This window comes from Girardinichthys multiradiatus, chromosome 14 (assembly GCF_021462225.1).
Source record: "Girardinichthys multiradiatus isolate DD_20200921_A chromosome 14, DD_fGirMul_XY1, whole genome shotgun sequence".
Lineage (NCBI taxonomy): Eukaryota > Metazoa > Chordata > Actinopteri > Cyprinodontiformes > Goodeidae > Girardinichthys > Girardinichthys multiradiatus.
This window is the reverse complement of record NC_061807.1, coordinates 32714520-32786608: the sequence shown is the minus strand read 5'-3', so window position 1 is coordinate 32786608 and position 72089 is coordinate 32714520. Positions and strand designations below refer to the sequence as shown.

Here is a 72089-nt window from a genome sequence, read left to right as displayed (position 1 = left end):
CAGACACACGCACATTTGAGGCCTGCTGTAGGTCATTTTGCAGGGCTCTGGCAGTGCTCCTCCTGTTCCTTCTTGAAAAAAGGCGGAGGTAGCGGTCCTGCTGCTGGGTTGTTGCCCTCCTACAGCCTCCTCCATGTATCCTGGTCTACTGGCCTGTCTCCTGTTAGCGCCTCCAGGCTCTGGACACTACGCTGACAGACACAGCAAACCTTCTTGCCACAGCTAGCATTGATTTGCCATCCTGGATGAGCTGCACTACCTGAGCCACTTGTGTGGGTTGTAGAGTCCGTCTCATGCTACCACGAGTGTGAAAGTACCACCAACAATCAAAAATGACCAAAACATCAGCCAGAAAGCATAGGTATTGAGAAGTGGTCTGTGGTCCCCACCTGCAGAACCACTCCTTTATTGAGTGTGTCTTGCTAATCACCAAAGATGTCCCCTTGTTGTCTATTTAATTTGCACAACAGGATGTGAAATTGATTGTCAATCAGTGTTGCTTCCTTAGTGGACAGTTTGATTTCACAGAAGTTTGATTTACTTGGAGTTATATTGTGTTGTTTAAGTGTTCCCTTTATTTTTTTGAGCAGTGTATATATATCAAAAAGGTGTGACCAGATTTGGTTGAAATTTTCAGACAAGGTGCGTATTAGGAGATGATTGCATTTTGATGATGATGTGGGGGCACCAACTGGATCCAGGATTATTTTGAAGAACTCTTTACCTTCGCCACACCATGGAGCAGCTTGGAATTCCCACACGGTTCACCAACCTGTCAGCAGCCGACATACAGTTGCCAGAAGTTATCCACAGTATAGCTCATCAGTATGGAAAAAAGCTGACATGCATCAATGACCCTATTACCTTGGCAGAGGTTTCTGCTCTATGAGTGCTTTTCTAGTTATGTGATGTGTTGCATTCAGTCAACAAAAAACCAAAGTACAAGAGCTAACCTCAAAACACTAGTACATCCTCCTTCTAAAAAAAGAACAGCTACCTTCCTTCTGGCCACCAGAGACACAGCACATAACCTGCTGAAAGCTGTAGAAGGCCTCACCAGCAAGACTGTGAGGAGAACACCATGGTTAATATTTTTAATAATTAATAGATATTTGGCTAGGTGTTGTTGGCTCGCTTTTACCTGAGTTGGAGTGTTGTGTGTTTGTTAGAGCTAGATGTGCAACAACTCAGACTGCAGTTCATTAATGCTTTTTTAAAGAGAATGGTGACATATGGGACATTTGAGATTAGTGCTAAAGAACAGGGCCCGTATTTACAGAGATTCTCAGGGTCCCCTCAGAGAGCTCCTATAGCCTAAAAGGTCTTGCCAAGGAGTCTTAGCTCAAAAGTGATAGGGCTAGCTGCTGAGAGCAACTCTGCGCAAAGAGACGACAGAAATTCCCATCTCAGTGAGGTGTGGTTGACCCCATTGCTAGGTGTGACACTGTCTCCAAAGAGCTGTGATTGGTTTGACAAAAAAATAAAATAAATTTGCTCCTAGTTATCAATGGAGAGAAATTAACCGACCATGAAGAAATGTGTAAGTCAGGATGGTGAAACGTAGCAAATCTAAATCAATTGTCAAACTTTTTGGACCTTATTTACATACTTATCATTATTTTGATTTTCTTATTGTGATGTTTACTTGCCATGCTGGTCTTTTTAATTTTTCATCTAGTTGATATTAGTGTGGACTGTGCTGTCTTGGCCCTGAGTTCTCTAATTTTCACCAGCTAGACAGCAAGATAACGATGCTCCAATAAACAGACTTCTCTTTCTTTTTGCTGATTTATTGAAGAATGGCATCTGACCATTGCCTTCTCTATGACCATCGTAAAACTGAAATATACAAAACATGGCATTAGCTAACTAACATTGCGAATTAGCCGGTTACATGCTTACTGCAAGCTAAAATAAACGTTCTCACAAATAACTTAAATATACAAATTATCACACCACTGTTACACAAACAATGACAGTTACTATGTTTGACATTAACCAATACTTACGGACAAATCTCGTCCAAAACAACAACGTATTAAAGTTGATATCAGCGTTCTTTATCGACACTCTGACATTACGTTCCGCCATCTTGGTTCTGTCTGCAACCTTATTTTCTTTTTCCCAGAATAACCAAAACAATATCATAAACAGCCATCAGAGGAAGTTCTAGGGTGATTTACAAAACCTTATATAGTGCAACTTAGAAAAGGCAGAACAGTGGACAGTCACCTGTCAGCATTTTACTGTGCTTGTTTCTTGTATAAATAGGTTTGATTTGATAAAATGACCAAAACAAAATGGAGAAAAAAAGGTGCAACAAACATAACTGGACAGAAGAGCAGAGCCTACTGGAGGAGAAGAGATGAGTGTTGAAAGGCAAATTTTGTCCCAGGATAATGGTACAAACAAACAGGTATACTTGGGAGCGCATTTCCAAGGAGAAGAATGCATCAATTCCTCTGCTTTCTCGCACCAGTCTGAATGTGAGAAGCGCTGGTACCTGGTGCAATCAAAAGCTAGAGAGGAGATTGCAGCAGACCTCTTCAGAAAGGTGGGAGTGTTGAAGACGACCATAAAGGCTATGGCTACTGACATCATCATGTACAATACGTCACATACCTATTCACCTCATGCTGAATAAGTATGTGTTGTTTACATTGTTGTACTTTATCTTGTCTAGAGTGTGTAATTCAGTATATAAATATTTTTTGACTTTTTTCAATTGTTTCCACTATTGTTTCACTAAAGGTCCTCCTCACCAAAATTAAAAACAAAGTTAAAGACAAAATTGCGAGTGATGTTGTATTATTACTAAATAATAGGAACTGTAAAAAAGCTATCATTGACATTTTTTCTTTTGTTTTTACACATTTAGACATTATTTACACAATAACAGGATTTTTTTTGACAATTGTTTTGACATAAACATTATACAATGATTCAAAATGTATACACTAAAAATACAAATCTTTTGCTAAACATTTTACTAAACACTGGGTAACATTGACAAATTTCAATCACATTGTTAAAATGAATTTAAAAGTATATTTTGCAGACTTTTAAAAGTAGCTACTGCTACATAAAAAAAGTGCAATAACAGCTGGTTAAAGGAAAAGGCAGGTATGTTGGCTGACGATGGACATCTCAGCTTCAGTTGTTAATACAATTATTTACTGACATGTTATAGAAACAGATCAAGTATATGAAGTAACAACAGATGTTTTACTATAAGTTTTAGCCAAGGTGTTTATTGCAGAATAAACCATCACAGCCTGCAGTCTACATGGTAGCATTGTTACCCAGAGCTGTTCCTGTCCTGATTTCATATAAAGCTGCTGCATCTGTTGCTGAAGGACTCCACTTTCCTGTGAATGAAGAGATGGTTTGTTTAAATCTGTATTATTTAGATTGTGTTTTGTCTAACTCTTTCTGTCTAATCTCAGAATTATACTAAAAATTGACCAGAAAAAAACAAATGCACGGAACAAGCCCATGTTTTTGTACAAAGCAGACCATGTCTAACTGTGTCTCAGCTGTGTCTAATCTGCCCATTTCTGCTGATGTCTAGGTGTAGCATGTAGATGTTAACCAAGGTGGATGATGATCAGAACACAATGCTGACATGTAATTACCTGCAGTGTAATAACATGACAAATGTTAAGACTGACAGTCGGAGCTGATTCTACCTGCAGGTTCTGTTCTCACTTCAGCGTAAATAGTACCTTCCTCTGGTTCATGAGGCCTCCCTGTTAAGATCACCAAATAATCAACAAAACAAAATCATTAAGGTTAAAACCAGTTGTTATCTTATGTTGTACATTATTAGTGTTTGAAACTTACTAATTTTCCTAAGGGTTTTTATTTCAATGAGAGAGTATGTGACATCTCCGGATTTATCTGCAACTGAAATATTTCACAATTTTATAACAGTTATTAATCGTCATGTATCAATGAATAACACTGCAGCTGCTTTAAAAGATATACTCCACCATTTTCAACAACTTCAGAGGATTTGACAAAATCATAAAGATGAGTATCACCTAAATGAAAAAAACGATAAAATCCATTTTAAAATAAGGTTATGTTGAACGAAACTAATAAAAAAGAGAGTTAAAGACTGAACCCTGAAGAGGAGAGGTGTATTCATGACTCTCAGCCTGGTTTACTCCATGACTTGTAGTGGGACTCTGACTGGTGTGCTTTAAGACCTTACATCTAAAACAGGACAGACATGCAGAGTTTCATAAAAACTGCCAAAACTTTTTGTTAGGAATAAAAATAAATGAAAATATAAGTAACTGACCTGATGCAGAACAAACCTGTGAAAAAGACATTGGTTATTACTTTAACATAAGCCCCCAAACTCGTTGTTGTTTGTGTTATAACATCACAATACAGAAATATTTCATTGTTTTTAGATGAACGATCAGATCCAGTATGGCCAGGAAAATCTCTGACCTTTGGACCGTCTGTAGCGCCACAACAAGAGCAGGAGAATAATGAGAATGATTCCACTAAGTGGTCCAACACTCAACATCACAGGTAGAGAATCGCTGGCAGGACTGGACACAGTTACTGGGAAACATTCAAGAAGAAAAATGATATTTAAATTTGATCACATCATTCTCTGTTTGCAGACAAATGTGACCCCAAGCTTGAAAGCAGACAGAAATCTACAGCGCATCCACATTAACATCCTAAGAATTTATGCATCTCAAACAACTAAATGGTTTACTGAATAAAAAATCTGAAATTATACTGAATTTATTTTAAATTTGAGAATCATCTGAACTCAAAGATTTCAATTCAGTTAGGATTTTGTTGGACGTGGTTACCACGCAACGGAGGTGCATTATTCTGGAGAAGAAACCACATGTGGGTTTTCATTAATTCTCCTCACTGACAACTCATGAGAAGCTCAAAACAGTAAAGCTTTCTAGGATAGGAAGACCAGCAAGTTTTACTTTACCGATCGAAGGAGTGGATTTAACACATAACCCAAGAAAAACCCCTGGAGGTTTTCCAAGGAAACAAAATCTTCCTCTTTGTTTTTGCTCCAGTCGACTGCTCACGGTCCCTCATATTTTTTTCCCTTTTGCCGAAGGAGGAAGAAAAAGCCGTCTTTGAGTTTGTTATGGACGCATAACAAACCCCCCCCCCCCCATCTCCCTCTGCTCCAGAGAAGACGACACCAAGTAATCCCGTTTTGTTTTTATTTCTATTAGAAATAGCTTGGGCAGGATAGAGTAGGATTTTAGGGCGATTTAGAATCGCCGCTTATAGTCCAATGTGTTCTAAGTTGTGCATGCTATGTCTTATTGAAATTTTGATTGCTGTTGGACTCTGAAAGCCGCTGCGCTTTGAAGCTGTGCGTGTCTCACAAAGCTTTGCTCAGTATCATATTTTCTCTTGTTTTTGCCAAATCTGCTGGTGTGACTTTCATACACACTCAATGTTGTTTCATCTTGTTTAGTTAGTTATTTTACCCCTTTTGTGTAGAACTTTTCATGCTTGATTAGGTGAAGATTATTGAATCAGAATAGCGAGGTGTATCAGGGCTGTTGATTTAATAAATATTCACGTAGATAAAGAGAAAGTGTTTGTGTTTATTTTGAGCAAGAGTGATTTGTCTGTCAAAATAAGGTAAAAGTGAAGCGGTTGATTAAACAGTGACATCTAGTAATAGTTATCAATTATTACTGAGAATTTAATAATTGTAATTATCAAGGGCCTTGAGCCATAATTACAATACCAGAGGACATCTCTGATTTCGATTCGTAAGTAATGATTTTTGGTTAAGAAAATTATTTTTTTCAAATTAGGATTTTAAATTATAACTCTTGATAAATTTGAATTACTCAATAATCATAATTCTTACAATTTAATCAGTGATGTTTTAAAAATGTTAAATGTTACAACAATTTAATGGAAACCAGAAGTTCCAACTACAGTATTACAGTGATATGGTTTATATAAGAATCAAATGTATTTCTTTCAAATAGTTACTGGAAACAACCCTTTTGATAATTGACAACATTTCCTCACTCTGAGTGCCATGGTCTGTTTTTATCTGCTGCTGATCGGGATGCTGAAAAAGAAAAACTACTCAGCTGCTAATGGTCCTCTCTAAATATCACTACAAAAGGGAAGAATCATCAAATTATACCTTGTTCTAATAAAAGACTAGACTAATTTTGACAATTTGTATCAGAGTTAAAATGTTGTTAAAATCTCTCTTCTTACTGATTCTGATGTGATCGCTGTAGTCTGTGTAGTAAACCGGTTCTCCTCTTCCTCCTCTGCACCAGTACTGGCCTTCCTCTGAGACACTGATTTTTCCATTTGAAGGGAAAACAGCTTGTTGTTTGGTCAGAGGTTCAGAGGATTTATCACCTCTGTACCAGAAATATTTCCAATCCGAGGTTGATGATGGTGATGATGATGATGATGAGTTCATTGAACAAGTCAGGGTCACTCTGCCTCCTACTGGTAGCTCTGTGCTGTCAGCTCTCAGTTGGGCATTTGATGTGCCTGCTATTGTTTTAAGAGCACAGATTAGAAAATATTGCCAGTGTTTCCTGTTTATCTCGCAGAAAATCTAAGTACCACTCTCCTGACTTCTGGTGACCTTTAAAATTAAAGCTGCAGTTTTTTTATTTAAAAAAATTTCACCTTTTTTGACATGCTTCTGTTGAACAAATTTACTTGTTAACTATTTGATTATGATGATCATTTAACACCACAAACCTTAATCACATGACAAATAAGTCTTCTTAATTAGTGATAATAATATTCAAGATAGTTTCAGCCAAAGCGTTTGCATTAATAAATAAAATGTTCTGACCATCCATTTCCAAAAAGAGTTCTCTCAGTTGCTTTTCTCAGTCCTAAATTATATTATATGAGATACATTTTCTGTATACTGACATAAAACAAAGATCAAGTTTATTTCATGACCTTCTGCAGTGCATTTAATGCCTATGCACATTCCAGTCTGCTTTACTGTTTAAATTTTGTTATCTTTGCTCGTCCACTAGAGTCCAGTAATGGTGTCTGTGTGCATCACAGATTTGTGCGACAGTGTGGGCTGTCTCCATCTGTAGAGACAATAATAACCAGACACACAGGGTAGCGACATACACACAGCAGATAAATAAAATGAAGGGTCAGATCATAACTGGGTGAAGATCATAACAATGAAACTTGTTAGTGATCAAAGGTACTTTATATAGCAATGAATTTCACCGTTTAAATCCTATAATAATACCCAGAGTTGAAATAGCTCAATTGTATTTGTCAATTTGGTTTTGTGTTGGTCATTGCTATAGAGAAATAAAACACATGTAATGAAATGCAAAGAAACTGTAAGTTACTGAGTCATTATTGGAATATTTTAAACAATATTAAACATTTCACTGCTCATCAAGAGAAATTTAAATGTTGACACTGATTTTCAATGAATAAGCTTATCATAGCTGAAGTTATAGCAGTTACAGCATAATTATTTCATCTTGACAAAAGATGGAAAACAAACTGGCTTGGCCACTTTTGGTGTTGAACAATAATACGGCAGCCTGGTCAGGTTCTAAGTCAGAAAATAATGCTCCAATAGAAGGAACATTTAATTCAACATATCAATAGACAACAAACATGACTGACCTGATACTGACAGTGTGATGCTTTCACTCCACTGTGTTGAAGAATACCAGTCATCTCTGAGTCTACATTGACACATGTAGTCTCCACTGCTGGACTCAGAAACTCTGAAGGTCCAGTCTTTACTGTTTGTCTTGTGTAGAACTGACCCAGATCTCCTCCATTCATACATCCACTTAGTGGTTTCTCCACCCTGGACCTCACATGTCAGCGTGATCGTCTCACCACTGAAGATCTGAGGCCAATTTGGTTGTCGTGTCACAAAAACCTTGTTGGAAACTGTTTCCAACAGATATAAAGAGTCAGGATACAAATATAAACACTGTATATTAAACAAAGCAATCAAACTCACTGGTTATCTGAATAGTGACCCAGTCACTGTAATAGAAGTTTGGGTTTCCTCTTATACCCGCACACTGGTAGAGTCCTCCTTTTGTGATAGCGATATCTTTGTTTTCTTCATTATCTGATCTGACTAAAACATAAGATGGGCCTGAGGTTTGTCTGAACCATCTGTATTTCCATCCAGCAGAGGGTCCCATAGAGCAGCTCAGGGTCACACTGCCTCCTACTGGTATGGTTGTTGAACCTGCTGTGAGTGAGGCTCTGGGTGCATCTAAAGTTATTAAAAACAAATCATTGCAAGGATAATCAAAAACACCAATAACAAGCATTTATGTGGAGTATAATGTTCTGGTAAGTTTAACTAAGTGAGACACTTAGTGGTTCTTTTGCATCAAGACATCATGTGAAATACTTTATTCTTAAAATAAAAAGCTAAATCGTGTTTTTTTCAGTTTGTACTTTTCTTTCTTTTTCTTTTTTGCAACCCAAGATAGTAAAAACAAAAAACCTGGGATATTTTACCACCAAACCTTTTTAGATGAGCAAGAAAAATAAAAAAGAATCTGCTCCAAGTTTGCATTTAAAATACAGGAAACATATGCAGAGGCTTCATAATCAACTTAGTAATGTGAAAAAATCGTTTAGATCTTACCTAAAACAGTGATAAGGACAGAATTACTGCACTTTATGCTATGTGACTCTCTCCTGCGACCACAGCACTGGTATTCACCACTACGACCTGTATATAGATGTTCTAATATGAAGCTTTTATCTAAGCTATATATGACTTGTTGTTGAACATTCCTGATTTGGTATTCCCAGTCATTGTCTTTTCCCTCGTTCATGTCACATCTGAAGGTAACAGATTCTCCAGTATAAAAGGTCGACCAATTGGGGTCAATGTTTAGCATGGGAGCTAGAACACAAGATATTTATCACAGTTTTTAGTATACCAGGAATTTTAATGGATCAGGTTAAATAAATTATGAAAAAATGCAGCAGGTGAGATACAGTAATTTACACAAGATTAATCCTCATAGAATAAATCAGTAAAATAAAGAATAAAAGGGAAGTTACCAGGAGCTTGTCCACAGCAAAGGAGAATTTTCCACACTAAAATGAAAGTGAAAACTTCCAACATTAAACAAGTTAAATTAAAACCAGATGTTTCCCACCCTCACATTCAGCATATACTCTCTATACTGAGAGTTATCTGCTTCATTGAAAATATTTAATATTTTTACAATCAGATCTAAAGTTTCAGATATTCTTTTCAGTCTAATGAACTCAAACTATGTTATTGTTTGTAGCGACTGTTGCGCGATGACTCTATGTTTAACCACAGGAAGTTTGGAAACTTCCTGCACAGTTACAGGAATGTCACAAATACTCTTACAAGAACACTGAAAAAAGTGAAACTTCCCTGTATTTTAGTTGAATTAAAATTTTATATTGTTGCAATGGAAAATATGGATTTCTGGTTTGAAACTGTTAATTTCACTTTACCTAAAATTAAAAATCACTAACTATTGACGAAATTAACTGAAACAATTTCCGTTCAAATAAATATTTACTTTAAGTCAAAGGTGATCGTGTCACGTGACTACATGACGTCACTCACTTACGTGAATACACGACGATCATCTCAGAGGAGAAAATATGATCTTGACAGAGTTGCACAGCATTTTAAGTCCGTGTTGGAGATTTCCTATGCTCTCAACGTAAGGCAGAAGAACAGCCAGACTGAGCAGCAGGAGTGAAACCAGATGCAAACGAGCCGGTATTTTCCGAATATCATTGTATAATTAAGCCTGGACTTGTTTTCACATGGACTGGACTCAGGTTTCGGTTTCTGGTGCATTTTTGATTAAAACGTGTTTGGTCTTCATTTAGTGAAGTGACTCACAGGCAGGGGCAAACTGGCATACGGGGCGGGCCCCAGTGGACCGCTGGCTTAGTGGGACAGTGGTTCACTTCAGCCCGTGAACCGCTCACACTGAGCCTGGTTCTGCTGGGGGTTTCTTCCTGTTAAAAGGGAGTTTTTCCTCTCCACTGTCGCTACAAGCATGCTCAGTATGAGGGATTACTGCAAAGTCAACGCCAGTGACTGTCTACTGTCTCTACATGCTCATCCAGGAGGAGTGAATGCTGCAATTCTCTGACTCGATGCAATCTGCTGGGTTTCCCTAGACAGAAAAACTTTTTATCCAATTTGAATAAATAACTGAATATGACTGTACTGCTCAATGGTTAGGATTAATTGGAATGTATGTACCTGACTTGAAATCTTTGTTTTGACTGAATTGACCTTGTAAAGTGCCTTGAGATGATGCGTAAAAATTGGAGTGATGTGGATAAAATGTTATACCATAAATTGATTCAGTCATAATATTCTAATTGTTTTTAATAGGTTGCTCAGAAGGATGAAGCTGGACTTGCCCTTGCGAAATGTACAATGGCAGTGTTTGTCATCAGATGGCGAAGAGGACACTCTACAGGCGCCATATGACATTGGGATTGTCATTGAAGGTGTGAAAGTCCTTAATGAGTTGCCATCAATCGCACATGCATGTGCTATGGTATTTGGCTTGATCTATACGCTCAACTTGAGCTATCCTGTAGAGCTCAAATACACCTTTGATGCACTGCAAAAACGTCATGGAAATAGAACCAAGGAAAATGACACGTAGAGTCTCAGTATCAAGCTCTAAGCTTTAGATCATTCACAGAGACATTTGGACTCTGCCTTTCGTCTTTTATAGTTTATTTGCATTCACATACACTCTAGTGAAGTGTTAAATAATTTTTGTTAGTTGCATCGAGAAGGAAGAGACCTTTAAAGACAAACTAAGTATCTGTCTTCTTTTTTTTAATTGTTTAAATGGTTCGGTCTGTCGTTCATCTTAGACATGTTTGCACGGTGTTCTAAATGTTATTGTTAAAGCTGTTACATTACCAATCTCAACTTTGTGTGAGTGAGATGTTCAAATTGAGTGTATTTTTGAAGAAATGTAAAAACGAGTTTATTGATGAAGGTTGGGTAGGTATTGGAAGGACAATCACTTCGCCTAATGTTTGGTGTATTTTTATTTTATTTCCATTTTTTTAGCAAGTACTGTGTAAATAACACGGAAGTGCTTTACTTTTTATTGTACTTTTTTTTGTACATGAAAAAGTCTTTGTTCAAAAAACACCATAATATATGAGGAGACATTATCTTTATTTCTAGCATGTTGATATTGAAAATATCTTGGTTTTAAGAAATTCTTTGTTTTTTGTAAAGCGAGAGATTTGTGAATTTGAAGAAATAAAGATTTCTATGCATAAGTAGAATTTGTCTTATTACACTGACTGAAATTTATAGGTTGATAAAACTTTAAAAAATTGCATGTAACAAATTAGAGCGTTTGCATTAACTAAGTCCAAAGAACAAATGTACTAGGAACTCACTCAAACTATCATGTCCTACCGGAGAGAAAAATCGATTTGTTTTTGATAAGAAATTGAGTTGTACTTGAAGCCAGAAATCGGGTTATGCCAAGGTGAAAAATTCAGTTTAACTTAAGTGAAAAAATGAGTTTTACAAAAGTGTTAAAAAAGTTTATAATCTTTGGCAACAATTATATTTTTAGTTTGTTTCAATTTACATTTATGATTCAAGAAAAATAATTTTTTTTTGTCTTACAGTAAATTAAAATGCACATTTTTTATGAAATCAGAATTATGATTTGAGTAAAACTGATCAATTTAGTTGTAACAAATTAGAGTAATTTTTTTAAGTTGGTTCAAAGTAACATTTTTTTCAGTGAAAAAAGGGTTACAAGTGTTTATTGTAAGAGTCAAATAAATAGTTTACAGCATCAAAGAATCTTTTTATGTTTTATTCATTGATTAAAATATTTACCACACTAATATTGGCAATTTGGGATCTAGCACTGTGGAAAGATTTAGTCATATTAGGGGTTGCTGAAAACATTTACACAGCACTGTGTATGTATTTACACAACACTTTATTATACTCTTTGTTGTGAAGAAACAATAGGATAACATTAACAAATAATCAAAAACTTCAAGTAAACATTAAGTTACAACTGCAGGAAAAGCAGCATAACAAAAAATGATTTAGTGTTTTACAAAGACTTGTTTGACCTACATACACCATAAGAAGAACATATGGGTGTGATCATGGAGAAATATCCAATATTCAGTTGTTCTAATTTGAAATGTTTTGCTTCATTTGTACTTTTTGCAAGTCAAAGTGAGACGGTGATCTACTTACACAACAAGATCAGCACACCGAGTGAAGAGTTCCCCATCCTGACATCTACTCCAAACTAGGAGTTATTTTGTTTTGGTCAGCTTTCACGAGGAGAAAACTTACCAATGCAAAGTCCACAGATAAACAGATATGGATGAAACAGGATCTAAGTTTTATTCTAGCATGAGAACATAATGTCTTTTTTTAAACACTTCCACAGATGGCGGGGATGCTTCCTGTCCAGAAATGAGAAGTTCTGGTAAAAAAAAAAGACAGATGTTTTTAGATGTTGTTTCAGACATTTAAAAAACATTTTTGACTTTACCAGCTGTTGAAATTAGAGAAATAATCATTACACACAGCTTATCTCACGGCTACATAATTTATTTGACAAAAAAAAAACATGGCCCGGCCACCCTACGGAGGTAGCGCATGCTGTAGGTCTTGGCTAGAGGGGGCCAGCAGGACCACGTCATCCACAAAAAGAAGAGACGAAATCCACTGGTCCCTAAACCAGACCCCTCCGGCCCTTGGCTGCGTCTAGAAATCCTGTCCATAAAAGTTATGAACAGGACCGGTGACAAAGGGCAGCACTGCCGGAGTCCAACATGCACGGGGAACAGGTCCGACTTAGTGCCGGCAATGCGGACCAAACTCCTGCTCCGCTCGTACAGGGACCGGATGGCCCCTAATAAAGGGCCCCCGATTCCATACTGCTGGAGCACCCCCCACAGGGCATCATGAGGGACACAGTCAAATGCCTTCTCCAGGTCCACAAAACACATGTGAAGCGGTTGGGCAAACTCCCATGAACCCTCGAGTACCCTGTAGAGGGTATAGAGCTGGTCCAGTGTTCCACGGCTGGGACGAAAACCACACTGCTCCTCCTGAAGCCGAGGTACGACTATCGGTCGGACTCTCCTCTCCAATACCCTGGCATAGGCCTTACCAGGGAGGCTGAGGAGTGTGATCCCCCTGTAGTTGGAACACACCCTCCGGTCACCCTTCTTATGAAGGGGGACCACCACCCCAGTCTGCCAGTCCAGAGGCACTGTCCCCAACCGCCACGCAATGTTGAAGAGGCGTGTCAACCATGACAGCCCTACAACATCCAGAGACTTGAGATACTCAGGGCGGATCTCATCCACCCCCGAAGCCTTGCCACCGCAGAGCTTTTTAACCACCTCGGTGACTTCAGCCTGGGTAATGAAAGAGTCCAACCCCGAGTCCCCAGCCTCTGTTTCCACCACGGAATGCGTGATGGCAGGATTGAGGAGATCCTCGAAGTACTCCTTCCACCGCCCGATAATGTCCTCAGTCGAGGTCAGCAGTCCCCCGCCCCCACTATAAACAGTGTTGGCAAAGCACTGCTTCCCCCTCCTGAGGCGCCGGATGGTTTGCCAGAATCGCTTCGAGGCCAACCGGTAGTCCTTCTCCATGGCCTCACCGAACTCCTCCCAGGCCCGAGTTTTTGCATCTGCCACAGCCCGGGCCGCAGCACACTTGGCCTCACGGTACCCGTCAGCCGCCTCTGGAGTCCCACAAGCCAACCACAGCCGATAGGACTCCTTCTTCAGCTTGACAGCATCTCTTACTGCCGGTGTCCACCACCGGGTTCTGGGATTGCCGCCGCGACAGGAACCGCAGACCTTACGGCCGCAGCTACGGGCAGCAGCATCGACAATAGATGCGGAGAACATGGTCCACTCGGACGCTATATCTCCAACATCCCCCGGGATCTGGTCGAAGCTCGCCCGGAGGTGGGAGTTGAATACATCCCTGGCCGAGGGCTCCGCCAGGCGATCCCAGCAGACCCTCACTATGCGCTTGGGCCTGCCAAGTCTGTCTGGCTTTCTCCTCCTCCAGCGGATCCAACTCACCACCAGGTGGTGATCAGTGGACAGCTCAGCCCCTCTCTTCACTCGAGTGTCCAAAACATGCAGCCGAAGGTCTGATGATACGACAACAGAGTCAATCATCGACCTCCTGCCTAGGGTGTCCTGGTGCCAAGTGCACTGATGGACACCCTTATGTTTGAACATGGTGTTCGTTATGGACAATCCGTGACTAGCACAGAAGTCCAGTAACAAAGCACCACTCGGATTCAGATCGGGGAGGCCATTCCTCCCGATCACGCCTCTCCAGGTGTCACTGTCATTCCCCACATGGGCGTTGAAGTCCCCCAGCAGAATAATGGAGTCCCTGGGAGGGGCACTATCCAGCACCCCCGACAGGGACGCCAAGAAGGCCGGGTACTCTGCACTACCACTCGGCCCGTAGGCTGAAATGATAGTCAGAGACATCTCCCCAACCCAAAGGTGCAGGGATACGACCCTCTCATCCACTGGGGTAAACCCCAACACGAGACGGCTGAGCTGGGGGGCAACAAGCAAACCCACACCAGCCCGCCGCCTCTCCCCGTGGGCCACTCCAGAGTAGAAGAGAGTCCAACCCCTCTCAAGGAGATGGGTTCCAGAACCCACGCTGTGCGTGGAGGCGAGCCCGACTATTTCTAGTCGATATCTCTCGACCTCCGGCACAAGCTCAGGCTCCTTCCCCCCCAGCGAGGTGACATTCCACATCCCTAGAGCCAGCCTAAGCATCCGGGGATCGGGCCGCTGAGGTCTCCACCATCGTCCACCACCCAATCCTCTTTGCACCGGTCCCTCACGGTTCCCCCTGCAGGTGGTGGGCCCACTGGCTTGGCCCGGCCGGGTCCCGCGAGGAGCAACCCGGCCACCAGGCGCTCTTTGACTAAAATTTCTAAAATCATCAAAGACAAGATGCAAAGATGATATATATTTTACTCCGCATATGATTTATGATGCGAAAGCTCAAGCTTAACGCAGTTTTATCATTTTATGCTCCCAGCATGACCCCATCCCAGGTGCTTTAGAAAAGTCAGATACCGCCTACATGGCGGTATTCTTATCCAAAGCTGTTCCTGGACAGATTTCAGAATAAACAGCTTCATCTGTTGCTGCAGGGTTCTAGCTTCCTGTGAATGGAGAGGTAACCTTTATGGAGAATTCAATAATAATTTTAGAGGCCTGTTGGTACATCAATTAATTCCCAAATATATGTTCTTATGGTTACGTTTGGTTCAGTACATGCATCATTATTTTAATCCTGTTCAAATGCAGAACATTTATGTGCAAAACTAAAATGTGGAAATTTACATTCCACCATGTAACTTCTTAAATGTCGCCTACGAGGTTTTCTCAATGCCGGGATTCTTCAAAAGTAGTAAGTTGTCTAATGTGGGTGGCTGTATTACTTAACCTAATTATTTAATTGAAACGTTATCAGCAGCTCTCTCTTCACCACAACGGACCGGCACAGTGCCCCCATTAGTGCGGCAGTCGCACCGATCCGTCTGTCGATCTCCCGCTCCATTCTTCCCTCACTCGTGAACAACGTTCCTACAACGTTCCTACCCTCACCTATGGTCATGAACTTTGGGTCATGACCGAAAGAATGAGATCCTGGATACAGGCGGCTGAAATGAGCTTCCTCCGTAGGGTGGCCGGGCACTCCCTTAGAGATAGGGTGAGGAGCTCGGCCATCTGGGAGGGGCTCGGAGTAGAGCCGCTGCTCCTCCACATCGAGAGGAGCCAGTTGAGGTGGCTCAGGCATCTATATCGGATGCCTCCTAGACGCCTTCCTCGGGAGGTGTTCCAGGCACGTCCCACCGGGAGGAGGCCCAGGGGACGGCCCAGGACACGCTGGAGGGACTATGTCTCTCGGCTGGCCTTGGAATGCCTTGGGCTCCTCCTGGAGGAGCTGGAAGAGGTGTCTGGAGAGAGGGACGTCTGGGCGTCTCTGTTGAGTCTGCTGCCCCCACGACCCAGTTCCGGATAAAGTGGAATACGCTTATTTGCATCATACCTAAATTTATGCATATTATTTCTACTATGTAAAAATCTCTTATTTTAGCATCCATTTGTCAGACAAATATATATATTGTTTTGTTTGATTGTAAATAAGCTAAATCACTATATCTGTCATAGAATGGTTTTGGGTCGGACCAGCTTGCAGGGAAATACTCGGGAGTCGTGAGGTAAGGTTTTGTTCCATATTTATTTGGAGGTTAGCAACGCAGGATGCTAAGCCAGGGTTTCAGGAACAGTAAACAAGTTGAACAGAAACGTACAGGAGCTGAACTGGAAACAGACAAGGATACTGGAAACAAAGCAGGAGCATGACAGGCGATAGCAGGTATCTGGCAGAACGAGGCGACGGAGAACAAATGAAACTGGTAAGCTTATATACAGGGAAGGTTAATGGTGAAACAATGGGAATGAGAGGAGTAGTTAATCAGATGAATACTTACAGGTGTGCTGGCCAGGTGAAGGTAAATGAGGTAATGGAGGTTGCTATGGTGACTGGAGCTAGGAAACGCAGAGACAGGAGGGGAAACTAACACTAAACTAAACTAGAGACAACTCTAGGGAAAAGAAACCTAAACATAAGCTAGCATATAAATAGTAATTCTAGGAATAACTAAACAGGGGCATGGGGAAAAGCTAAACTAATGGAAAACAGACCTAAGGAAACCTATATAAATAAAAACCCTTACATAAAACACAAAACTAAATCGGGAAGGAACACTAACTAGACAGAGCAGGGACATGAGGAAAGAGCTAGGCTGGGAAAGAACAACTAATCTTAACGGAAACAAGCAACTGGGTAAATAATAACAAAAGGGCTCTAAAGCCAGGAGGAAAAAACTAACAAAACTAAGCACAATGCAGGAGTAAATAAACCTAAATAAACTGATCAATAAAAAACAAAGCAAAAAAAACCCAAACAAAGTCCAAAGTCCAAAATGGCAGATCCTGAGATCATCTTATGTTTAGAAAGAAATTTATTTTCAATTTAGTAAGGAATACATTTATTATTATTTCTTTTAAAAAATTTATTTATTTATTTATATTTATATATTTATTCACTGTCGATAAAGAAAGCTAACAAATAAGACAATGACAAAGAATATATATATTTTTTTTTATTTTATGTTTTGTTTATTTAACAGTACTGAAAATGTACTCAATCATTAATTCAGACCAAAGTAAGTACCCCAGAAAATATAAACTGGAAGACTTCAATGTCCTATTCCATACACATACATTACACATCATTTTGTATTTTACACACTGTAAACTGTCATCAAATATGTAAAAATGCAAAATAGAAATAATTAAAAAGTAGTTTTATAATGAATTGAATGTTTTAAATAAGCAGTTACAAAATGATTTGTTTTATTCTTACAGCTGATCTCAGCATACATTGGAGAGATGTTCAGATTACAAAGTAAACCTCAAGATGCATTGTTCAACCAATGTTTAATCTTACACAACTGTTGGATTACAGTTTAAATTACCACACTTATTTCAACTGCCAACTGCTAAACCTGACAGGTACAACTACATTTTATCAAAAAGCTCTATGTGGTTTTTTTTTCCTAACAATGACTGATGGCAGAGGACAGTTAAGTGTTGGAGTTGGCTGTACCTGCTACTCCTGATGCCACACTAGCGTAAAACGCGCCACCTTCTGGTTTGTAAGACTTCCCTGTTAAGATTAAAAAAACGTCAACGTTGCAGAAATGGAGACCAAAACCAGGCAGAATTATTTCTTTACGTTCTATGTGATTGTACCTTACTCTCTTTTCCAAAGTTTTTCATTTCAACAATGGAATATGTTAAGTCTTTCTGTTCTTCTTGCATTAAAATATTTTAGTATTTGTTTAAATCTTTATTTAGAATTAAATCTTGTAGCAGCTGTAACTGCTATGAAAGATTTACCTTTTTCAGTTGCATTCGAGAATTTGACTGACTCATAGAGATGAGCGTCACCTAAATAGAAAAAATAGAAATTAATAAAGTACTGTATAGAACACACACACACATATATTTTGTAGGCGTTATTTCCATTTTATTTGTTTATTTTAGTAGGGAAATTGTAATGATTTCCTTACTGCACTCTACTAAAATGAACAGTACAAATGTTAAGATAAGAAAGGATTAAAAATATCCAAATTACTAAGGACAAAAACTGTTTAACCTCTGACCCTGCAGAGGACCACTGTTTTCATGTTTCAGTCTGGTTTAATCCATTATTCATCCTGGAGCTCCAGTCTGACTGCTTCCCTCTGAAACATCATAAACTGTGTCAGTTTTCACAAAACATTTGTTAATGATAGATGTTTCAGGTGATGAAAGAAAGTGTGTTCTATTTACCCCGGGCGGCATGAACCTGTGAAAAACACATTTAATTTTTTGTAATATCACTGCTTAAATCCTCCATCTGCTATAATAGTTTCTGTCATAACATCAGAATGTATTTGTCATTGGTTATTAAAATGAACTGTTTGATCCGCAGGTTTTTTAATCTCGGGTGACGTCAGAGCTGTGACGTCTGTTGAGTTGCACATGTCGAACTCCCCGACCAAAATGGATGACCCCGACATCCCCCCTAGGTTCGAAGGGTGTGATTAATCGCAGTCTTTGAAGCTACCGGGTCCACCCATCAATAGGAGCTGAAACTCAATGATCCATGAAGAAGCAATATTGTCTCTGTATTCCTCTTGGCAGGAAAGAGTTCACAGTTCAGTTCACTTGTCAAAGGCATATGACTGGGCAGGATAAGGTTAGCCTGGGCAGGACTAAACTCTGACTAACTCATACCTGTCTAGGTCAATGAGGAAATACAAAAACAATACATTCACATCATCATCACATTCCTTTGGTCATCAGCTTTGGTAACCCTGCGGCAAAGTGAAACAACAATAAAAAGGAAACAAAAAAATAACAAGATAACCAAATAAAAGGGTCATAGCTCAGTCATCCAATTTCAGTCAGGCACGGGAATCAGCCTGTGTCATTGGCATAGGTAGCGCTATGAACCATGGGAAAATAAATGTGAGGGAGTCAGTCCTGGTTTGTAACCAACTATGCGGTCTGTTATCTTAACAAAAACCAACGTTTAAGATGGGTTTCAGGTATAAACACATTAGCTCTTTCAAATGATGATGGGATTTAATATAACTCCTGTCTCTAAACTTTTTAGATGGGAAAAGAGAGAAAGAAAAAAAAAAAAAACAACTGAATTGCACTACTCAAGCTATAAGCCAGGTGGGTTTGTGGAGGTTGCAAGGTGTCTGCTGTGGTGGACTTTAGGATTTTCTCTACTAAATCCAGCAGAACTCGGCAAGTAGGTATCCATGCCTTGGTGGGACTGTCTACAGATGAACCAAGCTCTCTTAATAAGATTTTGTATGAAACCTCTGGCAACGTGTGTGTCAAGGGTCTGTAGTGCCTGCAGAGTGTTAATGGAAAAATAGCGTGCAAACTTGCAATAAAAACATTGTGTCCTGGAAGGTAGTTATATTTTTAACAGTTCCTGTTGGAGAAAGTTGTTAGTGGTTAGTGCATGTTAGTGTGAGTTTTGAAACATGCACCTATTTAAACTGGTCCTACGCACTGGTCTTTCCTTTCCCGGACATGGAGACAAGCTCTGTTCTTGGGGAGGAGAGTTTGATGTAGAACTTCATCTGGTTCAGCAAAAGAGCATCAGCTGGGATGACGGTGTCATTTGGTGCTGACTTAATGAAGCTGCATGTCACAGTTAGGAGGAGTTTGTTACCTCCTGCTTATTTTGGAGCTGGTTCGACCCAGTTGGTCTGAAGGTGGAACCAAAGTAATGTAACCCCCCCTCGCTGAAGCGGAGGTTGACTGGTTGGCTGGGATGGTTGAAACTGGCAGCAGGTTAAGCATCCTTGGATGTAGACCTGAGTGTCGTGAGACATTGGAGGCCAGTAAGCCATCTGTTGGAAGGTGTGGAGTGTGGCTTTGTAGCTCCTATGGCACCTAAAATGACCCCCCCCCCCCCCCCCCTCCCTGGTCTGGAACAATGCTGAAAGGATGGGAGAGCTGTTTTATGCCAATCTGCACACTGGAGGTGCACACTCTGGCTGTTTTAAGGAGAGGGCGGAGCCCGTCTGTTAAGAGGAGTGTGTGGCTGTGTTGTGCCTCAGTTAAAAGGGGATCTTCTTGGCACAAGCGGTCAAACAGCTCTCTACCAGTTGATAATTTTTCCAGCTAGAATGCTAGAAGCACTTCTGGCATGAACGTGGTTTCCAGGTGTACATCTTCCACCACTTCAGGGTTGTAAGTTTTCACACCTGGGTTCTTTAAAGAGCAAAGAAATTATGCATGACTGTGGGGAGTAGTTTCCTGGGTGGCTGGGTACAGCTGTGTCCCAGAGGTGCCCATGACTGGCTCTGACGAGGGCCTGAGAGGTTCTTTGGGCTCCTCTAAGCTGATAACATGGTTGGTCACAAAGGATGGTTTGCTGCTTGGTCCAAGTGATTTTGGCACCTCCACCTGGACCTAGAGTTGGTCCTGATGGCAGTCAACGAGCGGGGCCAGCCTGTCCAGCAACCAAGAAAAGGCTCTGTGTCTAATGTACACCGGTAGATGGGGTGCACCAAAGTCACGTCTTTGAGTGTGATGTCCAGCCCCACCCAACTAGTGATGCACAATCGGTGTTGGGTGCAGCTGGTGATGCTTACATCACAAGCTTCAACCCTGGTCAAAACATGCTTCAAGAAAAACCCAGCAAAAGCACATAAAGTGGCAATGAATGATCAATAACTTGAATTTAGCTCAAGCTATATCCTTGATCATCGGTGATGGGATTATCTGCCTGTGTTAATAAAACTAATCAAATTAGTTAAATTCTGTGGCAGCAACTGTAATTCTCACTAGTGACCACAAGGTGGCACTAAACGCCTATCTGCAGCGGAGAAAATCCTATTGCAACTGCAATTCACTCAAAGTGTTAGTTACAGCTGTAGTTACACCAACGGACACCAGAGGCAGATAGGATGCCTCCTACTGTGGCAGGAATTTGGTTAATTTGGTTACAAGCTGCTACACCTCTAAGCCAGATGGCATGCTTTGACCGAGCTGGAAATGTAGTTGAATTTCACCATAAAAACGTCCACCTTGAATCCACAAAAGCACCATAGAAAGATTATTATTACTATTAGGAGTATATTATTGCTCCTCTGCAGTAGAGTTGGGACTATATTAGTCAATATACATCCTCTAGCTTCCAAGCACTCCTGTAAAATTTCACCAAATCTCACAACAGAGGTCATAAGCTTCCAGGATATCACAAATGTGTTACTTTGCGCAGTAGTGGTATCTGTCATTTCAAGGCCCGTCTTATGGAATGCCAATTATTGTAAGGATTATCATGATTGATTAATTAATATTTATCCAGAATTATAATAAAAATAAAAATCATAATTCTGGAAAATAATTTCTTAACCAAAAATCATTACTTATAAATAGAAATCAGAGATGTCCTCTAGTGTTGTGATTATGGGCTCAAAGATCTTAATAATTACAATTAGCTATTCCTCATTAATAATTGATAAATTATCAACCAGAACCATAAAATGTCACTGTTTATTCAAGCACTTCACTGAAGGTGGGGGAACTTCGACCTTGTTTTGACAGATAAATCACTCTTGCATGAAATAAACACAAACGCTTCTCTTAATTATATTTATGAAGATTTATTGAAGCCATATAATTCTGATATACCATTATTCTGGTTCAAAAACCTTCACCTAACTAACAAGCGCCGTTCTACACAAAACGGATAGAAATGACTACCTAGCAATAATAATAAAAGAAAAATATATGCGCATTGAGTGTCAATGAAGATCAAACCAGTAGTTTTATGGACAAAATGTGTAATTTGGGTTAAATGGGAAGAAGTCCTCCTGTTGTGTTGATGTCTTGCAGCGATCAGCTGATAAAACGGTGGGGCCACGCCCCTTTAGCCACTATCAGCTGATCGCCCCAAATCTTAACAAAGAGTCATAAACTCTGAGGCGGGAACTCAGAGGATAAACTCCAGTAATAAAACTGGAACAAAGAGTGGTCGGGCGAGTCCCAGACCACAGTTGCTTTGAATTAAAAACTTTTAAAAGTCCAACTTTTAACTCCTGGCTGATTTGGGATCAACCGGACAAAAACATGAACCACGCACCTTGCTGATCCGCCCTGTGCGATTCAGCACACTTGTACAGCAAATCAAAGCAACAAGTTAATACCTGAGATTAACTACTGGTGATCCTACATCACCTTAACTGCCTCATCCTGCCCAGACCTCTAAATGCACCTATTTATTATTTTAAAAAAACGAAATTACTTTGACGTTGATTTCTTCTCTCCACCGGTTGAGGATGGATCAGATCTGAAGAAAAACGAGGGGGTGCGATCATGTGTCCATGATCCATTCAAACGAAAAACGGTAAACTTGTCATTAGTGGAAGAGGGGAAAATATGAAGAACTGTTTAGTCGACTGAATCAACAAGGAGGGAAACCCTTCTCCTTGGAAATAAAACCTCTGTGGGTTTTCACCTGCGTCGGGTGTCGGTGTGGTCTTCGATCGGTATATGAATCTTCTGACCTTCTTGTATCAGACAGATTTCTAGCTTTGAAACTCTTCCAGGAATGGCCTTTTGGAGCAAGAGTTTGCCTGCGAGCTTTTGTCTCTCCAGATATGTGCCGCCGATGTGTTGTCCAATGAGACACGCAGGAAATGGCAACGAAAATGTATTTTCCGTGGGTTTTACAATCCCGGGTGACCACAAAGCTGCGACGTCTGTTGAGCTGCGCATGTCGAACTGCCCGACCAAAATGAATGACTCCGACACTTCTGGTTTGTAAGGCTTCCCTGTTAAGATTAAAACAAGTCAACGTTGCAGAAATGGAGACCAAAACCAGATAGAATTATTTCTTTATGTTCTATATGATTGTACCTTACTCTCTTTTCCAAAGTTTTTCATTTCAACAAGAGAGTATGTAAAGTCCTTCTGTTCCTCTAGCACTAAAATATTAAAGTATTTGTTTAACGTATAACATTTTTCTTTTTCATATAAATTGGATTTAATATGGTCCCTGATGATTCATATTTAAGAATGACCAGTAAAGGTAACAATAGGTGGGAAGCTTTTAAAGAATATATTACAGCAGTGATTCCCAGCCGGGGATACTAGTTCCCTTAGTGGTGTGTAAGCACATTGCAGGGGGTACGTGGAAACGTACCTTTTATCAACCAAAAGAGAAAAAAAAGCACAATAAAAAACTACAGATGGGAAAGACTAAAGCAGGGGTGTCTCTCCGCTACCGAGAGAAATAGAAAGAAAAGTAACATGTTTCCACTCTGCTGATCTATCAAAGTTTATCAAAGACAAGCAAGCTCAGGTGTCATATTAAAGCTCACTTAAATGATGAAAACAAACGGATATAGGAAGCCTGAATATTATTTTTAAGTGTTCTGTTGCTGATTATTTTTTCAAATGTGTTTATTGAGGACTTAACCAAGTGTGGCTGGATGAAAACACACTCCTTGTACTCTATGTCAAAGCTCACACGCTGAGTTATGTACCCTCGCAAGCAGGTGAACACACGCTCCCAAAAGCGGAAAGAGAGCGAACAGAAAAACATGCTGCTAAAACCTGGAAAGCAGGCAAGGATGTAGTTTTTAAAAGTGCCAAATTTCGTTTTTATGACAGCACTTCCTCTCTCGCGAGTAACAGCAGGTCTAACTCTCCTACTCCTTGTACATATGGCGAAGGTACAAGTACACAAAATAGCCCAAGTGTTTTATGCCCTGCCCCTGACACGCAGCTTAAGTCCAGTCACCACCGAATAAAAGGTTTTGACCTTGCTTGGCTGTTGGAGGTGAAATAATCCCCCTATAATCCCCGGTAATCAATCAGTCAATCAATCAGACAGACAGACCGATTGATAGATAAAGAAAGAAAGACTATATATAAAGATTAAAAGATGAAAGGAGACAGAAACAGATAAAAGGTGTGATAGAGACAGTAAGATGGATAAGGAAAGATGGAGAGCCAGTTAAAAGAGATGAAGTAAAAGATATAAATTATATGCAAATACAGCAGGTGGAAGATAAACAAAGTACATTTCAGCTTATTTTTTCCTTACGAAAGTACTGTCGAAATATGTAGACAGATTAGCTTAAACAGGCTCCAATTAGAGGAAACTATGGACTAGGCCATTCCTTCATGTATATATATGGCTAAAACCTAGAAGACACACTGGAGGGGGTACCCGTGGTATACCTCAGAGGCAAAAATGGCTCAGAGGGTACACGAGTCAAAAGGGGTTGGGAACCACTGTGTTAGGTACGCATATCATATATATATATATATATATACTGCTCAAAAAAATAAAGGGAACTGAAATAACACATCCTAGATCTGAATGAATGAAATATTCTCATTGAATACTTTGTTCTGTACAAAGTTGAATGTGCTGAAAAACAAATCACACAAAAATTATCAATGTAAATCAAATTTATTAACCAATGGAGGCCTGGATTTGGAGTCACACACAAAATTAAAGTGGAAAAAGACACTACAGGCTGATTCAACTTTGAATCAGCCTGTAGTGTATTTAGCGCCTGTGAGTGGGCAGCAAAGCCTCGGTGACCAGTCCCCCGGATGGGTTGTACTGGAATTCTAATTTCCCCTCGGGGATCAATAAAGTATCTTCAAATTTGAATTGAATTGAATTAAAACAAGTCAAAATGAGGCTCAGTATTGTGTATGGCCTCCACGTGCCTGTATGACCTCCCTACAACGCCTGGACATGCTCCTGATGAGACGGCGGATGGTCTCCTGAGGGATCTCCTCCCAGACCTGGACTAAAGCATCCACCAACTCCTGGACAGTCTGTGGTGCAACGTGACGTTGGTGGATGGAGCGAGACATGATGTCCCAGATGTGCTCAATCGGATTCAGGTCTGGGGAACGGGCGGGCCAGTCCATAGCTTCAATGTCTTCATCTTGCGGGAACAGCTGACACACTCCAGCCACATGAGGTCTAGCATTGTCCTGCATTAGGAGGAACCCAGGGCCAACCGCACCAGCATATGGTCTCACAAGGGGTCTGAGCATCTCATCTCGGTACCTAATGGCAGTCAGGCTACCTCTGGCGAGCACATGGAGGGCCGTGCGGCCCTCCACAGAAGGTAAGGTAAGGTAAGGTAAGTTTATTTATATAGCGACTTTCAGCAACGAGACACTCAAAGCAAAGAACTGTTAAGCCAAAAGATTGGTCTCATCAATTTATAGTTGGGAATTATAAAACAATACAGAAAGCAGGAGATTGGGGTGGGTTCATGACCTACAAGAAGATATTTCTCTCACTGAGTGGAGTAAAATATGTTTAAAAATCCATACGCAAACAATCAATACTTGGTTGAGACTTATCAAATTTAACTGGATAATGTGAACAATAAATTTGACCCTTATGTACCTGAGATGATTTGGGGTTTTTCCCTTATTTTGTTCTCACAGTTAAGTTTTGGATCCTGCTTCTGTTCATTGTTTTCCTGGTGGTGCTTTAGTTGTTTGCTTAGTTGTTCATAGTACTTTCTGTATTATGTTCTGTTATTGCTATGTTTCTTAGGTTTGATTATGTTCTTGTAGCATATAGTTCCAGCCATGTTTTGTGTTTCCTCCTTGCCACAGTATGCCATAGCAATCAATAGGCGTTTTTACTTTTGGCACCATATGGCACATTTCGGCACAATTTGGCACCATCTGCAAAAGTGGAAATTTCTTGTGTTTTTACTTAAAAAGTGTAATAAACCACTTTTTACATGTCTAAAACAGCCTGTTTTTGATTTTTTTGTTTTTATTACCCAGATCTATTGTTTCTTAAATAAGTTTCAATAGAACAAGAAAATGCTATGTTGAATCATACTAGAGCACATTTATTGAACAGGAAGCACAAGTGTAAAAAAAAAAAAAATCAATCTCCGCAATAAAATACGTGACAGCATCGCTAAAAATAAAATAACATCAATTTATTGACAACTAAGAATGAATGTATGTGTTCACAAAACCTTTGTTTACCAGGCAGGTGGGGGTGGGGGTGGGTGTGTCGGGGCTAGTTATAGATGCAAACATTTCAGTGCCATCTTCCACTGTGTGGCTTACAAATCCATTTATTATGCAACATCACGAAGCACTAGAGTAAAAAGAAAATCAATCTTTAAACGTCTTTCGCAATAAATCTAAAATTACATACCTTTTAAGCGGCAGAACTGCATAATTCAGCTCATCATTGATCTTGCTGGGATACATAAGGTATTCGTTGTCAGATGAGGAATCCTCTACACAGACTTCAGTACCGCAGTACATTGTAATTAAGTCCAAAGCTTCAGCAACGGTGTAGAACTTTTTGTGGGAAGCCATTGTGTTTCAATAACAAACAATTGAACACGCGAACCACAGCAAATAAACAGCCAGAGGTAGGACGGTCCAGTGTGTAGCAGTTCTAGTGACTGCGCCTTGTGCTACAGCATACTCAGTGTTTACACAAACAACCTACATTACACAAGCCAATAACTCATGTTTTGATTGGCCAAATTGCACAAATGACCCCTCCTTTTCATCCTTAGAGCCACTAGAATAACGTTATCTCCACGTCTTTCACATCAATGCCACCAATCAGGAAGCAGAGGCCGAGTCTTCCGGTGAATCCATTTTGGAAGGGGCTTAAGAGTGACTTATAAACTGGGCCGCTGTCTGACGGAAATTAAACTATTTAGGGGCTGGGTTCTTAACTGGAATTATTCATATGTGGAATCCATTTTCCATACCTTGAGAGGGGTTGGAGACTCTTCCACTCTGGAGTTGCCCTTGGTGAGAGGCGCCAAGCTGGTGTGGGCATTCTTCTTGCCCCCCATCTCGGCACCGGTACGTTGGGGTCCACCGGGTTCTGACTGTTGTTTGTGCTTATGCACCAAACGGCAGTTCAGACTACCCACACTTTTTGGAGTCCTTGGAGGGGGTGTTGGAGAGCACCTCTCCGGGGGACTCCCTTGTTCTGCTGGGGGACTTCAACGTTCACATTGGCAATGACAGTGAGACCTGGAGGGGTGTGGTTGGGAGGAATTGCCCTCCCATTCTGAACCTGAGTGATGTTTTGTTATTGGACTTCTGTGCTCGACATGGATTGTCCAAAACTAACACCATGTTCAAGCATAAGGGTGTACATATGTGCTTTTAGCATCAGGACACCCTAGGCCGCAGTTCAATGATCGACTTTGTTGATGTGTTATCTGATCTGCGGCCGCATGTCTTGGACGCTTGGATGAAGAGGGGAATGCAGCTTTCCACTGACCACTACCTGGTGGTGAGCTGGCTCCGATGGTGGGGCAGGATGCCGGTCAGACCTGGCAGACCCAAAGGAGCCTTGAGGGTCTGCTGGGAACACCTGCTGGAGTCTCCTGTGAGGCGGAGCTTCAATTCCCACCTCCGGGAGAGCTTCAAACACATTCCGGGGGAGGTGGGGGACATTGAGTCCGATAAGGCCATGTTCTGCAACTCCATTGCCGAGGCTGCTTACCAGAGCCAGCAGTGATGCAGGCGCTGTACCGGTCTGTCATGGTGAAAAGAGAGCTGAGTCACAAAGCGAAGCTCTCGATTTACCGGTCGATCTACGTTCCTACCCTCATCTATGGTCATGAGCTTTGGGTCATTACCGAAGGAACGAGATCACAGATACAAGCGGCCAAATTGAGTTTCCTCCGCAGGGTGTCTGGGCTCTCCCTTAGAGATTGGGTGAGAAGCTCAGTCATCCGGGATAGACCCAGAGTAGAGCCACTGCTTCTCCATGTCGAGAGGAACCAGTTGAGGTGGCTCGGGCATCTGGTTAGGATGCCTCCTGGACGCCTCCCTGGTGAGGTGTTCCGGGTACGTCTCACCTGGAGGAGGCCCAGAAGAAGACCCAGGACACGCTGGAGGGACTATGTCTCTCGGCTGGCCTGGGAACGCCTTGAGATTCCCCCGGATGAGCTGGCCCAAGTGGCTAGGGAGAAGGAAGTCTGGGTCTCTCTGCTTAGGCTGCTGCCCCCACAACCTGACCCCAGATTAGCGAAAGACAATGAATGAATGAATGAATGGAAAACTCAGCTATCTGGTGCTAACAGACCAGCTGCTCAGCTCATGTGAACAAGCCTCTCAGCATTGAGGCTAATAGTTATTCATTCTGTGTTGTGTTTTAAGGTTAAGACACCTTTATTTAAAGGGTGGTTTTAAACACAGCCGTCAAAACTTATGCATTTTGAAAATTTTATTAATGGTATTTTAAAGGTACATATATGGTTTTAAATGAGTGGTAGCAAGCTATAAGGTTCCTTTGTTAGCTGAAACCGCTAAACATTGCTAAGGTTGAACACGTGACTTAGGAGAAAGCTAATTAAACCCCATTAAGAATCATTTATCCAGAAAGGTTGTTGATTCCTATTCAAAATGATGTTTCCTTTTATATTATTCTAATATTTCCTAAATATTTCCTTAAATATTGTTTTACTAATTGTAAACAGATAATTAAACACTATTGAGAATTAATTATCCAGGAAGTTGTTTTTTATTCAGCTAATCAGTCAGTCAGTCATTTTCTATACCGCTGCTTCCATAATGGGTTGTGGGAAAGCTGGTGCCTATCTCCCGCAGACTATGGGCAGTAGGCGGGGTACACCCTGGACACCCTAAGTTAATTCCAAGACTAACTTAACCTCATTTCCATGTTCCTCAAAATAATCCTGGGTTCTCAAACATAAATAAATGAATGGTAATGTTGCATCACTCCATTGATCATGGTTTTTAACCATTTTGATTCACTTGTTCATATTCTATAGTTTATTGGTATTTTGCCCGGTAGTTCAGTTGGATTGTTCTAGTATAGTAAACAGCTTATTTATTGAAATATGTTTGACATTGAATTGACTTAGTTTTGTTAAGAAATTCTTGTATTTTAAGAAACTGTGAATTTATTCCATGAGTGGTCAGTTTTGCTGTTCAGTAATGTCATTGCTTGGCTCACCCCTTTCCTTATTGTCCTAATACAACTGCCTTATTGGTCTGGTATTCACCGGACAACACTTCACAGACCTAATTAATATTAAATTAAATATTAAAAAATATAACCATAATAATTTCAACAAAAGAGATACATTTTTTAGTCAGGTATTTTCGTATTTAAGTTGCGAAACAAAAGTTCTCAACCATCATAATGTTGTTCTTCTACAGTTTCAGTCATCATTTATCTATTATAAATAATACTTTTGCAGCAAGGTAAACATGCCAACGTTTTCATCCATTAAAATGCTTTAATATTAATTCAATCCTTAGACACCATTTTTATTCCTAAAATAAAGAAGTGTTACTGGTTCTTAAAACCTTACTAAATTTTGTTCACGATTAGAGTCTTGCCTGAAACAATTACAGTGAAATTATCACAATATTTCTATTGATAATTCAAAAAATGCTTTATTAATCCCAAAGGGAAATTAAATGTAGTAGCTCATATTATGCAGGTTTCTTCAAAGAGCCGTTGTAGATGCTGACGGCTGTTGACAGGAAGGTCTTGTATTCCAGGAGGGATTCCAACAAGAGCAGCGCAGAGAAAGACCTGAGATCCGGAGGGTGATTAAACGGAGTGTCTCTGCCCCATATTAATTTCCAGAAAAATCAACAGCAGCAGAAGCCCGAGTTGATCATAAAGACAGACTCAGGCATTCATGTTGTTCATGCCAAGGTTTAATCAGACCTTCTGAATGTTTGGAATATAACAGAAATAGCCTTGATGGTCCCACAGTGGGGAAATTTAGGTTGCAGCTGAAATAAGGCTAATCAGATCAGGCAATGTTGCTTAGAGGAGCAAAGTCTTCTGCTGATGTAGCCCATCCACTCCAAGCTTTTATGTGTTGATCTGAGCATACTGTAACAGCATACGTAACAAGAGCTGTTTGGAGCCACTATTGATCCTTACCATGTCCACAGAATCTTAAATATCTGAAAGTCCATAAAGTGGAATCAACTAAACTAAGAGTTACTTCTTGATTAATTCTAGAGACTTCCCAGTGTGATCCTTTGGATCAGATGAGGGTTCTAATCAAAGCATACAGGTCCTTCTCAAAATATTAGCATATTGTGATGAAGTTCATTATTTTCCATAATGTCATGATGAAAATTTAACATTCATATATTTTAGATTCATTGCACACTAACTGAAATATTTCAGGTCTTTTATTGTCTTAATACGGATGATTGTGGCATACAGCTCATGAAAACCCAAAATTCCTATCTCACAAAATTAGCATATCATTAAAAGGGTCTTTAAACGAGCTATGAACCTAATCATCTGAATCAACAAGTTAACTCTAAACACCTGCAAAAGATTCCTGAGGCCTTTAAAACTCCCAGCCTGGTTCATCACTCAAAACCCCAATCATGGGTAAGACTGCCGACCTGACTGCTGTCCAGAAGGACACTATTGACACCCTCAAGCAAGAAGGTAAGACACAGAAAGAAATTTCTGAACGAATAGGCTGTTCCCAGAGTGCTGTATCAAGGCACCTCAGTGGGAAGTCTGTGGGAAGGAAAAAGTGTGGCAGAAAATGCTGCACAACAAGAAGAGGAGACCGGACCCTGAGGAAGATTGTGGAGAAGGGCCGATTCCAGACCTTGGGGGACCTGCGGAAGCAGTGGACTGAGTCTGGAGTAGAAACATCCAGAGCCACCGTGCACAGGCGTGTGCAGGAAATGGGCTAGAGGTGCCGCATTCCCCAAGTCAAGCCACTTTTGAACCAGAAACAGCGGCAGAATCGCCTGACCTGGGCTACAGAGAAGCAGCACTGGACTGTTGCTCAGTGGTCCAAAGTACTTTTTTCGGATGAAAGCAAATTCTGCATGTCATTCGGAAATCAAGGTGCCAGAGTCTGGAGGAAGACTGGGGAGAAGGAAATGCCAAAATACCAGAAGTCCAGTGTCAAGTACCCACAGTCAGTGATGGTCTGGGGTGCCGTGTCAGCTGCTGGTGTTGGTCCACTGTGTTTTATCAAGGGCAGGGTCAATGCAGCTAGCTATCAGGAGATTTTGGAGCACTTCATGCTTCCATCTGCTGAAAAGCTTTATGGAGATGAAGATTTCATTTTACAGCACGACCTGGCACCTGCTCACAGTGCCAAAACCACTGGTAAATGGTTTACTGACCATGGTATCACTGTGCTCAATTGGCCTGCTAACTCTCCTGACCTGAACCCCATAGAGAATCTGTGGGATATTGTGAAGAGAACGTTGAGAGACTCAAGACCCAACACTCTGGATGAGCTAAAGGCCACTATTGAAGCATCCTGGGCCTCCATAAGACCTCAGCAGTGCCACAGGCTGATTGCCTCCATGCCACGCCGCATTGAAGCAGTCATTCCTGCCAAAGGATTCCCGACCAAGTATTGAGTGCATAACTGTACATGAGTATTTGATGGTTGACGTTTTTTGTATTAAAAACACTTTTCTTTTATTGGTCGGATGAAATATGCTAATTTTGTGAGATAGGAATGTTGGGTTTTCTTGAGCTGTATGCCACAATCATCCGTATTAAGACAATAAAAGACCTGAAATATTTCAGTTAGTGTGCAATGAATCTAAAATATATGAATGTTAAATTTTCATCATGACATTATGAAAAATAATGAACTTTATCACAATATGCTAATATTTTGAGAAGGACCTGTATTTAGATAATTAGTATGATATTTTCTAACGAAACTCAACTCTACAAACCTACTGTTGGTCTAAATACTTTCTATTTGTTTATAGCATTTAAACTTTCATTAAATGTTTATTTTAGTGCCTAAATACAACAATATAAACTTGCATTTAGCCCTCTTTTTGATCTGTTCTTTTTTTCTTGTTTGTTCTTTAATGATTACAGAAATTGATTATGGTCTTATTATGTTCTAGCTAACATAATCAGACGAAAATAATGCATTTATGCAAATATTTATGTTTACACCAAGTATGGTTGAATGCTTGCTTTTTATACTCAGTGAGATTGTTCACGTTTTCATAATGCCTTTCACTCTTTCCCAGTTTGTCATCATAAATTACCTGTTTTTTTCACTCACTCTAGAAATTGAAATAATTTTGTCATTTCAAGATTAAAGTTTTTCTTTTTTCTTTGTTGGAAATATGTGACTCCAGATCTGTGATTATGATTTGTCATCTGTTGTAAATTTATTGAATTTTATATAAACACACAAGGCAGCTTTGAAGACAATAGGTTCATGTGAGAATGTGTTGAACAGAGGTAAAGATTGGCTACTGTACCTTAAATTTAAACATTAATATACTGCTATGTATTTTAATTCATTGTACAAGACAGGCAGGTCCAATTCATATGCAATTACCTATAAAATCCAGTTCAAGAAAACAATTATCAAGGGAAATGTGTTTTTATAGCACGGTTCATGCACAAGGCAATTCCAAGTTTTTTACAGAAAAATAAAGGAACAAAGATAAAAAGAATTGCGTTAGAAATACAACCATTAAAGCAATAATCATAGATTTTTTAGCATCAAATGAAAGAAAATCAAAAAGGAAATTTAAAGCAAATATAAAGTTACAACATAAAATAGATATATAATCTCTTGCCTTTATAGGAAAGCAGAAGTAAACTGACATTTTCAGACCTGATTTAAAGGAACCAACAGTTGTCTTATGTTTTTAGGTTAGGTGGTACCAGCCCAGTTGTTTAGCTCTGGTTCTGGGAACACTGAGTGAGCAGATATCTGATGATCTGAGGTATCTAAATGGTACATGCATGACCAGCAACTCTAAAATGCATTGAGGCCCAAAGCCATTTAGTTACTTTCACACTATCAATACAATTTTGAATTCTGTCTTTTCACATACAGGGAACCACTCAAAATAAATTATGCACGAGTTTTTCTTTTGGGTCTAGTTTGGACAGAAAGTCTTTTATTCATTGTTTTTATGTTTTATGTAACGTTTTGTGGTAACAGGCTGATTTAGCAATAGACCTAAATTGGATGTAAAAATTTAGGTCTGCGTCTATGATGATACTTAGTTTCTTGCATGACCTGTGATCTTTACCCTCATAGAGTCTAGCTGAGTGCTGATTTCTAACCTTGCATTTCTGGAAACAAAAACAAGTATTTTTATCTTTTGCACATTAGGGTGAAGGAAGGGCTGACTGATCCATCCATTGAGGTTTTGGATTAATTCTGTGACTTTAGTGACTGCGATCAAGTGTTGACACAGAAATATAAAGTTCCAAGTCATATGGATGTTGAATTAAAGCGGCCAGAGAATGAAGCCTTAAGGACCCAAACATGTGATTTATAACTAACCAATGAAACACAATAGCCTCTATCATTCAAACAACATCAGAACCAGTTTAGTACAAATCACTTTTTCAGTCTGGCAATCAGTATGTTACGATCAGCTCTGTTAAACATATCACTGAGATCCAGTTTACTCTAATACAATTTCATTTTATAAAGTCAGACTCTGACTCAAATCAAATTGCATAAAGCCCAATTAAAATAAAAAACTCAAGAATGATATTTTATTTTTCATCCTATCTGTTCTTATTGTGACCTAAAATGTCTTAATTTAGATAATTGACAATGTTTATAATTTAAAGCTGAAAGGGGTCAAATTGCTAGTGACAGTTTATAACAAAATGAAATATGCACATTACATATTTAGCATCATACAATCTTCGCAGGGAGCTGAAGATTAGGGTGATTGCCAGCAGGCCTTCCAACTTCAAAGACTTCTCTGAGAATAAAATGTCAAATTACCAGGAGAAACATGCAAAACCTGATTTGCTTGGGTTTAATGCTGTAATGCCAGTAAATGATTTTAAATTATTTACTGAGTAGGGTGTAAATTATTTTTGACATGCCTTTTTTAATAAAATCTAAATAAAAGCATCTAAATATTTATTTTCATGAAATGGATACTCCTTTTTCGTGTTTCTCTACTGAGAGAATTCTATCTCATTTTATATAAGTAATAAAATTATAAGTTAAATGAAAATAATTTAAATCTAAATCTGACAGGGTAGTGAATGTTTTTTTTTAATTTGACTGTACAAGGCACCATGGTTAGCCAGAGATGTTTCTGCTCCAATGTTAGAATAAACTGCTGCATCTGCTGCAGGACTCCATTTTCCTGTGAGAGGAGAGATGATATAAGTGAGAAAAAAAATCCATGTTTTTTCATTTTAAAAATGATCATGTATTTAAACCTCAGCTGCGTGTCGAATATGCCAGTTTCTGCTGGCAGCTAGTTTGTGGTGATAGTATGTGAATGCTAAGTAAGGCAGATGATTATCTGAACTCTAAGTTGATATGTAAGGCAATTATGCATAATGGTGGGGAGTGTAATGTGTAATGTGACACATTTCAGTACAAAGACTTACTGCTAGAGCATACTGTACCTGTAGCTTCTGTTTTCACATCAGGGCAAACAGTCTCCCCTTTGAGATGAATCAAATATCAATGTTAAAAAAATATTCTCAAATGATATGATGCTAGAAATTTAATATGTTTACATCTTACTTTCTTTCCCAAAGTTTTTCATTTCAATCACAGAGTATGTGGCGTTTGTGGGTTCGTCTGCAAACAAATATTTCAGGATGATTGTATATCATCTGCTTATTAGTTGCATTCTTATATACTTTAACAAAAACACTCTACCATTCGTATTGTCCTCAGAGGGTCTGAGTGACTAATAGAAAGAAGTATTATATACCGTAAAAAGTAATTATTTGATTTATTGATATACAGTCAAATTCAATTAAGCAGAATATTATTGAAAAGTTAATTCACTGCATTAACTTGGTACACTAAATCAAACACATTTTAAAGTGAATTATAAACAGACTAATATTTTCAAGCCTTTATTTCTGTTAATTAGGATGATTTTCCTCTTGCTGCTAATGAAAACATGAGATTTAAGATTAGAATATTACATCAGGCCAATTAAAATACCCTTTAAATACAAAAATATGAGCTTGATGAGAAGTATGTTCAATACAGGTTGTTATTTTCAAAACCTACTTTTTGTTATGATTTGGGGTTGTTTGGTTTTTGGGTTCGGGTTTTTCCTTATATGTTTATCATTATTGGAAAGTTCATTAATTGCATTAACTTGGTTCACTAAATCAAACACATTTTAAAGTGAATTATAAACAGACTAATATTTTCAAGCCTTTATTTCTGTTAATTATGATGATTTTTCTCATGCAACTATTGAAAACATGAGATATTTCTGTTAATTATGATAAGTCTTCCCTTGCAGCTAATGAAAAGATGAGATATTTCTGTTAATTATGATGATTTTTCTCTTGCAGCTAAAGAAAACATGAGATATTTCTGTTAATTATGATGATTTTTCCCTTGCAGCTAATGAAAACATGAGATATTTCTGTTAATTATGAGGATTTTTCCATTGCAGCTAATGAAAAGATTAGATATTTCTGTTAATTGTGATGATTTTTCTCTTGCAGCTAAATAAATCATGAGATATTTCTGTTAATTATGATGATTTTCCCCTTGCAGCTAATGAAAAGATGAGATATTTCTGTTAATTATGATGATTTTTCCCTTGCAGCTAATGAAAAGATGAGATATTTCTGTTAATTATGATGATTTTTCTCTTGCAGCTAAAGAAAACATGAGATATTTCTGTTAATTATGATGATTTTTCCCTTGCAGCTAATGAAAACATGAGATATTTCTGTTAATTATGAGGATTTTTCCATTGCAGCTAATGAAAACATGAGATATTTCTGTTAATTATGATGATTTTTCCCTTGCAGCTAATGAAAACATGAGATATTTCTGTTAATTATGAGGATTTTTCCATTGCAGCTAATGAAAACATGAGATATTTCTGTTAATTATGAGGATTTTTCCATTGCAGCTAATGAAAAGATTAGATATTTCTGTTAATTGTGATGATTTTTCTCATGCAACTATTGAAAACATGAGATATTTCTGTTAATTATTATCATTTTTCCCTTGCAGCTAATGAAAAAATCAGATATTTCTGTTAATTATGAGGATTTTTCTCTTGCAGCTAATGAAAAAATCAGATATTTCTGTTAATTAGGATGATTTTTCTCTTGCAGCTAATGAGAAGACGAGATATTTCTGTTAATTATGATGATTTTTCTCTTGCAACTATTGAAAACATGAGATATTTCTGTTAATTATTATCATTTTTCCCTTGCAGCTAATGAAAAAATCAGATATTTCTGTTAATTATGAGGATTTTTCTCTTGCAGCTAATGAAAAAATCAGATATTTCTGTTAATTAGGATGATTTTTCTCTTGCAGCTAATGAGAAGACGAGATATTTCTGTTAATTATGATGATTTTTCTCTTGCAGCTAAAGAAAACATGAGATATTTCTGTTAATTATGATGATTTTTCCCTTGCAGCTAATGAAAACATGAGATATTTCTGTTAATTATGAGGATTTTTCCATTGCAGCTAATGAAAAGATTAGATATTTCTGTTAATTGTGATGATTTTTCTCTTGCAGCTAAATAAATCATGAGATATTTCTGTTAATTATGATGATTTTTCCCTTGCAGCTAATGAAAAGATGAGATATTTCTGTTAATTATGATGATTTTTCCCTTGCAGCTAATGAAAAGATGAGATATTTCTGTTAATTATGATGATTTTTCTCTTGCAGCTAAAGAAAACATGAGATATTTCTGTTAATTATGATGATTTTTCCCTTGCAGCTAATGAAAACATGAGATATTTCTGTTAATTATGAGGATTTTTCCATTGCAGCTAATGAAAACATGAGATATTTCTGTTAATTATGGTGATTTTTCCCTTGCAGCTAAAGAAAACATGAGGTATTTCTGTTAATTATGATGATTTTTCTCTTGCAGCTAATGAAAAGATGAGATATTTCTGTTAATTATGATGATTTTTCTCTTGCAGCTAAAGAAAACATGAGATATTTCTGTTAATTATGAGGATTTTGCTCTTGCAGCTAATGAAAAGACGAGATATTTCTGTTAATTATGATGATTTTTCCCTTGCAGCTAATGAAAACATGAGATATTTCTGTTAATTATGAGGATTTTTCCATTGCAGCTAATGAAAACATGAGATATTTCTGTTAATTATGAGGATTTTGCTCTTGCAGCTAATGAAAAGACGAGATATTTCTGTTAATTATGAGGATTTTTCCATTGCAGCTAATGAAAACATGAGATATTTCTGTTAATTATGGTGATTTTTCCCTTGCAGCTAAAGAAAACATGAGGTATTTCTGTTAATTATGATGATTTTTCTCTTGCAGCTAATGAAAAGATGAGATATTTCTGTTAATTATTATCATTTTTCCCTTGCAGCTAATGAAAAAATCAGATATTTCTGTTAATTATGAGGATTTTTCTCTTGCAGCTAATGAAAAAATCAGATATTTCTGTTAATTAGGATGATTTTTCTCTTGCAGCTAATGAAAAGACGAGATATTTCTGTTAATTATGAGGATTTTTCCATTGCAGCTAATGAAAACATGAGATATTTCTGTTAATTATTATGATTTTTCTCTTGCAGCTAATGAAAACATGAGATATGTCTGTTAATTATGAGGATTTTTCTCTTGCAGCTAATGAAAACATGAGATATTTCTGTTAATTATGGTGATTTTTCCCTTGCAGCTAATGAAAACATGAGATATTTCTGTTAATTATGATGATTTTTCTCTTGCAGCTAATGAAAAGATGAGATATTTCTGTTAATTATTATCATTTTTTCCTTGCAGCTAATGAAAAAATCAGATATTTCTGTTAATTATGAGGATTTTTCTCTTGCAGCTAATGAAAAAATCTGATATTTCTGTTAATTAGGATGATTTTTCTCTTGCAGCTAATGAAAACATGAGATATTTCTGTTAATTATGATGATTTTTCTCTTGCAGCTAATGAAAACATGAGATTTTAAATTAGAATATTACATAAAACCTATTAAAAAACCCTTTAAATACAGAAATGTCAGCTTAATGAGAAGTATGTTCAATCCAGGTTGTTATTTTCAAAACTTACTTTTAATCTAGGTAACGAGCCTCAATGGATCGCAGGTTTATTTTTTTATGTGACTGTAAATACGTATGAAAACAAAACATAGTGTGTTTAAAAATAAAGTTAGTCTTTTTTCTTGTTTTTCTGCTGTTTCATAAAAAAAAAAAAAAAATACATTATGGAATGATTCTGTTTAAGTTCTTACCATGAGGAGGACAGCTGTATTCATAGGTTTCATTCAGGTTGACATCATGGTTAGCGGTGAAGCTCTGACTGGTACTCTGTGAGGGGTTTGATCTAAAACAGAATAAATATAGCCACTTTAAACCAGCTGCCAATAATTTCTGATAAAGATACAAAGAAACGATTAAAAAACAAGATGTCATGTACTAACCTCTTGTGCCAAAAGTCTGTGAAAATATTTGTTATAGTGTTATATTAATCTTCAAATTATTCACATCAGAATGCATTAATTTGAGGGATTTTAGATCATCTGATCTAGAATAGGCAGAAAAAGGTCTCACCTTTGATCTTTCTGTAGTGCCAAAGCAAGAGCCCTAGAAAAATAAGAAGGATTGCACTAACTAGTCCAACGACCAACAGAATAGTGAATGAAGAGCTGGCAAGACGGATGGACTCCACAGATACTGGAAACAAGAGATATGAACAAGGAATTAGGTATTTATGCTGATATTACCTCATTCTGTTTTTTGAAAAAAAACGTGACTTCAGCTGAATAGAAATAAAAATCTACAGCACATCCACAGCCATCTTTTAAATAATGCAATCAATAGTTTTAATGAATGGATTTGAACTGAAATACAAAGGGCATGTCTTGCAGGTAGTCACATTTAAACATTTAAACTTCCTCTAATCAAAGCTGTCAAATTTATTTCAAATCAGGATATCACAGCTGCGGTCTTGACTTTATACATTATGTATTCATTTTATAAAATGAAAGATGTATTAACTCAGGCTAAAGCATACATTTTGCACAGTTCTTGTAGCTACTACTGCCTTTAATGTTTAACATTTTTTTCACATAGAAAGTACTCCTGGATCAAGGCTTCTGTGTTCTTGCGTGTCTCTGCTCAGTTCTCTCAAACCCCATCAGTCGTGGCAGATGGCCGCTCACACTGAGCCTGGTTCTGCTGGAGGTTTCTTCCTGTTAAAAGGGGAGTCTTCCTTTCTACTGTTGCTACATCCTCATCCAGGAGGAGTGCATGCTGCAAACTAGTGACTCAATGAAATCTGTTGGATTTTCTTAGATAGGATTAAACAACAAACTGAATGTATTGCCTGATAGCTAGGATCACCTAGAGTGTATGTACTTGGAATGTGTATGATTCGATTGACTAAAGTGCCTTGAGTGTAACGAATAATTCAGAGGACCTGTAATTTCAGCCGGACACAACAAGTAAGATTCAAAAGATTTATTGAAAGCTCTGGAAGATAATCGGCAGGAAACCACCAGCGGCAGGCGCAGGAACCTCTGAGGGAAGACAGATTTGTGTCTCAGCAGAGTACTGAGAATAGTGACAAACTCAGAATAAAAGCCCCTAACCTTTTCAGAATCCGTTGAGAGACAAGGAACTGAATTTCGGCTCCTCAGTGTGACGTTGTTCAGCAGGACAATGTCACACAAACTCTCAGGTTTGAACTCCCAGTGAGGGAGCAGAATGCGGTAGTCAAGGAACAGAAGCTGGGTATGAGCCAGGGAAGCAGAGTCAAGCAACAGGATCCGAGGGAGAGGCTTAAATCGTTGGTTGGAGCACAGAAGCAAGATCATGAACGGGGAGGAAAACTCAGGTAGACGGATCTAGGGGTTAGGCCGTCGGGAGGCAGAAGCAAGGTCGATGTCCAGAAATCAGAAGCCATCAGAATATCCGACGTGGGCAAAGCAGAGCAGAGAAACCCAGGGGGCATAAATGAGATCAGAATCAGGCAGGCATGGAAATACGCTGGAAATTAACTCACACAAGGTTTTTAATAATCTGGCACTGTTTGTTCTTCTTCTTCTTTAGTTTTTAACAGAAGCTTGCATCCATCATTGTTGCACTACTGCCAGGTCTTGGATTTTTCTCCTCATTATTTTTTTCCTCAAATTCTTTTAATTAGACCATTATTTTTCAAAAAACAAAACATCTTTCCTTTCCCTCCATCACTATTCAACTGAGCAAACACATTTTCAAATTTCAGCTCTCTGTAACAACCCATTTCCATACTCAATAATCTTCTTTGACTCACATTTCTTGCAATTAATAAAAACAGGTTGCATCATTTCTATAGAATTACACCAATTACATAAACCAGTAAGATGTTTCCCCATCTTAAAAAGAGTGTCATTCAAAAAACTATGACCAGTTCTTATTCTGTTTATAATTACATCCTCCCTCCTATTTAATTCTCTGATTTCTGTAACATCAACTGTATTTTGAATCCTATATAAATGTCTCCCTTTTATCTCATGATCCCATCTTATTTTCCATAACTTCTTATTTTCTTTCCAAATTATACTTTTACCTTCAGATTTAGACAACTTTATTGGCATGTCAATATCTACTTTTGTAACCGTCTCCCTAGCCAACCTATCCCCTCTTTTGTTACCTAAAATACCTAAATGAGCAGGTGTCCATATTTTTACTATATTTTTGGTTTGTTCACATTATCTATGATAAACAAAAGAAATCTCATACAGTATGTTTGATGATTTCTTGTACTTCCCTTTTCTATGATTAATAATGCTGATTAAGAATCACTACAAACTAATATTTTACTTACAGTGGTATCCTCTACCCATTCTAAAGCCAATAATATAGCACATAATTTTACTGCATATATACTCAAAACATTAGATGTTCTTTTGGAAATCTTAACCTTCAATCCATGAATCATAACTGCTACACTAGTTGCTTCAGTTTTTGGATCTTTAGAACCATCTGTATAATTATACCTTTTCTCTACTCGATTATAAAAATCTTCACACATATCTGTAGTATTTCTTTTCTTAATATCTGATAGCGAAATGTCTACAGTAATGTATCTCCATGTCTATGTAGGCCTTAAAAGCCACAATACTGTTGGACTGAATTCTTTGTTATGTACTTTAAATGTTCTTGCTTTATTATCCCCAACCCTTCCAAAACAATTTTTTAGCTCCTTTCCTGTTTCACAACAATTTTCTAACACTTTTATAACTGGATGATTTTCATTATACCCTTTCAAACATATCCAGTAATTAACCATTAATTGTTATCTTCTGATACATAATGGCATTTCTCCTGATTCTAAAGCACATATTGGTGTGGATTTTACTGCCCCTAAACAAATTCTCAATGCTCTAGCTTGGATTATATCTCATTTTTTTGTCTAGTTTTAGCCGCTGAACCATATACCACACTCCCGTAATCTATTCTGGACTGAATTAACGACACATAAACCTTCATAATGGAAGGAGCAGGTGAAAGCAATCCTCCTAATAGTTGCAGCACAGAGAAGATCATCAGGCACAAAGATGATGGAGACAAACAGTGCAGAACCATAACATTGAGATGACTTGTTGTGAATTAATGCTTTATACAAAAAACTGAACTGAATTAAAAATAGGTATAATTATACTAAAGGGATTATTGTGTTCTTGATAAAACATGTTTTTATTTCTTGTTATCAATTTAAATGATGTCAGTGGTTTCTCTGTAATACTTTTCTCTTATAGCACAACATCAAAATGATTAAGGATACGGCTTTTATATGCTGATGATTCAGCCTTCACCCTTTTTTAAAATACCTGTGAAAAATTCTAACTTTGGCCTTTCTCAGTTTCAGCTTTGTGCTTCTGAAACAACTAAGTGGTTTCTAATTGTTGAAAAAATCCCAATTCCTGTTTATTTTGAGATTAATTTTGGCTTATAGGTCAGTAAGTGGGTTTCCATCACTGTCATTTGAAGCAGATTTTAAAGATTAGAGCAAAAATGAATCATAATAATGAAAATTTACAGCCACAACTACAGCACTTAATTGATTTTTTTAAACCAGTACTAAATGTATTTGGGTGAAGGTAGTGATGAGAAACATTATTTTTGATGAAGTTTGCATCAAATTAATTTTTAAATAAAAACTCAATTACTGTCTCTTAAGGCCTATCTTTATTTAAAGCTGGTTTGGTTGCTGACTTAAACCTGCCCTGTTTGTTCCTGTGTACTAGTAATAATTACAAGTGAAAGAGGAAGTTTTGAACTTACCGCTCTTACTGATGCTGATGTGATCACTGAAGTGTGTGTAGTAAACTGGTTCCCCTCTTCCTCCTCTACACCAAAACAGTCCCTTGTATGAGTATGAGACATTAATTTTTCCATTTGAAAGGAAAACAGCATCTCGTGTGGTCAGAGGTCCAGAGGATTTTTCACCTCTGTACCAGAAATATTTCCAACCAAATGAAGATGATGAGTTCACTGAGCAGGTCAGGGTCACGCTGCCTCCCACTGGTAGCTCTGTGCTGTCCGCACTCAGTTGGGCCTTTGGTTTACCTGTTGGTGAGTTTTGTATAAACAAAGTCAAAATATGACCTACAGCATGTAACAGCATGTAACCACTGCTCCCTATAAGGGATGGGTTAAATGCAGAGGACAAATTTCGTTGTAATGTACATGTGCAATGACCAATAAAGATGATGATTATTATTATTATTATTATTATTATTATTATTATATTGTTGGTATGTAAATACATTGAAAATCTGAGTCACACTCATAATTCTTGGTGTCCTATGGAAGGCTGCTGTTTAAGTTCATAAACTGGCTTCCTCTTTTAATCTTTAATTTTGTGTTATTTTTTTATAAAAGTTTCAGCCGGGATATAGTGAAGCAATGATCTAATCTACAACACAACAAGGGAGGGATAAGTGTGAGTTCCTGTTCTATTTCATACAGACTCCCAGAGGGCGGAGCTGAAAGCACTGAATGTTTCCTTTGCGCGTGTGCAGTTTAAGTAATTATACAAACAGAGTCACACCTGTGACACACCGGATGACCCTTCAGAAGTTATACATGCTGATCTTATCCGAGGCTCTGTTCCTTATTTCTTCTCCCGTGCAGTTCACTCGAGTTGTTGCTTCCCCGTTGCCTGGACGCCCTGTTGCTTGTTGGCTGAAGTTGCGGTATTTGGCCCTCCTAGGGCTGCAATGGGTTGATGTTAGGTATGGACTTCTGCAGGTAGGTTTGCTGTTTGTTGGTGACGCTAGCATTCCTGCCCCTTTCCTAGCTCAAGGCTTCTTGTTACTGTGTTGCAGCTTGGCTGCTGTAATTTTTTGGCTCTATATCTGGTGACGGCAGCTGTTTTTGCCCACTCTCCCAATGTGCTCGACCGTAAGCTACGTTTCAGCTCACGGTGTTAAGCTTTCTTTAGTTTTGTTTTTTTATACCTGGTGACGGCAGTGGCATTCACCCCTTCTCCCAGTGCACTCGATCATGTGGTCCAGCTTATGGAGTTAAGCATTCTTTGTTTTTGTTTGATCTTATACCTGGTGACGGCAGCAGTTTTCGCTCCCTCTCCCAGTGTTACCAACGGTGCGATTGACGGTGTTAGCTTTTCTTGGTTGTGCTTTGTTTTAATTGGTGACAGCGGTGTTTGCGCCCCCTGCTCCCAATTGCAGCCTCTTGGCCTCTTTTCGTTTGCAGGCTCTGCTATAATTGGTGATGGCAGCATTCACGTCCCCTTACCCAATTTTAGTTTATTTATTTTCCCATTTGAATTTGGCGTACCCTCGTTTTTGGTCTTGGACATGGATGGCTCTCACTGCTGCATGGATTGTGGGGCTGCACTTCAGGCAGATGATGATCACACCTGTGCCCTACCTGCCTTGGGCATGATCACTTGGTGGAGGCATGTCTGAGAATCCATGCATGAACTGTAGTTTCATTTCACATGTGATGAGGGTGGGTCGGTTGGCCCAGTTGTACCCTCAGGATGATGCTGACCTCCTTCCCTCTGAGCAGGTGGCCCCCCTCAAGCATTTGAAGCGCTGTGGTGAGACCACGGTCTCTGTGCCCCCTCTAGGAGGAAGCGGGCCAAGTCTGACCAGGGTCTGGCCATGATGGTCGAGCAGTTGTCCTTGTTGCAGACATGTCAATCTGACGCCTCACTTCCAGCAGCTGGGCTTTCTTCCCCACCCATGCCGTATTTGTCTGCGGAGGAGGATGTTTTGTCCCTAGCTGTGTCAGCCTCTCACTTTAGCGATGAGGAGGCGCGGTCCTCCCAAGCCTCTGAGACTGGCTCATTTTCATCCCAGAGTGCAGTTAGTGGGCCTCTCCTTGTCTGTCCACCCTACGGGCAATGTATTTACCTGGGAAGCACCATCAAGTCGCAAACTTTCTCCCTCGCCAGACCCCTGCTCCGGGAGAGTGGTCCCTTCAATGCGATGTGGTGCATATGATCTGGAGCCGCTTTGGTCAGGCGGAGGTGGATCTGTTCGCCAGGGAGGAGTTGACTCATTGCCCCCAGTGGTATTTCCTAACAGGGGCATCAGGAGCACTGGGCCAGTATGTGCTAGCTCATCCCTGGTCTTGGGTTCTCCTGCACGCTTTTCCACCCCTCTCGCTGATTTAGCCTACTGTACAGATGGCTCACAGGGCAGGCCACAGGGTGTTGTTGGTGGCTCTGTAATGGCCAGCACGGCCGTGGTTACCCCTGCTTCGGAGTCTGTGTCAGAGTATCCCATGGTATCTTCCAGGAGGGATCTGATGTCTCCAGCTGTGGGCATGGCCACTGGGAGGCTGACTAGGTGTTCAGACCCTGTCAGGCGCACCATATTGAGGACTAGGGCACCCTCCACTCGTCAGCAATATGACAACAGATGGCGTCTTTTTTCTCTGGATGTGTTGCTGCAATTTCATGTCATCATGCATCTGTTTGTGGTCGAGCGTTGGGGAGTCATGATCTGGTCTCTCTTTTTCTGCTCGGTGCCGCCACTGGTTCTGCGAGTGCATGATTGGGATCTGCCCTTGGTTTTTGAAGCTCTGTAATGTTTCCCTTTCAAACCTTTGGTGAAAGCAGACCTCAAGTGGCTCTCATATAAGACTGCCTATTGTTGGCTATTGTTTCAGACAAGAGGGTCGGCGAGCTGCATGCTCTTTCTGTCAGTCCCACATGTCTCCGATGGGGTCCGGATGGTGTCCCCTTGTGGCCTAACACTGCGTTTTTGCCTAAGGTGTTGTCTCCTTCTCACCGTAACCAGCCACTGAGGTTGGCTCGGTTTCAGCCTCAGTCCAGTACAACTGAGGTTGGATCTGAGTTATTGTGCCCAGTATGGGCGCTGGAGGCACACATTGTGGCCACTGCAGGTGCGAGATGCTCAGACCAGCTTTTCCTGTGCTATGGCGGTCCCAGGCTGGGTTGTCTTCTTTCTAGACAACGTCTCTCCCTCTGGATTGTAGATGTCATATGCCACACCTACAGTGCAGGACGCCAAACGCTGCCAGTTGGTGTGAAGGCCCACTCTACCAGGAGCGTCTCTGCTTCCTGGGCTGCTATGGGGGGGTTATGCTGGAGGTCATATGTGAATGTAGAACCTGGGCCAGGTTCTTTTGCGAGGCTCCGCTGAGCCCTCTCAGTGAGGTATGTGCTCAGGATTCCTCATGACATGTTTGGCATTAGTCATTCAGTGCTTTCCGCAGCACCCTTTGGCGGTCAGTAGGGATAAAATAGAACGAAAGTTACATATGTAACTTCGGTTTTAAGGATGACTGCCAGAGATTCTCTGTCACTCTGAATCCTTGCTGCCATGAGAAGATTCTGTAGGAACAGAGCCTCGGATGATGTCAGCATATATAGCTTCTGAGTGGTCATCTGGTGTGTCACAGGTATGACTGTTGGTATAATTACTCGAACTGCGCATGCGCGAAGGGAACATTCTGTGCTTTCATCTTAATAAGAGTGTGGCATTAAGTGAGACAGATGGACTATATTGTTTTACCTTTGCCCTGTCGTGTTACAAGCAGTCACCGTTTATCAAAAGAAGTGAACTGTGGACTTTAAATTTCTGCAGCTGAATTTAACAGAACACATAGATTAAATATGACTTACGTAATACTGACAGTGTGATGGGTTCACTCCACTGTGTTGAAGAATGCGAGTCATCTTTGAGTAGACATAGACACCTGTAGTCTCCACTGTTTGACTCGTAAACACTGAAAGTCAAGTTTTTTTCCTGTGATTGGTATATAAATGACCCAGATCTCCTCCATTCATACGTCCACTCACTGGTTTCTCCTCCCTGGACCTCACATGTCAGAGTGATCGTCTCACCGCTAAAGATCTGAGGCCACTTTGGTTGTTGTGTCACAACAACCTCGTTGGAAACTGTTTACAGCAGATATGAAGAAAAACATGAAATCAGACCAGAAAATAAAAAATCAGCTATGTTGGCTATATTTCTGACAGAAACGCACAGTTTATCTTGATAGTAGTCTTATTACTTAAATAACTGTGGGGGTCATGTGTTCTTCTCACACACTGACAATGGTAAATACCTCCTTGTGTCACATTAATAACCCTGCTGTGTTCATTTATATTTTTGATTTGAACTGCAAGGTGTCTGAGGTCCGTCTGAACCATCTGTATTTACATTCAGCAGAGGTGTCCACATAACAGCTCAATGTCACAATGCCTCCTACTTGTATGGTTGTTGGACCTGCTGTCAGTGGTTCTAGGTTTGTCTGCTGTTATTGAAAACAAAAATGTGTCATAACTTAACCATAACTTTAACATAATTTAAAAAAACACTAATATTGTTACCAAATGTATTTGTATCATTCATGCTTTGTAAGCTAATAAAATTTTGTCTTTATCATTGAAAATTCATTTTGTCAGATAATACAAAATAAATAAAATCAATAAGAAATGTGTTTATTGTACTTGTTTTGTTTTATTTCATATGGTGATTTGAAAATAATGGTTGTTGAAAGAAATCTAAATGTAATTCATTTTTGATATTGCAACCACTGTCCTCTTTCTTAGAAACAAATGTAAGAAATTCTGATGTTCTAAACGTTATATCTTACAACATAAATATAACACATCTACAACCTCAATTCCAGTGAAGTTGGAACATTGTGTAAAACATAAATAAAGACTAAATTTAATCACTTGAAAATCCTGTTCAGCAATTTAATACACTACAAAGACAAGATATTTAATGTTTAAATTAATCAACTCTAGATATTTTGCAAATATTCACTCATTTTGAATGTGATGCTTGCAACATGTTCCAAAAAAGCTGGGGCAAGGGTAGCAAAAGACTGGGAAAGTTAAGGAATGGAAACAGGTAAGTATCACGATTGAGTATAAGGAGCATCCTCGAAAGGCTCAGTCGTTCACAAGCAAGGATGTGGTGAGGTTCACCACTTGGTGAACAATTGCATGAGCAAATAGTCCAACAGTTTAAGAATGTTTCTCAATGTAAAACTGCAAGGAATTTGAAGGATTTTATCATCTACAGTCCATAATATCATGAAAAGATCAAGAGAATCTGGAGAAATCTCTGCTATAAGCAGCAAGGCTGAAAACCAACATTAAATGCCTTTGACCTTTGACCCCAAGGAGGCACTGCATTAAAAACCAACATTCTGTAATGGTTATTACTTCTTGGGTTGGGAACACTTCAGAAAACCATTCTCAGTTTGTCGCTACATCTACAAGTGCAAGATAAAACTGTACAATGCAAAATTAAAGCCATATATCAGCAACACCCAGCAATGCCGTCACTTTCTCTGAGCTTATCTGAGATAGACTGATGCAAAGCGGAAATGTGAGTTTTGCTCTGATGAGTCCACATTTGCTATTGTTTTTGGAAATCACGGATGTCGAGGAAAAAGACTATCTGGATTTTTAACATTATAAAGTTCAATAGTCAGCATCTGTGATAGTATGGGGGTGTGTTAGTGGCCATGGCATGGGTAACGTGCACATCTATGAAGGCGCCATTTAATGCTGAAAGGTACAGGTTTTGGAACAACATATGCTGCCATCCCAGCAACGTGTTTTTCAGGGACGACCTTCTTATTTCAGCAAGACAATCCCAAGCCACATTCTGCACATGTTACAACAGCGTGGCTTCACAGTAAAAGAGTGCAAGTACAAGACTGGCCTGCCTGCAGTCCAGACCTGTCTCCCTTTGAAAGACTTTGAAACATTATGAAGTGCAAAATAAGACAACAGAGACGTCGGACTGTTGAGCAACTGAAGTTGTACATCAAGTCACAATGGGAAAGATTTCCACCTACAAAGCTTCAACAATTAGTGCCTCAGTTCTCAAAAGCTTATTAAGTGTTGTTAAAAGAAAGGTGATGTAACACAGTGTTAAACATGACCCTGTCTCAGCTTTATTGGAGTGTGTTGCAAGCGTCAAATTCAAAATGAGTGAATATTTGCAATACAATTTACAAGTTTATCAGTGTGAACATTAAATACCTTGTCTTTGTAGAGCATTCAGTTGAATATTGAACAGGATTTGCAAATTATTGTATTTTGGTTTTTATTTATGTTTTAAACAACATCCTAGTTTCATTGGAATTGGGGTTGGAAAGGTAGTGTATCCAACTTTTAAATACTTAACAAGGTTATTTTATGTATTATAGCTTTTAGGAAATGCTTTGTTATAGTAAGACCTTTAGCTAGTCAGATTATCATAACTGTGATCACAGAAATTTTGTTTAGACATTGATAGGAATAAAGCCGAAGATACCTTGAGCAAGTCCGCAGTGGGTGAAGGAGTGAAGCACTAAAATAAAAGTTGAGACTTAATCAACAATAAACAATTCAAACTGAAACAAGACATGTCCCATTTATATGTCCGATGTTAATACAGGTTTTCCAACAATATGATAGAGAATAAAACATTATTTGGGCAAATATCTAATATCTTCTGCACTAATCAAAATGAGAAGAGAATGGGGAAAGATGTACTTACTCAGTAAGTCCAGCATGTAAAATAAAATGTTATCCATCTTGATTTGCAAGCCAAATAAGTCTGCCTTCTTTAAAGATTTTTGCCTTTTACTACAAAACAAAGTGCCGCTGCCCTGTTTGCAAAGCAACAAAGCTGCACCAAACAGGAACTTCAAAATCAAAATGAGTTTAGACCATCCAAAAAAAGCATCTCTGCATTGGGTTTTGGCGACAGAGCAATGTCATACTTCCTGTCCAATACTGAGGAAATTATAAGAAACACATCAGTTAATTTTCAAAATGAGAATTTAGTTTTTTTCCGCTAAGAAAAAAACTTGAACAGCAACACATGACGTGAAAAAGTTCAGATGTTGAGCTTGTAACCATTTTCTACACTACCACATTAGTCCCTCAAAGTATTCTAGAGGAAGTATGGTTCACACTGCTTTGCAAGAGGTTTCTGTTTGCGCAACTCTTTTATGGTACAATGACTTTCGCATGTACAGTTCCATGACGAATCATCTGCACAACCAGTTATTAGCAGAACCAGTTATTAGGTTTAGGGTAAATTATTTACATAATGTCAGGCTACCTTAAATAGGTCTTATGATTATAAATAAAATCATTGTCTGAAAAATGGATACATTCTTTGTCTGAATGTAAAATTTCAGCCCCAAACTGAAACATGAGGGGTGACAAAAACAGCAAAGACAGATACATTTGTAAGGGGCAAATAATAAATTCAAGTCAATGTACCATAAAAAAGTTGCACAAACGGAAACCTCTTGCAAAGCAGTGTGAACCATACTTCCCCTAGAATACTGTGATGGTCTAATCTGATCATCTAGAAGATGGTTATATTAAGATCAACAAGCTCAACATCTGAACTTTTTCACGCTCGGTTTCTCATTGCAAGCTAAAATTGCCATCAAGCAATTGCAAGTAAGTGGCAAAATTTGTTTTAAATCCACGTTGAGGGGTTTAGACCTTTGTTTTGTAGAATTGTTTTAATTCAGCCACAATGGAAGGATGAATGGCTTTGGATCTCTTTTTTTATTATTCAGAGGTAGGCATACTGGTGTATTTTGGATTACTGCCCTGTTGCATAAGACATGAATTCATGGCCAGATTTCTACTTCAGGATTTTTAAGTAAAAAGCAGACTTCATGGTTCTAAAGACTCTTAAAGGATGACTCTCAAACAGTTTTTAACTTTTAGCTCTTTTAATCTAAATTAAGGCAGAGGAATAATTACAGAGATCAGCGCTGAGGCTCCCGTCTCCGACCGTCGCCGTCTGATAGAGGATGACGAAGAGCCTTGATAGAAGGTCACATGTAGTTTTTACAGGTCCTTCTCAAAAAATTAGCATATTGTGATAAAGTTCATTATTTTCTATTATGTCATGATGAAAATTTAATATTCATATATTTTAGATTCATTGCACACTAACTGAAATATTTCAGGTCTTTTATTGTCTTAATACGGATGATTTTGGCATACAGCTCATGAAAACCCAAAATTCCTATCTCACAAAATTAGCATATTTCATCCGACCAATAAAAGAAAAGTGTTTTTAATACAAAAAACGTCAACCTTCAAATAATCATGTACAGTTATGCACTCAATACTTGGTCGGGAATCCTTTGGCAGAAATGACTGCTTCAATGCGGCGTGGCATGGAGGCAATCAGCCTGTGGCACTGCTGAGGTCTTATGGAGGCCCAGGATGCTTCGATAGCGGCCTTTAGCTCATCCAGAGTGTTGGGTCTTGAGTCTCTCAACGTTCTCTTCACAATATCCCATAGATTCTCTATGGGGTTCAGGTCAGGAGAGTTGGCAGGCCAATTGAGCACAGTGATACCATGGTCAGTAAACCATTTACCAGTGGTTTTGGCACTGTGAGCAGGTGCCAGGTCGTGCTGAAAAATGAAATCTTCATCTCCATAAAGCTTTTCAGCAGATGGAAGCATGAAGTGCTCCAAAATCTCCTGATAGCTAGCTGCATTGACCCTGCCCTTGATAAAATACAGTGGACCAACACCAGCAGCTGACACAGCACCCCAGACCATCACTGACTGTGGGTACTTGACACTGGACTTCTGGCATTTTGGCATTTCCTTCTCCCCAGTCTTCCTCCAGACTCTGGCACCTTGATTTCCGAATGACATGCAGAATTTGCTTTCATCTGAAAAAAGTACTTTGAACCACTGAGCAACAGTCCAGTGCTGCTTCTCTGTAGCCCAGGTCTGGGGAATGCGGCACCTGTAGCCCATTTCCTGCACACGCCTGTGCACGGTGGCTCTGGATGTTTCTACTCCAGACTCAGTCCACTGCTTCCGCAGGTCCCCCAAGGTCTGGAATCGGCCCTTCTCCACAATCTTCCTCAGGGTCCGGTCACCTCTTCTCGTTGTGCAGCGTTTTCTGCCACACTTTTTCCTTCCCACAGACTTCCCACTGAGGTGCCTTGATACAGCACTCTGGCAACAGCCTATTCGTTCAGAAATTTCTTTCTGTGTCTTACCCTCTTGCTTGAGGGTGTCAATAGTGGCCTTCTGGACAGCAGTCAGGTCAGCAGTCTTACCCATGATTAGGGTTTTGAGTGATGAACCAGGATGGGAGTTTTAAAGGCCCCAGGAATCTTTTGCAGGTGTTTAGAGTTAACTCGTTGATTCAGATGATTAGGTTCATAGCTCGTTTAGAGACCCTTTTAATAATATGCTAATTTTATGAGATAGGAATTTTGGGTTTTCATGAGCTGTATGCCAAAATCATCCGTATTAAGACAATAAAAGTCCTGAAATATTTCAGTTAGTGTGCAATGAATCTAAAATATATGAATGTTATATTTTCATCATGACATTATGGAAAATAATGAACTTTATCACAATATGCTAATTGTTTGAGAAGGACCTGTATATCTGGCACTCCAATGCAATGTGCCCTCCCTCAGTGATTATCAGTAGACTATGTGTCACCATTGTGGTGTCTATCTGTTAGATTGTGTAGTAGCGGGTGTCCATACTTAATCTAAGTGTGCTGTAGTTTTCTAATCAACCCAGTTATACCAGCTGCTCCACACTCTGCCCCAGTGCCCCAGCTTCAGGTCATTTATGACAATCCTTGGGCCATTTATCCTTGTAATGTGTGTCGATGAGGATTCTTATCCTATTCTAACAAAGGGGAAACATTAGAACTTATATTTATTTCACTATAGTATAAAAGGGAAAAACACCTATATTAATAAAGGTTATTCCTAATAACCCCTCTGATGAGGTGTCGTTTAAAGGCACCTCACAAATTTAGATCAGTTAACCCCCTAGGCACTGGGTAGTGGACCACCTGCAACTGGGTACCCACCCTCCAAAACAATCATTCAACCCTGTATGTGTGTTAAACCTATATATGACCAGGGAATCTTCTTCCAGCTGTCACGTGGTTCCTCCCCCCCAAGAAGGAACGCCATCTCTCCGGTAGACCCCTGGTTGTGTCTAAGCAACAGTTGATACACCTAGTGGAGACAAGTCTAACCCCATCAAACCTGTATGTGTATGATTTAGAGAAAAGAGAGAAAGGACAATAGCCTAAAGCACAGCAGAAAATTCTGTCTAACTTCATGTGAATCAGTTAATGTAGACCCTAAGTGTTGATTGTCTTCGTCCATCTTCTCTGCCCCCTGAGCAACATCCATCCCCAAGTGTCTTTTGACAGGTTCAGCTACCTGAAAAGGTTAATCTTAAAATGGAATATAAAATCATTTGTTTATACCGGGCAGATTACGCCCAATTGTAGGTAATCAACTACTATTATCATCATCATTAAAGCAGGCCACATAGTGGCTTAATCAAATGGATCTTATTCAAAAATTTTTTATCATTATCAAAAACAATGTACCGGTTTAACACTATTAGAAAACCTTTTACTTTAAAGCAGCCTCCATTTTTTACCTAACACATGTCCTAAAAATTAACCTATGGAGAGGTGAACACATAACTAAAAATAACCTGCGAGGTCCTATTAATACTTTCATTCATGACATGTGCTTAACTAATTTCATTTAATCAATCTGTCATTAACTTATCTGATACAGCATTCATACCATTAAATCAAATATTCTGATTCCTATAATATCATCATTATTCGTTAAGTCACAGAAATCACTGTAAAGGATATCGGGTCAGACGGCGGGCCCCTTTTCACTTTTTCCTCTGTCAATCCAGTGAGCCTGATCACGGCCCCCTCTTTCTTACACCCTTGATTTGAGGGGCCCGACCCCTTAACTATTTGCATCTGACAGGTGGTTGGCACTTTCAGACCCCCTGAGTCCATGGTTGTAGTTATTCTCCTAAGGATGAGAACCTAAAGGGTGACATCCTCTTGTATCAGTTTATCTTTTACTATGTGTTGCATCTTATGTGAAATCAACAGTTATGTTGTGTAAGCCGTAGCAGTGAGCGGTGCGGCAGATAAGCAACAATGGCAGATATATTTAATTAAGGCAGCAAAGAGATAACAAATAATGAGCTCACAGAAACTAAAACATACCATTTGATCCATGAACCTTTCACTCATGTGGCCCACATCATTCATCATTTATACCTTGACCTTCATTCATTTCTGTCACACTCTTCTCAACCACACATTTTCAACCCTCAAACACAATCTTTGGATTCCTATTGTTCCTGAACCCCAGAGATCTCATGTTCTAAGCAATAATGTGTCAATGGACCCATTTGTCAGGCTGGTCCCAGCCACATTTTCAGGCCTTCTTCACCTAGGAGAAAAATTTGTGTTTAGGGTTATCGCTCACGTCATCAGGCAATATAGTGGGACGACTCTTCATCAACCATCCCAGTATTGTGACCGGCAATGCCTGAAAATAAACAGTTTGATCATAGTCATAGATCAGTCATCCCAGTACAACAAATTAACACAAACAACAAATCACAAACTTGGGTAGTAAAATCAGCATTTTTCTTTCTTTCACCATCTTCATTTCACAACATAATCATATTTGTACATTGTTATTTCCATTATTATTTACAGAGAAGACAAAAATAAACAACATTGCAGTCTTGCTGTGTACCAGCTTATTAAGGAATAAAAGAAGATAAAAAGCAAATAGATTAGTTATAAACAGAATCATTTTGTTCAGAAAAAGGAAAGTATAGCCTACCTTTGTAGCACCTGGTGGTCTGACACAAAAACTATGGATACTCAGCCTCTTGTCATCCTTTTGCGGAATCAAGTAGTAAAAGTTGAAAATTAATTTGTACTTCTGCCTACTTCAATAAACCTATTTATGCATAAATAATGACTGTGCCATCTAACATAAGTTTTCAGTCCAACTTTCCTTTCATTTTTTTATCCATCCATCTATTCTTACCTCTGTTATTTGATTTTGCATCACTGCAATGCCCCTCCTTATGCACAGCGTCCTGAGTGCCTTGTTGCTGAAAAGAGCTATATAAATAAATTTGACTTGACATAAATCGGTATGTACAATTCGCCTGGCATTGTATTGTTTTTAATTCCATCAATTAAATCAACTGTGTCATTTAATGCAACTACATCTTTTGGTGAAAACCAAGTTTTAATATAGGACATAAATTTTAATCTCATCAGAAGACAATGGTAGATTTATTCTGTTCAAATTATATAAAGTTAACAGCCTTTTACCTCCTGCTGTAAGTCTTAAATGAGTGAAAGTTTTTCTAAGTTTAATCACTGCAATTAATTTGGTCAATTAAGTGGTCTACCTTTTTATTGCTCTGTTTGTGCCGCTTTTATGTAGGAGCTATATTGTCAGGTTTAACCAACCTAACAATATTTATAACAACACAAAAAGAAAAGAGAGACAAAGTATTAGTTCCTTTTACTCGCTTTGCGAGGAGAGACGGTCAAGATGTGCCCAGTTACAGATCCCGCACCGCTCTGAAGCCTATCCGACCACTTCCTCTTTTTATTGTCTTTCGGGGGTCCCTAGTTTACAAAAACATTGTTCTCTAAAGGATGGGGGAAAACAACAGCTGCATCGTAAACAGGTCATAAACAGCTTTATACATTAACAACACATTTCCCACAGTCTCCTACAACTGGTAGGGTCAGTTGTGACTTTTTGTTGAGTGTAATCAACCTTCATCTTTATGACCTCCTCAACTGGATTGCTTCCTTCTCTGCTAGTTCAGCTCCATTTATGATCTTTGCCTGCAGACAAACTCACACATCCTTTACTCACACATACATCATGAAAGGTTATGAGATCAAATAGTCAAGTTAAAGAATAGGAGAAACTATAAGACAAATCTTTATTCAATTATTCCAACATTTCCCCCCTGTTTGTCTTATATCTGCTCATATTCTCATATCACTTAACAGCCACGTCTGTCAAATTTTGTAACTGTAAGTTTATCTTCATGAGTACAAAGACAAGAGGCACTTACTGACATTTAAATCACATAATCATATAGAAATGGATCTGCATACAGGTCAGAAATGTGGTCAGTCCCATCCTCGTCATCTTCATCATCCTGATGTTTAAATAACAGATAGAGTTGTGTAACTCTGCTTTCCATAGGAGAAATAGCTGTGGTGATGAGACGGTTAAGCAGAGTACAAAAGCAGGGCATTCAACAATATCCACACAATGTCAAAATTGCAGCAAACACTGCAAAGGAAATTATTACTGATTATACTAAAATTTTATACTTCCCAAACATATCCAGCCAGAAGTCCCACATCGAGGCGTCTACTCCAGAATGCTTTCATTTAGCTATTTAGAGATCTCAAACCTTCTATGGCTTTCATTTGGCTGCCATCAGCCGCAGTGTTGTTAGGTATAAATGTGCAACATTTTTCTCCAAAAATAGCACAAACTTCTCCTTTTTCAGCTAACAACATGTCCAAAGCAATTCTATTCTGGAATGCTATCAGGGAAGTTGAAGCCAATTAGTCATGGACAGTTCAAACCCGCTTTGTCCAATTTCCTAGTTTTTGTACATTGTAATGAATATAGTTGATCCTGTCTACGTTTTTGTTCAACGTACACCACCAACAGATACTTGATTCAAATCCTGCAACTACTTGATCAGTTAATTTATATTCATCTATAGCATCTATGTATGTAGAGTCTCCCTCAATCTGCCAAGCTGCTTCTCTGCACTTTCTGTCACACCAATCATGTGGATTTAACACTAGATAGTCCATCTGTTACTTCATCTACTAACATAGGATATAACCATAAAGTAATTAAGCACAGAGTCCTGTTACTTTTGAAGGTAATCAATCAAACAACCACCACCAAATGTCTCCTCTAGAGACTAGTTTAAAACACTTATTTACTTTTACAATTGTAATACACCATACTGCAATGAGATTTCCCAATTTATTACCTCTCTCTGTCATATTTATACATGTATAGTGTCCAGTGATGATTCGCTTATGGAAAACTGATTTATCCTTATCTGCTCTAATTACAGGAAAAACAGAATCCTTGTGCTGACACATTTCATTAGGATTAGTTTGATTCATTACTTCCATCACACAGGGTTGTGGTATCACAGCTGGAATTATTTATAATAAAGGCCTTGAACCCAAACACACAACACAATCTCTTTTAGTCATGTTAGCTGCTTGCTCTACCATCAATAATCAGTTATTATTTGTTCCTGATACTCCTGTAATAACCTGGAACTTAGTCATCTGTGGTTATCTTTCCTAACATAATTTTCACTCTCTTCGCTCTGTTACCTGGATTATATTATCAGCTTTATGGAACTTAAACAACTTCTTTTAATAACTAGCATAAGCAGTGGTGCACCACTCTGGTGTCCAATTATTTCCTTCATCAGCTACCATCATGGACCATGAGGTGTTTCTTCTATCATTAGTTAAATACCATTTATAACTTCTATAATCCTGTCCTTTCCTTCCTCATTTAGTCAAGCTAATGAGTGGGATCAGCACCACAGCTATGGTTTTAGATTTCACGCACACTTGAATACCATAAGTATAAGAAGTTTGTTTAGTGCACATAGTTAGGTTATCTTACCTACCTTGATTTAGCGCTACTTGTTTCATATAACTCATAACAGATGTTGTTACATTCTAATTCATTTTGACTGGTTCCCAGAAATACCAGAAAAATAAAAATCCATATAAGAAAAATAATATAACCACACAGCATCGGAAAGCATTGTTCATCCATCTAGAAATCATTTTGGCTGAAATTTTCACTCCTCTAAATGGTTCCAGTGTCTTAATTGTCTTCACTGACTTTCGGATCTCTCCAGCCTCTAAATGTCTGGGTCCACCCTATTAACTGTCTGTAAATCACTTCCCCTGACGGAGCTTTCAACCGAAATGATCTTTTTACAATGTGTAAGGTGAATCCAGGTTGATCTCTCAGTTATTTTACTGCCCTTGCAGTGGTTAATAATACCTAATATGGATCCTCCCACTTAGGTGAATACCAATGTTTCTTTTTTACACTCCTTATTAACACCCAGTCTCCTGGTTTCACTAGTTAGTTTTCCTGCTGGGAAATAGAACATTCCTCATAGCTTAAATATATTTCTGTTGCTTTCTAACATACTCCTCATATAATCAGCTAGGTTAGCTTCTTCATCTAACTCCCACTTATTTTTGAACTGTGGTAATCTGTATGGTCTTCCACATAACATTTCATAGGGTGTTAACCTTGAGGTGCTTGTAATGTTTAGTTGGAAGTAGTTCTATCTGTTTAGAAAATGCATCTATAATGACTAAACAGAACTTTTTCCCTTCACTGTAGTTTAACTCAATAAAATCCATATGAATTGTTTGAAAAGGGTATCTTAGTTTTGCAAATTGTCCCCTTCGTTGTCTTAAATTCCCTTATGGATAATGTTTTACACATGCTAAACATGTTTTACAAAAAACATTTTTTTTATAAGAATTTTTTAGAATTTAATCAATATGTTATATAATATATCTGTCCTACTATTCCCCCCTGTTGAGACATTATGTAACACGATGGCTCAAATATTGCTTCCATTTATAGGTTCTTTGGTAGGACAGGTTTATTATCTGGTCAAATATAGTTTTCATCTTTTAATTCAGCTCCATGTTTTTTCCACATTTCTATCTCCTGTAGTGAGCTTTGTTGTTGCGTCTTTTCTAACACTATATCCATTGTCACCAATGCATATCCTGTTTGTGTCTTCTCCCTCTCATCTTTTTAGAGAAATCATTCACATAAACTATTTTGTGATCCTGCAAATCACTTCTAATTCTTTTTTTTTTTTTTTCCTAATTCTGCAGTATTAATGCTGAAACTGCATGGGAAACTCTTAAGGTTAAAATGTGAAACAACACTATTGCAGCAATTACAGCTCTCACACAATATAGTTTCACACACGCAACACTATCTAGTTTTGAAAAGAAATAGGCTATTGGTTTCATTTTATCTCCATGTTGTTGAACCAGAACTGAAGTCATAAAATGTCCCTTGCAATCTACCATCTGAACAAACGGTTTACTATAATCTGGTAATGCTAAAGCAGTACTGGAAACTAGAACTTGTTTTATGTTGGTAAATGCTTCTTCAGCTTCTACACTCCATTTCAATTTAGACGTCATTTTCAGCTCTTCCTCATACATTAATTTGTTTAATGGAGTTACTATTTCTGTATAATTTGGCACCCAGTTTCTACAATAATTAGTTAGTCCAAGGAAGGACATTATTTGCTTTTTTGTTACTGGTTTTAGAACTTGTAATATTGCAGTCTTTCTTTCTTCTACAATTGTGCGTCCCCCTGCGCTAAGATTATGACCTAAGTATTTAACCTCATTTTTACACAACTGAAGTTTCTTTTTACTAACTTTGTCCTTCTTCTGCTAAATGTTTTAATAATGCTATTGTATCATTTTTACAAATCTCCTCATCAGGAGAGGCTAGTAGCACATCATCAACATATAGTAAAACCTGACTACCTCCTGGAGGGTCAAACTTGGCCATACTTGCACTCATTTCCTGAAAGTATATAGTTGGACTTTCACAGTAACCTTGAGGTAGTCTGGTATAAGTATATACCTTTGTCCCTCAAAGGTGAATGCAAACCAGAACTGCTTATCTTTCCTGTTGATGGAGCTTGTTTTTTAACTGGAAAAATGGGGGTGTTACATGATGAGTCCTCGCATTTTATTATCACCCCTGCAGTTATTAAATCCTTTATTACTGGTTTTATTCCTTCACGAGCATCATATTTCAAAGAGTACTATTTACACTGGGCCTGTATTCTGTTTTTGCTCTAATTTGAACAGGTAATGCTCCTTTACTAAACCCACATCAGTAGGGTCTTTTGACCATAATTTATCAGGGACTCCACTCAAAAACTGTTCCTCCTGTTCAGTAAGGAATAGTTCTCATTGTTGTTTTGTATGCAAATGTATCCCTTCCTGCACTGTCACTGTCCATAATAATAATTTTCTAATTAATCCTGTGGATGCACTAGTTTCTGTATTCATTATTGTTACAAACCAGTCTGTGACATCTTTTACCCTCTGCACTATTCTCCCCATATCATGCTACTTGAGTTCTTTATCCTTGAATAAAGATATTTGTGGAGGTGACCACATGTTGCAGAGCTTCCTAGTGTCTTCCTCTAACACTACTTCAGCAACTGAGGTACTCTTCCTATCTGCATAAACATAAGTTACCATGACTTTTATAGGGGTTACTTTATTTAATACTTCTTCATAAATTTTATCTTGTCCAGAAGTATTTTTATACCTCATGGTAATATGTAGATCATCTGATTTTATAGTCGAGTAATGACATTTTTTCCTTCTGTTAGTAAAGCTGTCCCTACGTCTAGGGGTGGCTTATTCAGAACATCCAGTTAATAGTTGTAATAAGGTGGTCCTACTCCTTTTTTTTAACATCAACACCCTGATGTGTATTGTCTGTAATCTCCTCTGCTCACTCCTCTCTGACCCCTGCGGGTTTTTCCTCTGCCTCTAAATTCTTCTCTACCTCTGTTGTTTTAATAATAAATCTGCTCTTCTTCTTCTTCTTGCTGAAAAAAGGTGTTGCCTATTTAATTATTTATTTCCCTTTTTTTTTTATCTCCTTCATAACTTTTTCTGCATGGAGGGCATGATTAACATAGTCTTCTAGATTTGCTGTGGGGAACCCTATAAAATATCTCCTTACCCAGGTATTAATTGCATCCCTGGAACCAGCATGTAGTGCATTTGTTTAACTGCTGTTAATAAACTCCTTGCTTATTGTAGACCACTATGTATTTTAAACACTTTTGTCAGTCTAATCCTATATTCTTCAAAAGGTCATTCCTCTTTTTGTTTCACTCTGGCTATTAAAAAGAGTAAAATATTTTCTAAGGTTACACAGAAAAAACCCATGTCATGCCATAAACCTCCATGACACGCTGTATCAACAGCCTTCAGCATCTCAAAACAATAAAAATAAAAAATAAACACAAATAAAACATACATGAGGTACAGGTGGGGATGGATTTCTTCACCAAAGGGACTCATTTTAGCCCATCTTATCCTGTCAAACCTCATCAGATCTTTGGTACAAAACAAAAACTTTCCACCTACTCTTTTACTCCCCTTCTTCTGTCCTGCTATTCCACTTTGCAAGTCTATCAAAAATTACTTCGTAGCCCTCTGACCTTTTCTGCTTTCCACAAAAACGTCCATTCTTGTCTCCTGCATCACATTTCTCTCTTTTTAGTTACTTTTAAGCAATAATCTACATCCTCATCTACATTACTGCTTTGTCCATTTTTCTTAAATCACGTTTACTTTAATGTACTTTTAATTATTGAATCCTATAGATTAACAAATTTTTTAGAGTTTAAACGACCATCATAATGATTTGTGGTTATCCATTTATTTAAATATTTTCATTTTAATATTTTAATTTGATCCTGTGCTTCCATAAATTTCCAATCTTTACATTATTATTCATTTTAGTGTATTTAAATCATCCTTTTCCCATTTCTTTTATTTAAATTTGGTCCAGCATATAAATACCTAGGGTATTCTAAATACTGGATTATTCTGCTCAGTAGGGTGACAGTGGAGAATTCTTGCCTTTGCTTCCACAAAAGTTAGTCACTTACAATCCCACTGTTTTTGGTATGAGGCAAAACCTAGTGGTTTAAATCCTCCATTTATTTCTCACATTCACACATTTAAACACGGATTTTACTTAGTATTTTTTGTTGTTTAAAATACTTAAATGCAGACTCCGCCGTTCTGGAAACACGGAATTTTAGTATTACTTTCTTAATACTTAAGAGGACTCTGTCATCCCCTATAACCTCGGAATTTTCAGTATTTTTACTAATACTTTAAGCAGGACTCCGGCGCACTGCTGTTACCTGTTAGTGCCTAGGTTCACAGGGTTTGTTTCTTATTTCACGCAATGACCCCCAGTCATTCGTCACACTTTTGTTTTAAATCCAGATTCAACTCACCACTTTGTCCTCTCCTCTCTCTCTCAGAGTTCCATCAGCCGTCAGACTCCAGCCGGCGGGCCGAAATCCAGTCCCAGAAAGGGTCTGTGTGTCTTCCTGATGAAAACAGCCGTGCGCACGGTCTTTTCTTGGAGTCTACCGACCCGCTGGAACCATCAGGCGTAGTTGGACTCTGGCTCTCGAAGGACCAAATTAATGTCAGGTTTAACCAACCTAACAATATTTATAACAACACAAAAAGAAAAGAGAGACAAAGTATTAGTTCCTTTTACTCGCTTTGCGAGGAGAGACGGTCAAGATGTGCCCAGTTACAGATCCCGCACCGCTCTGAAGCCTATCCGACCGCTTCCTCTTTTTATTGTCTTTCGGGGGTCCCTAGTTTACAAAAACATTGTTCTCTAAAGGATGGGGGAAAACAACAACTGCATCGTAAACAGGTCATAAACAGCTTTATACATTAACAACACATTTCCCACAGTCTCCTACAACTGGTAGGGTCAGTTGTGACTTTTTGTTGAGTGTAATCAGCCTTCATCTTTATGACCTCCTCAACTGGACTGCTTCCTTCTCTGCTAGTTCAGCTCCATTTATGATCTTTGCCTGCAGACAAACTCACACATCCTTTACTCACACATACATCGTTAAAGAATAGGAGAAACTATAAGACAAATCTTTATTCAATTATTCCAACATATATAATTTTCTTTCAGGCGATCACTGACGACTTAAATCGATGACGTCTATGGCCTGCGCTGGACATCATCACCACAAACCAAGCAGTTTTTAATTTTGTGTTTCTTTCATCATGCAAGTTAAATTGTGTTTTTATCCGATGTTGTAAAATGTGTGCCTTGTTATTATTACGAATCAGAAAAAGGTGGATCCAAGATTCAGCCAGACAAAGTACTGAAAATTTAAAAGGTTTATTCAGCCACAGGAAAACGTCACTCAGGTAACACTCCACACAGCTTCCGGGAAACACTGGGGCAGAAAGAGGGATTAGTGACTTGTAGTCTCTCCAGATATTGCAGGGATCAGAAAAGTCACTAACCTGCTTTTGTCTTGAGTAGAACTTGAAACCCAGAGGGGAAACCTCAGTGGGTGGCTGGCACTGATCTCCACAGCACAGGTAAGAAGTGACTCCACGCTGAATAATCCGAGGGCTAGGCTGGCTCAATAATCCGAGGACAGAAACAGGGTCAACGATCGGAACAAAAGACGTCAGGCAAGGGGCAGGCAGAGGCATAAACCAGATGCAGGAAACAAGGTCGACAACCAAAATCCAAATAGTCCGACAGGGAGCAGGCAGAGGCATAAATCCAAAAGACAAGGCAAGGTCAAGAACAATGATCAGACAGGAAGGAACGCTAAATATCTACTCACACGATGTCTTTCAAAAATCTGGCACCGTCTGCTTGTCAGAGTCAGTATATATCAGGGAAGACACAGGTGCTTAGCATTCCACAGATTGCACTGCAGCAGCCACCAGGTGCATCTAATCTGCTGATTGCAGCCAGGGAGACAGGGTAGAGCAGACGTGCCAGAATCATAACAGTTATATTGTTTTGCACTTTATTCCTTAATAAAGATTATGAAACTTCTTTGGTCTCAAAGAAGTTTGCTTTAAATATGTCTACTAAGTCACCAATACATTTATCTTTCTACACAGTAATTCAATATTATCCTCTCACAAATGGGGAAAAAACCACCAGCTGCAGCCTACACATTCCTTGCCCAAAACCTGACATGGTCTGCGACCACTATGATGTAATGTTCATAATTGTTTTTTTAAAGGTGGTTTAAATAATCTAATTCAGCTCGTGTACGCTGGTCAAAAGCAGAAGTGCGAGTATGTCATTGGCTCAAAGTTCATAACCAAGTAATTTACTTTTTGTTTAAATAAAATTTGAAGCATTAATTTCTAATTTCTGACATTAAATGAAAGAATTTTAAACAGAGCATTGAGCGTTTGGCAACTTTGATATACGAAGTTCTCACGCAATGTCGTAGGGATTGGCTCCACCCACGTATTGACCCCCACCACTGACCTTGTTTTGGCGGTATTTTAAACTTCCCGTTCAAAATTTTCCACTGACCAGTATCTTTTAAAACCTCGAATAGTGTGTTTTTATGAAAAATGTAGGCTACATCCTTAAAATTTTTATTACACTTGTACAAGGTAAACTAAAAATGTTGAGTTGTTAGATAAAACACTGGCTCACTGCTGCCACTGCAATCCAGCCCCCGATTAGCAGAGAGGGATGCATGGTTGCATGCCTTGCATATATATTTCTGTAAACCCACAATTAAATTACATTTTAAGTCCAGACTTTTAAAAAGTGTTGAAACAAAGATTCTGCAAGGCTTTTCCATTCATATTCAGTCATCAATGTTTAGGCACATCAGTAGACTCCACAGAACTAAGACACATATTTAAAGTTGAACAGATACTTCAATTGAAAATTCACAAGACAAGTAGTAGTACAAAATTCAACATTTAAAATAAAATTTAAAAAGTAATATTATAATTACAACACTGCATAAATGGCATACAGATTTGAGAGAAGAACAATTTAAACAGAATTTTTGAGTTGTGATAGAATGCTGAAATATCAATGTTTTGTGGCTTTGGGAGATTATATAGGCCAGAATAATATTTTGATTAATGCTAATCAAAGCCTTTTCATTCTTTAACTAGATGCCTCGACAGCCATCAATAGAAAGGGATTCCCTTTTTGCAGTTCTCTGCACTTCCAAAGAGGCTATCCTTCTAAATGGCAAAATAGCCACTCCAGCTGCCACTATTTGGACGGAATTAAGTCAGCAGCTGGAAAACAAGATGTCTCCAAAAGCCCTGTACACTTTTGTAAAGTCAAACAGACACATCTGGTCATGTTTGGAGATCAGTGAGCAGGAAAGTGATCGTGGGAGCAGTGTGGACACAGAGTTTGACTCTGGCTCCATTTCTCCTGGACAAGACAACTGCTCAGGTTTTCAGCTTGAAGTTCCTTTTGAGGAATGGATCAAATTTGTACCTGAGAAAGTGGAATATAATGACAAGTTTTCATCATCTGGCAAAAGGGAATATATGATTTTGAAGCCTGGCACTTGGAGTCATGTAATTAACCATCTGATTTGAAAAAAGATCAAAAGCACATGTACATTTGTGTTCCAGAAAGCAAAAGTTTATCCAACTGTCACAATCAACTACATAGATATCAAAGGCTTCTGAAAAGAGTGTCAAGGCCATATTAAAATAACTTGTGCTAGAGAGCCAACAGTAAAAAGCCCAATGCGGCTTCAGTGTTTCATCGAAGACACTGATATCTCCCTGCACACTGAGCAATCCGAGAGGTTCATGTCTGGAAACCTGCGTGCACACACAGCAAATTCATCAGTGTTAAAATGCTGGTGGTAGGCTTTTTCAGAGTGAAGTGTTGATGTATTGGGGTTGATTTTGGTAGTATCAACTCTCCACTAGTGAAACATAAGAGTGTTGGTGTCAAATCACAGAGTTGACGGTATTTAACACTAATGAGTGACACTTTGAACATCCGGGTACTTGGACAGGTACCCCGCCGTGAAGGAATTTGTCAGCAGCCATTTTCTCACGCTCACATGGCGCATAAGAAGGAGAGACTGGTGAGTAAAATTTCACAAATTAGTCATCGTGCCATTACTACTTTTATTAAAATGTGTTTACGCTGACTCGTTGTTTCTACATTTGGGGACAGATTAAAATTTATTGGCATTTATAACAAGTTTTCGTCACCGTTTTTTGTTAACTTTAAGCAGACCTGCCCGAACGTTAGCGTTTATTTCATGTCATGTTAAGTCATCGTGGGTTAACGTTAAACTAAATTCTTCTTTAAAATATAGTTTTGAACAATTTAGGTTAAGTAGCCAATTAATTTGAAATGTTTTTTCTAAACGTCCTAGGTCGTGTAGCGGGTGTTAGGGTTAGGGGTTAGGGTCACAATGACATCCCCCTAATTAGGGTTAGGGTTAATATTTAACACTGTAAGAGTTTATTAGACAACACTGTCACAGTGTTAATCATTTTAAGTCATCCTGTAGTGTTAATATTTAACACTGTAAGAGTTTGTTAAGCAACACTGTCTAGTGTTAATAATTTTAACTACATAAAAAGTGTTAATTTAACACTTTGCCAGTGGTTCCCATATAAACCCTGGGAAAGTGTTAATTTTAACTCTGAGGGTGTTAAATATGCAATTTCAGATTTGCTGTGTGTTTAAAAGAGCTGTGTGAGACCAGGATGGAGCCGGCTGTATGGAGGTCAGCGAAGGCATCAGATTTGATAGATATTGGAGATTCTAAGCCAAGTCACCTTCCAAATTTGGCCACCCAACGAAAAGCTGTGCAGGAGAGAAGAGATTTGGAATTAGGTGACAAAGATCCCATTTTGTCTTTGCAGTTATTAAAATATAGCACACCTCACAGTGGTAGTATAAGAGACATTGGTCTAGACAGGTCCTTCTGCCACTATTGGAGTCACAGCTACATGTGTATAAAGCATTGTCCAAAAAATGCCCCTCAGTAGTTTGCTTTGATGCAACTGGCTCAGTTGTGAGAAGACTGGTGAGACCAAATGGTACATCGGGCCACATCTTCTTATATCAAGGCGTTCTGACAGGGGACAACTGCTCAGTCTCAGTTGTGCAAATGCTGTCAGAGAGACACGACATTAATGCAATTGCCACATGGCTGACAGAATGGCTTCGTACAGGTGCTGCTGTACTAAAGGAAGCCGTGAGTGACGTTTCTCTGGCTATTCTTGGTGCTCTGGTGAAGGTCTTCACTCCTTACCCAGATCTGAAGACATACAGGGGTTGGACAATGAAACTGAAACAACTGGTTTTAGAATACAATCATTTATTAGTATGGTGTAGGGCCTCCTTTTGCGGCCAATACAGCATCAATTTGTCTTGGGTATGACATATACAGGTCCTTCTCAAAAAATTAACATATTGTGATAAAGTTCATTATTTTCCATAATGTCATGATGAAAATTTAACATTCATATGTTTTAGATTCATTGCACACTAACTGAAATATTTCAGGTCTTTTATTGTCTTAATACGGATGATTTTGGCATACAGTTCATGAAAACCCAAAATTCCTATCTCACAAAATTAGCATATTTCATCCGACCAACAAAAGAAAAGTGTTTTTAATACAAAAAACGTCAACCTTCAAATAATCATGTACAATTATGCACTCAACACTTGGTCGGGAATCCTTTGGCAGAAATGACTGCTTCAATGCGGCGTGGCATGGAGGCAATCAACCTGTGGCACTGCTGAGGTCTTATGGAGGCCCAGGAGGCTTCGATAGCGGCCTTTAGCTCATCCAGAGTGTTGGGTCATGAGTCTCTCAACGTTCTCTTCACAATATCCCACAGATTCTCTATGGGGTTCAGGTCAGGAGAGTTGGCAGCCCAATTGAGCACAGTGATACCATGGTGAGTAAACCATTTACCAGTGGTTTTGGCACTGTGAGCAGGTGCCAGGTCGTGCTGAAAAATGAAATCTTAATCTCCATAAAGCTTTTCAGCAGATGGAAGCATGAAGTGCTCCAAAATCTCCTGATAGCTAGCTGCATTGACCCTGCCCTTGATAAAACACAGTGGACCAACACCAGCAGCTGACACGGCACCCCAGACCATCACTGACTGTGGGTACTTGACACTGGACTTCTGGCATTTTGGAATTTCCTTCTCCCCAGTTTTCCTCCAGACTCTGGTACCTTGATTTCCGAATGACATGCAGAATTTGCTTTCATCCGAAAAAAGTACTTTGGACCACTGAGCAACAGTCCATTGCTGCTTCTCTGTAGCCCAGGTCAGGCGCTTCTGCCGCTGTTTCTGGTTCAAAAGTGGCTTGACCTGGGGAATGCGGCACCTGTAGCCCATTTCCTGCACACGCCTGTGCACGGTGGCTCTGGATGTTTCTACTCCAGACTCAGTCCACTGCTTCCACAGGTCCCCCAAGGTCTGGAATCGGCCCTTCTCCACAATCTTCCTCAGGTCACCTCTTCTCGTTGTGCAGCGTTTTCTGCCACACTTTTTCCTTCCCACAGACTTCCCACTGAGGTGCCTTGATACAGCACTCTGGGAACAGCCTATTCGTTCAGAAATTTCTTTCTGTGTCTTACCCTCTTGCTTGAGGGTGTCAATAGTGGCCTTCTGGACAGCAGTCAGGTCGGCAGTCTTACCCATGATTGGGGTTTTGAGTGATGAACCAGGCTGGGAGTTTTAAAGGCCTCAGGAATCTTTTGCAGGTGTTTAGAGTTAACTCGTTGATTCAGATGATTAGGTTCATAGCTCGTTTAGAGACCCTTTTAATGATATGCTAATTTTGTGAGATAGGAATTTTGGGTTTTTATGAGCTGTATGCCAAAATCATCCGTATTAAGACAATAAAAGACCTGAAATATTTCAGTTAGTGTGCAATGAATCTAAAATATATGAATGTTAAATTTTCATCATGACATTATGGAAAATAATGAACTTTATCACAATATGCTAATTGTTTGAGAAGGACCTGTACAAGTCCTGCACAGTGGTCAGAGGGATTTTAAGCCATTCCTCTTGCAGGATAGTGGCCAGGTCACTACGTGATACTGGTGGAGGAAAACGTTTCCTGACTCACTCCTCCAAAACACCCCAAAGTGGCTCAATAATATTTAGATCTGGTGACTGTGCAGGCCATGGGAGATGTTCAACTTCACTTTCATGTTCATCAAACCAATCTTTCACCAGTCTTGCTGTGTGTATTGGTGCACCGCCTTCAGGATACAATGTCTGAACCATTGGATGCACATGGTCCTCAAGAATGGTTCGGTAGTCCTTGGGAGTGACGCGCCTATATAGCACAAGTATTGGGCCAAGGGAATGCCATGATATGGCAGCCCGAACCATCACTGATCCACCCCATGCTTCACGCTGGGCATGCAACACTCTGGGTAGTACGCTTCTTTGGGGCTTCTCCACACCGTAACTCTCCAGGATGTGGGGAAAACAGTAAAGGTGGACTCATCAGAGAACAATACATGTTTCACATTGTCCACAGCCCAAGATTTGTGCTCCTTGCACCATTGAAACCGACGATTGGCATTGGCATGAGTGACCAAAGGTCTGGCTATAGAAGCCCGGCTGTGTATAATGACCCTGTGGAGCTCCCGACGGACAGTTCTGGTGGAAACAGGAGAGTTGAGGTGCACATTTATTTCTGCCATGATTTGGGCAGCCGTGGTTTTATGTTTTTTGGATACAATCCGGGTTAGCACCCCAACATCCCTTTCAGACAGCTTCCTCTTGCGTCCACAGTTAATCCTGTTGGATGTGGTTCATCCTTCTTGGTGGTATGCTGACATTACCCTGGATACCGTGGCTCTTGATACATCACAAAGACTTGCTGTCTTGGTCACAGATGCGCCAGCAAGACGTGCACCAACAATTTGTCCTCATTTGAACTCTGGTATGTCACCCATAATGTTGTGTGCATTTCCATATTTTGAGCAAAACTGTGCTCTTACCCTGCTAATTGAACCTTCACACTCTGTTCTTACTTGTGCAATGTTAATACAGGTTTTCCAACAATATGATAGAGAATAAAACATTATTTGGGAAAATATCTAATATCTTCTGCACTAATCAAAATGAGAAGAGAATGGGAAAAGATGTACTTACTCAGTAAGTCCAGCATGTAAAATAAAATGTTATCCATCTTGACTAGCAAGCCAAATAAGTCTGCCTTCTTTAAAGATTTTTGCCTTTTACTACAAAACAAAGTGCAGCTGCCCTGTTTGCAAAGAAACAAAGCTGCAGGAAACAGGAACTTTAAAATAAAAATGAGTTTAGACCATCCAAAAAAAAAGCATCTCTGCATTGGGTTTTGGCCACAGAGCAATGTCATACTTCCTGTCCAATACTGAGGAAATTATAAGAAACATTAACCACAACACATGACGTCACAATGTTGCAGAAGCCAAGCATGAAAAAGTTCAGATGTTGAGCTTGTTGATCTTAATATATCCATTTTCTACACTACCACATTAGTCCCTCAAAGTATTCTAGAGGAAGTATGGTTCACACTGCTTTGCAAGAGGTTTCTGTTTGCGCAACTCTTTTATGGTACAATGACTTTCGCATGTACAGTTCCATGACGAATCGTCTGCACAACCAGTTATTAGCAGAACCAGTTATTAGGTTTAGGGTAAATTATTTACATAGTGTCAGGCTACCTTAAATAGGTCTTATGATTATAAATAAAATCATTGTCTGAAAAATGGATACATTCTTTGTCTGAATGTAAAATTTCAGCCCCAAACTGAAACATGAGGGGTGACAAAAACAGCAAAGACAGATACATTTGTAAGGGGCAAATAATTAATTCAAGTCATTGTACCATAAAAAAGTTGCACAAACGGAAACCTCTTGTAAAGCAGCGTGAACCATACTTCCCCTAGAATACTGTGAGTGGCTAATGTGATCATCTAGAAGATGGTTATATTAAGATCAACATCTGAACTTTTTCACGCTCGGTTTCTCATTGCAAGCTAAAATTGCCATCAAGCAATTGCAAGTACAGGTCCTTCTCAAAATATTAGCATATTGTGATAAAGTTCATTATTTTCCATAATGTCATGATGAAAATTTAACATTCATATATTTTAGATTCATTGCACACTAACTGAAATATTTCAGGTCTTTCATTGTCTTAATACGAATGATTTTGGCATACAGCTCATGAAAACCCAAAATTCCTATCTCAAAAATTAGCATATTTCTTCCGACCAATAAAAGAAAAGTGTTTTTAATACAAAAAACGTCAACCTTCAAATAATCATGTACAGTTATGCACTCAATACTTGGTCGGGAATCCTTTGGCAGAAATGACTGCTTCAATGCGGCGTGGCATGGAGGCAATCTGCCTGTGGCACTGCTGAGGTCTTATGGAGGCCCAGGATGCTTCGATAGCGGCCTTTAGCTCATCCAGAGTGTTGGGTCTTGAGTCTCTCAACGTTCTCTTCACAATATCCCACAGATTCTCTATGGGGTTCAGGACAGGAGAGTTGGCAGGCCAATTGAGCACAGTGATACCATGGTCAGTAAACCATTTACCAGTGGTTTTGGCACTGTGAGCAGGTGCCAGGTCGTGCTGAAAAATGAAATCTTCATCTCCATAAAGCTTTTCAGCAGATGGAAGCATGAAGTGCTCCAAAATCTCCTGATAGCTAGCTGCATTGACCCTGCCCTTGATAAAACACAGTGGACCAACACCAGCAGCTGACACGGCACCCCAGACCATCACTGACTGTGGGTACTTGACACTGGACTTCTGGCATTTTGGCATTTCCTTCTCCCCAGTCTTCCTCCAGACTCTGGCACCTTGATTTCCGAATGACATGCAGAATTTGCTTTCATCCGAAAAAAGTACTTTGGACCACTGAGCAACAGTCCAGTGCTGCTTCTCCGTAGCCCAGGTCAGGCGCTTCTGCCGCTGTTTATGGTTCAAAAGTGGCTTGACCTGGGGAATGCGGCACCTGTAGCCCATTTCCTGCAAACGCCTGTGCACGGTGGCTCTGGATGTTTCTACTCCAGACTCAGTCCCCTCCTTCCACAGGTCCCCCAAGGTCTGGAATCGGCCCTTCTCCACAATCTTCCTCAGGGTCCGGTCACCTCTTCTCGTTGTGCAGCGTTTTCTGCCTCACTTTTTCCTTCCCACAGACTTCCCACTGAGGTGTCTTGATACAGCACTCTGGGAACAGCCTATTCGTTCAGAAATTTCTTTCTGTTTCTTACCCTCTTGCTTGAGGGTGTCAATAGTGGCCTTCTGGACAGCAGTCAGGTTGGCAGTCTTACCCATGATTGGGGTTTTGAGTGATGAACCAGGTTGGGAGTTTTAAAGGCCTCAGGAATCTTTTGCAGGTGTTTAGAGTTAACTCGTTGATTCAGATGATTAGGTTCATAGCTCGTTTAGAGACCCTTTTAATGATATGCTAATTTTGTGAGATAGGAATTTTGGGTTTTCATGAGCTGTATGCCAAAATCATCCGTATTAAGACAATAAAAGACCTGAAATATTTCAGTTAGTGTGCAATGAATCTAAAATATATGAATGTTAAATTTTCATCATGACATTATGGAAAATAATGAACTTTATCACAATATGCTAATATTTTGAGAAGGACCTGTAAGTGGCAAAATTTGTTTTAAATCCACGTTGAGGGGTTTAGACCTTTGTTTTGTAGAATTGTTTTAATTCAGCCACAATGGAAGGATGAATGGCTTTGGTTCGCTTTTTATTTTTTTTTATTCAGAGGTCGGCATACTGGTGTATTTTGGATTACTGCCCTGTTGCATAAGACAAGGATACTTGAGCTTTA

General features: G+C 39.1%; 2 protein-coding genes and 1 long non-coding RNA gene across 4 annotated transcripts in view; all 3 read right to left on the bottom strand.

The window, feature by feature from the left end:
* Positions 1 to 12420, bottom strand: part of LOC124880404 (sialoadhesin-like) — a 264206-nt gene extending 251786 nt beyond the window's left edge. Inside the window, exons 1-5 of the mRNA XM_047385499.1 lie at positions 12284 to 12420; positions 9082 to 9117; positions 8657 to 8920; positions 8012 to 8275; positions 7663 to 7938 (exon numbers count right to left, since the gene is read on the bottom strand). Coding sequence (XP_047241455.1) covers positions 7663 to 7938; positions 8012 to 8275; positions 8657 to 8920; positions 9082 to 9117; positions 12284 to 12320 — 877 coding nt within the window. The 5' untranslated portion in view covers positions 12321 to 12420. The remainder of the gene's footprint in view (positions 1 to 7662; positions 7939 to 8011; positions 8276 to 8656; positions 8921 to 9081; positions 9118 to 12283) is intronic.
* A 19961-nt stretch (positions 12421 to 32381) lies between these two features.
* Positions 32382 to 49583, bottom strand: LOC124880418 (low affinity immunoglobulin gamma Fc region receptor II-like). Of its 2 annotated transcripts, XR_007041329.1 has the most exons (11): positions 49218 to 49583; positions 48993 to 49028; positions 46334 to 46609; positions 42496 to 42780; positions 38779 to 38901; positions 38649 to 38664; positions 38460 to 38551; positions 38279 to 38331; positions 34761 to 34817; positions 34640 to 34678; positions 34281 to 34371 (listed from the first exon to the last, which is right to left on the bottom strand). XR_007041329.1 is itself a non-coding variant. In XM_047385519.1 (10 exons), the coding sequence occupies exons 1-10, from the start codon at positions 49252 to 49254 to the stop codon at positions 34247 to 34249; spliced, it is 1086 nt and encodes a 361-aa protein (XP_047241475.1). In that variant the 5' UTR covers positions 49255 to 49583; the 3' UTR covers positions 32382 to 34246. The 2 variants fall into 2 exon arrangements, 1 of the variants encoding a protein (XP_047241475.1); XM_047385519.1 differs by lacking the exon at positions 38279 to 38331 and having other exon boundaries at positions 32382 to 34371.
* A 13559-nt stretch (positions 49584 to 63142) lies between these two features.
* LOC124880440 lies at positions 63143 to 69507 on the bottom strand. The gene is made up of 3 exons (XR_007041344.1): positions 69391 to 69507; positions 66028 to 66055; positions 63143 to 63182 (listed from the first exon to the last, which is right to left on the bottom strand). It is a non-coding gene; the product is annotated as an uncharacterized LOC124880440 (long non-coding RNA).
* Positions 69508 to 72089: the final 2582 nt, after the last annotated feature.

Bases quoted from the DNA above. Each gene is read 5' to 3' on its own strand.
- LOC124880418 (XM_047385519.1), bottom strand. From the start codon at position 49,254: ATGGATAACATTTTATTTTACATGCTGGACTTACTGA. The intron at 42,781-46,333 runs GTAAGTCATATT...ACTCACCAACAG, and splicing joins CATCACACTGTCAGTATTAC to GTAAACCAAAGGCCCAACTG. The intron at 34,679-34,760 runs GTAAGATGTAAA...TTCATCTCAAAG, and splicing joins GAAAAACTTTGGGAAAGAAA to GGGAGACTGTTTGCCCTGAT.